Here is a 72089-nt window from a genome sequence, read left to right as displayed (position 1 = left end):
GTATAGTGCAGTAATATGAGAGGACAGAGTAGGTGGTGTATAGTGTAGTAATGTGAAAGGACATAGTATGTGGTGTATAGTGTAGTAAAGTGAATGGACATAGTATGTGGTGTATAGTGTAGTAATGTGGGAGGACTTAGTAAGTGGTGTATAGTGTAGTAATGTGAGAGGACAGAGTATGTGGTGTGTAGTGTAGTAATGTGAGAGGACAGAGTATGTGGTGTATAGTGTAGTAATGTGAGAGGACAGAGTATGTGGTGTATAGTGTAGAAATGTAAGAACAGAGTATGTGTTGTATAGTGTAGTAAAGTGAGAGGACATAGTATGTGGTGTATAGTGTAATAATGTGAGAGGCAGAGTATGTGGTGTATAGTATAGTAATGTGAGAGGACAGAGTAGGTGGTATATGGTGTAGTAAATTGAGAGGACATAGTATGTGGTGTATAGTGTAGTAATGTGAGAGGACGTAGTATGCGGTGTATAGTATAGTAAATTGAGAGGCAGAGTATGTGGTGTATAGTGTAGTAATGTGAGAGGACAGAGTATGTGGTGTATGGTGTAGTAATGTGAGAGGACATATTAAGTGGTGTATAGTGTAGTAATGTGAGAGGACAGAGTATGTGATGTAAGGTGTATTAAAGTGAGAGGACATAGTATGTGGTGTATAGTGTAGTAATTTAATGACATAGTATGTGGTGTATGGTGTAGTAATGTGAGAGGGCATAGTATGTGGTGTATAGTGTAGTAGTGTGAGAGGACATAGTATGTGGTGTACAGTGTAGTAATGTGAGGACACAGCATATGGTGTATAGTGTAGTAATGTGAGAGGAAAGAGTATGTGGTATGTAGTGTAGTGATGTGAGAGGATATAATATGTGGTGTATAGTGTAGTACAGTGAGAGGACATAGTATGTGGTATATAATGTAGTAAAGTGAGAGGACATTGTATGTGGTGTATAGTGTAGTAATGTGAGGACATAGTATGTGGTGTATAGTGTAGTAATGTGAGGACATAGTATGTGGTGTATAGTGTAGTAAAGCGAGAGGACATAGTATGTGGTATATAGTGTAGTAATGTGAGAGGACATAGTATGTGGTGTATAGTATAGTAAAGTGAGAGGCATAGTATGTGGTGTATAGTGTAGTAATGTGAGAGGACATAGCATGTGGTGTATAGTGTAGTAATGTAATGACATAGTATGTGGTGTATAGTGTAGTAATGTGAGTGGAGGTAGTATGTGGTGTATAGTGTAGTGATATAAGAGGACATAGTATGTGGTGTATAGTGTAGTGATGTAAGAACAGAGTAGGTGGCATATAGTGTAGTAATGTGAAAGGACAGAGTATGTGGTGTGTAGTGTAGTAATGTGAGAGGACAGAGTATGTGGTGTATAGTGTAGTAATGTGAGAGGACAGAGTATGTGGTGTATAGTGTAGAAATGTAAGAACAGAGTATGTGGTGTATAGTGTAGTAAAGTGAGAGGACATAGTAGGTGGTGTATAGTGTAGTAATGTGAGATAACATAGTATGTGGTGTATATTGTAGTAATGTAAGGACATAGTATGTGGTGTATAGTGTAGTAATGTGACAGGACAGAGTTTGTGGAGTATAGTGTAGTAATGTGAGAGGACATAGTAAGTGGTGTATAGTGTAGCAAGGTGAGAGGACATAGTATGTGGTGTATAGTGTAGTAATGTGAGAGGACAGAGTAGGTATTGTATAGAGTAGTAATGTGAGAGGACATAGTATGTGGTGTATAGTGTAGTAATGTGAGAAGACATAGTATTTGGTGTATAGTGTAGTAATGTGAGGACATAGTATGTGGTGTATAGTGTAGTAAAGTGAGAGGACATAGTATGTGGTGTATAGTGTAGTAATGTAAGAGGCAGAGTATGTGGTGTATAGTGTAGTAATGTGATAGCACAGAGTAGGTGGTATATGGTGTAGTAATGTGAGAGGACATAGTAAGTGGTGTATAGTGTAGTAATGTGAGAGGACAGAGTATGTGGTGTATAGTGTGATAATGTTAGAGGACATAGTATGTGGTGTATCGTTTAGTAATGTGAAATGACATAGTATGTGGGGTATAGTGTAGTAATGTGAGAGGACATAGTATGTGGTGTGTAGTGTAGTAATGTAAGAGGACAGAGTACGTGGTGTATAGTGTAGTAAATCGAGAGGACAGAGAATGTGGTGTTAATTGTAGTAATGTGAGCGACAGAGTAGGTGGTGTATGGTGTAGTAATGTGAGAGGGCATAGTAAGTGGTGTATAGTGTAGTAATGTGAGAGGACATAGTATGTGGTGTAAAGTGTAGTAATGTAATGACATAGTATGTGGTGTATAGTGTAGTAATGTGAGAGGACATAGTATGTGGTATATAGTGTAGTAATGTGAGAGGACATAGTATGTGGTGTATAGTGTAGTAATGTGAGAGGACAGAGTATGTGGTGTATAGTGTAGTAATGTGAGAGGACAGAGTATATGGTGTATTGTGTAATGTCAGAGGACATAGTATGTGGTTTATAGTGTAGTAATGTGAGAGGACATAGTATGTGGTGTATAGTGTAGTATTGTGAGAGGACATAGTATGTGGTATATAGTGTAGTAATGTGAGAGGACATAGTAGGTGGTGTATAGTGTAGTAATGTGAGAGGACAGCGTATGTGGTGTATAGTGTAGTAATGTGAGAGGACAGAGTATATGGTGTATCGTGTAATGTCAGAGGACATAGTATGTGGTTTATAGTGTAGTAATGTGAGAGGACATAGTATGTGGTGTATAGTGTAGTAATGTGAGAGGACAGAGTATATGGTGTATAGTGTAGTAATGTGAGAGGACATAGTATGAGGTGTGTAGTGTAGTAATATGAGAGGACAGAGTATGTGATGTGTAGTGTAGTAATGTGAGAGGACAGAGTATGTGGTGTATATTGTAGTGATGTGAGAGGACATAGTATGTGGTGTTTAGTGTAGTAATGAGAGAGGACGTTGTATGTGGTGTATAGTGTAGTAATGTGTGAAGACACAGTATGTGGTGTATAGTGTAGTAATGTGAGAGGACATGGTATGTGGTGTGTAGTTTAATAATGTGAGAGAACATAGTATGTGGTGCATAGTGTAGTAAGGTGAGGGGACATAGTATGTGGTGTATAGTATAGTAATGTGAGAGGCAGAGTATGTGGTGTATAGTGTAGTAATGTGAGAGGACAGAGTATGTGGTGTATAGTGTAGTACTGTAAGAACAGAGTATGTGGTGTATAGTGTAGTAATGTGAGAGGACATAGTAGGTGGTGTATAGTGTAGTAATGTGAGATAACATAGTATGTGGTGCATAGTGTAGTAATGTAAGGATATAGTATGTGGTGTTTAGTGTAGTAATGTGAGAGGACAGAGTATGTGGTGTATAGTGTAGTAATGTAATGGCATAGTATGTGGTGTATAGTGTAGTAATGTGTGTGGGCATAGTATGTGGTGTATAGTATAGTAATGTGAGTGGAGGTAGTATGTGGTGTATAGTGTAGTGATGTAAGAGGACATAGTATGTGTTGTATAGTGTAGTGATGTAAGAACAGATTAGGTGGTATATAGTGTAGTAATGTAAGAGGACAGAGTATGTGGTATATAGTGTAGTAATGTGAGAGGACACAGTATGTGGTGTATAGTGTAGTAATGTGAGAGGACATAGTATGTGGTGTATAGTGTAGCATTGTGAGAGGACATAGTATGTCGTATATAGTGTAGTAATGTGAGAGGACATAGTATGTGGTGTATAGTGTAGTAATGTGAGAGGACATAGTATGTTGTGTATAGTGTAGTATTGTGAGAGGACATAGTATGTGGTATATAGTGTAGTAATGTGAGAGGACATAGTAGGTGGTGTAAAGTATAGTAATGTGAGGGGACAGAGTATGTGGTGTATAGTTTAGTAATGTGAGAGGACAGAGTATATGGTGTATAGTGTAGTAATGTCAGAGGACATAGTATGTGGTTTATAGTGTAGTAATGTGAGAGGACATAGTATGTGGTGTATAGTGTAGTAATGTGAGAGGACAGGGTATGTGGTGTATAGTGTAGTAATGTGAGAGGACAGAGTATATGGTGTATAGTGTAGTAATGTGAGAGGACATAGTATGAGGTGTGTAGTGCAGTAATATGAGAGGACAGAGTATGTGGTGTGTAGTGTAGTAATGTGAGAGGACAGAGTATGTGGTGTATATTGTAGTGATGTGAGAGGACATAGTATGTGGTGTTTAGTGTAGTAATGAGAGAGGATGTAGTATGTGGTGTATAGTGTAGTATGGTGTGAGGACATAGTATGTGGTGTATAGTGTAGTAATGTAAGAGGACATAGTATGTGGTGTATAGTATAGTAATGTGAGAGGCAGAGTATGTGGTGTATAGTGTAGTAATGTGAGAGGACAGAGTATGTGGTGTATAGTGTAGTAATGTAAGAACAGAGTATGTGGTGTATAGTGTACTAATGTGAGAGGACATAGTAGGTGGTGTATAGTGTAGTAATGTGAGATAACATAGTATGTGGTGCATAGTGTAGTAATGTAAGGATATAGTATGTGGTGTATAGTGTAATAATGTGAGGGGACAGAGTATGTGGTGTATAGTGTAGTAATGTGAGAGGACATAGTAAGTGGTGTATAGTGTAGTAATGTGAGAGGACATAGTATGTGGTGTATAGTGTAGTAATGTAATGACATAGTATGTGGTGTATAGTGTAGTAATGTGAGAGGACAGAGTATGTGGTGTATTGTGAAGTGATGTGTGTGGGCATAGTATGTGGTGTATAGTGTAGTAATGTGAGAGGACATAGTATGTGGTGTATAGTGTAGTAATGTAATGACATAGTATGTGGTGTATAGTGTAGTAATGTGAGAGGACAGACTATGTGGTGTATGGTGTAGTGATGTGTGTGGGCATAGTATGTGTTGTATAGTAGAGTAATGTGAGTGGAGGTAGTATGTGGTGTATAGTGTAGTGATGTAAGAACAGATTAGGTGGTATATAGTGTAGTAATGTGAGAGGACAGAGTTATGCTATATATTTATATGCTATTTATTTGTTTACATATTTATGGTCCGGATTGATTTTGTATATTTACTGTGCACCTTTATATAGTACTACTTACCTTGACTATTATTTATCAATTGTTGCTGGGGAGTCTTTTGTGGTCTTTACCCTTATTTGGGTTTTTTAAGTGTGTTTTTATGTCTTATTCAATAAAATCTCATGTGTCATCTATGCACATCTCTTTCCTTATTTCTTGCATTAGTATCCCTTAGATGTGTGACATACTATTATTCTTTACATTAATTCCCCATTTCCTTTAAAAGAGTAGTGTAGTAATGTGAGAGGACATAGTATGTGGTGTATAGTCTAGTGATGTGAGAGGACATGGTATGTGGTGTATAGTGCAGTAAAGTGAGAGGACATAGTATGTGGTGTATAGTGTAGTAATGTGAGGACATAGTATGTGGTGTAAAATATATAGTGATGTAAGGAAATAGTATGTGTTGTATAGTATAGTAATGTAAGGACATAGTATGTGGTGTATAGTGTAGTAATGTGCGGACATAGTATGTGGTGTATAGTGTAGTGATGTGCGGACATAGTATGTGGTGTATAGTGTAGTAATGTAAGGACATTTTATGTGGTGTATAGTGTAGTAATGTGAGGACATAGTATGTGGTGTATAGTGTAGTAATGTGAGGACATAGTATGTGTTGTATATTGTAGTAAAGTGAGATGACATAGTATGTGGTGTATAGTGTAGTAATGTGAGAGTACATAGTATGTGGTGTATAGTGTAGTAATGTGAGGACATAGTATGTGGTGTATAGTGTAGTAAAGTGAGAGGACATAGTATGTGGTGTATAGTATAGTAAAGTGAGAGGCAGAGTATGTGGTGTATAGTGTAGTAATGTGAGAGGATATATTAAGTGGTGCATAGTGTAGTAAAGTGAGAGGACATATTAAGTGGTGCATAGTGTAGTAAAGTGAGAGGACATAGTATGTGGTGTATAGTGTAGTAATGTGAGAGGACAGAGAATGTGGTGTATGGTGTAGTAATGTGAGAGGACATAGTAAGTGGTGTATAGTGTAGCAAGGTGAGAGGACATAGTATGTGGTGTGTAGTGTAGTAATGTGAGAGGCAGTGTATGTGGTGTATAGTGTAGTAATGTGAGAGGACATAGTAAGTGGTGTATAGTGTAGCAAGGTGAGAGGACATAGTATGTGGTGTATAGTGTAGTAATGTGAGAGGACAGAGTAGGTGGTGTATAGAGTAGTAATGTGAGAGGACATAGTATGTGGTGTATAGTGTAGTAATGTGAGAGGCAGAGTATGCGGTGTATAGTATAGTAATGTAAGGACATAATATGTGGTGTATAGTGTAGTAATTTAAGGACATAGTATGTGGTGTATAGTGTAGTAAAGTGAGTGGACATAGTATGTGGTGTATAGTGTAGTAATGTGAAGACATAGTATGTGGTGTATAGTGTAGTAATGTAAGGACATAATATGTGGTGTATAGTGTAGTAATGTAAGGACATAATATGTGGTGTATAGTGTAGTAATGTAAGGACATAGTATGTGGTGTATAGTGTAGTAAAGTGAGAGGACATAGTATGTGGTGTATAGTGTAGTAATGTAAGGACAGAGTATGTGGTGTATAGTGTAGTAATGTGAGGACATAGTATGTGGTGTATAGTGTAGTAAAGTGAGAGGACATAGTATGTGGTGTACAGTGTAGTAAAGTGAGAGGACATAGTATGTGGTGTACAGTGTAGTAATGTGAGGACATAGTATGTGGTGTATAGTGTAGTGATGTAAGGACATAATATGTGGTGTATAGTGTAGTAATGTAAGGACATAGTATGTGGTGTATAGTGTAGTAATGTGAGGACATAGTATGTGGTGTATAGTGTAGTAATGTAAGGACATATTATGTGGTGTATAGTGTAGTAATGTAAGGACATAGTATGTGGTGTATAGTGTAGTAATGTAAGGACATAATATGTGGTGTATAGTGTAGTAATGTAAAGACATAGTATGTGGTGTATAGTGTAGTAATGTAAGGACATAATATGTGGTGTATAGTGTAGTAATGTAAGGACATATTATGTGGTGTATAGTGTAGTAATGTGAGGACATAGTATGTGGTGTATAGTGTAGTAAAGTGAGAGGACATAGTATGTTGTGTATAGTGTAGTAAAGTGAGAGGACATAGTATGTGGTGTATAGTGTAGTAATGTGAGAGGACATAGTAGGTGGTGTATAGTGTAGTAATGTAAGGACATAATATGTGGTGTATAGTGTAGTAATATGAGGACATAGTATGTGGTGTATAGTGTAGTAAAGTGAGAGGCAGAGTATGTGTTGTATAGTGTAGTAATGTGAGAGGACAGAGTAGGTGGTATATGTTGTAGTAATGTGAGAGGACATAGTAAGGCTGCAAGGCCTGTAGGCTGCAGACCGTCCTATAGCTAGAGTGTCCTATAGATCGAGTGTCACGCAATAATTTGAAAAGGGCAATTATAAAAGCGGCAATTTAATGGACTATAACCTCCATCTCTCCTCTTCTTCCTCTACAGGTAACCCATCCCTGCTTGCTGTTATATCTCTGCAATTTTCATCTGTGTGTCCTGATCTGCTGTCTTTAATGGTAACCCATCCCTGCTTGCTGTTATATCTCTGCAATTTTCATCTGTGTGTCCTGATCTGCTGTCTTTTATGGTAACCCATCCCTGCTTGCTGTTATATCTCTGCAATTTTCATCTGTGTGTCCTGATCTGCTGTCTTTAATGGTAACCCATCCCTGCTTGCTGTTATATCTCTGCAATTTTCATCTGTGTGTCCTGATCTGCTGTCTTTAATGGTAACCCATCCCTGCATCAAATTCTTATTCCTAAAGTTTACAATCCTGTTTGATCTTCTTTAATTAACTGATCTCTATATCTAGAATCTTTGTTTGTTTTTCTTTGCATGAGAAACTTTCACTCATGTGTCCTGCATTTCGGGTCTAATGATTTTACAACCCAAGTATGGCTCTGCCCCTTCCCTTTAAATTTAGTTTCCTCTAGGCTGCAAGGCCTGTAGGCTGCAGACCGTCCTATAGATCGAGTGTCACGCAATAATTTGAAAATGGCAATTATAAAAGCGGCAATTAGAAAGGGCAAGCGAAAGGTAAACTTGCAAAGAAATGCAAACAAATCATCGATTTTCATATCTGGTTTGTCTGTCTACCTCTTCAATGGCTTTGTACTATTGCTACCTGTTCTTCTCCTCTCTCTTCGTCCATCTATCCCATCAGTGTCTTCCGTTCACATCTGTTCTTCAATCCTTCCTTCACCATTGTACTCCTCCCATGTTCTCTATACTTTATCCAACCCCCATACTCCATCTGGTTCTGCTGTGAAGCAGAGTTCACCTTCTCATAAATCGCTTAATCACCTTCTTTCCTTGTCTATTCTCTTCCTACTTGTAGCAGGTGATATCTCTCCAAACCCTGGTCCTCCTTCTTTCAGCTCAAAACTTTCCACCCCTCATAGGAACCCTACTGACCTCATCAATATCCAATGCATCCCCTCTACTATCTCCCATTCCCGTCTTACAACTCCTTTCAAATGTGCCCTCTGGAATGCCCGCTCTGTGTGCAATAAACTGGAGTCCATTCACGACCTGTTTCTTTCCAAGTCATTTGACTTGCTGGCTATCACCGAAACATGGATCCAGCAGGATGACACTGCATCACTTGCTGCACTGGGCTATGACGGTTTGCAATTCTCTCACTCCTCCAGACCAGAGAATAGGCAGGGAGGAGGGGTCGGCATACTCCTCTCTCCACGGTGCACTTTCCAGGTCATTCCTCCTGTCCCCTCTCTTACTTTCCCATCTTTTGAGGTCCACACCCTTAGACTTTTCCGCCCATTCTCTCTTCGTGTGTCTGTAGTATACCGTCCTTCTGGTTCACCCCATCAGTTCCTTGATCACTTTGCTTCCTGGCTCCCTTACTTTCTTTCCTGTGATATCCCAACACTCATCATGGGAGACTTTAACATCCCTATGAACACCCCCATCTCCTCTTCAGCCTCTCAGCTTTTATCACTTACTACCTCTCTGGGACTTGTACAACTCTCTGATTCTCCTACCCACCAAGAGGGAAACATCCTTGACTTGGTCTTTGCCCGACTCTCTTCTGTCTCTGACTTTACTAACAATGACTTTCCACTTTCAGACCATAACCTTCTCTCTTTTACTGTAAATAGTTCTTGTCCTGTACAGAATAAGTCCATTTATCACACATACCGGAACCCACGTGCCATCAGTGTTCCCCACCTCATAGAAACTGTGCAGCCATCGCTGTCCCCCATCTCCTCTCTCTCCTGTCCTAACCTGGCCACTAATCATTACAATCATGTTCTCAAAAGCGCCCTGGATAAGATGGCACCACCATCGGTTCGAGCCTTTCGACACAGATGTAGGCAACCTTGGCACACGGCACTAACCCGTTTCCTTCGTAAGTGCGCCAGGAGTGCCGAACGTCTGTGGAGAAAATCGGGCACTTCCTCTGACTTTCTTCACTTTAAATTTATGCTTAAATCCTATAACTCTGCTCTCCATCTTGCTAAACAGGTCTATTTTACTAATCTAATATCTTCTCTTTCTAACAACCCCAAAAGGCTTTTCAATACTCTTCACTCCTTACTAACACCAAAGGTACAGCCACCTGTCACAGACCTTGGGGCTGAAGATATGGCCACCTACTTTAAAGATAAAATCGACTGCATTCGCCAGGAAGTAATTTCTCAGTCCACTAACTCCATAAATCCACTTTTCTCTGATACCTTACCCTGTTCACTCTCTTCCTTTGAGCCAGTCACAGAGGAAGAAGTGTCCAGGCTTCTCTCCTCTGCTCGCCCCACTACCTGCATCAGTGACCCCATCCCCTCACATCTGGTACAGTCTCTCTCCCCAGCAGTCACTTCTCACCTAACTAAAATCTTCAACCTCTCTCTCTCTTCTGGTGTCTACCCCTCATCTTTCAAGCATGCTATTGTTACCCCTTTACTAAAGAAACCTTCACTGGACCCATCCAGTGCTGCTAACTACCGACCAGTTTCTAACCTCCCTTTCATCTCCAAGCTCCTGGAACGCCTGGTCTATTCTCGACTATCCCGTTTTCTCTCAGCTAACTCCCTCCTTGACCCCCTGCAATCTGGTTTCCGCCCTATGCATTCTACTGAAACTACTCTTACTAAAGTCTCCAATGATCTCCTCACTGCTAAATCCAAAGGTGACTCTTCTCTCCTCATTCTTCTGGATCTCTCCGCAGCGTTCGATACTGTGGACCACCAGCTCCTCCTCAGGATGCTTTGCTCCATTGGCCTAAAAGGCTCTGCACTCTCTTGGTTTTCCTCCTATCTCTCTGACCGCACTTTCAGTGTCTCCTTTTCTGGATCTCTTCTTCTGTTCCGCTCTCTGTCGGGGCTCCTCAGGGCTCAGTCCTAGGTCCTCTCCTCTTCTCCCTCTATACTGCACCCATTGGACAAACCATCAGCAGATTTGGTTTTCAATATCATCTTTATGCTGATGACACCCAGCTGTATACCTCAGCACGTAACATCACTCCTGCCTTAATCCAGAACACTAGTGACTGTCTCTCTGCTGTCTCTAACATCATGTCCTCTCTCTTCTTGAAACTTAATCTTTCTAAGACCGAACTTCTTGTCTTTCCACCATCCACTAACAGAGCCTATCCTAACCTCTCCATATCAGTCTGTGGGGTCACCATAACCCCAAAGCAGCAGGCCCGCTGTCTTGGGGTTGTGTTGGATTCCGACCTCTCCTTTGAGCCACACATTCAATCTCTTGCTCGCTCTTGTCGGATGCATCTCAGAAACATCTCCAGAATCCGACCGTTTCTCACATTTGAAACCTGTAAAATGCTAACTGTTGCTCTGATTCACTCTCGACTAGACTACTGTAACTCTCTACTAACCGGTCTTCCACTCACCAAACTCTCTCCTCTCCAATCGATTCTTAATGCAGCAGCCAGGCTCGTCTTTCAGACTAAACGCTACACGGATGCCTCCAGTTCATGCCAGTCACTGCACTGGCTGCCAGTCTCCTTTCGAATACAGTTTAAAATAATAACCCTCATCCACAAAGCTCTGTATAATGCTGCACCCCCCTACCTCTCCTCTCTTATCTCAGTCTATCGCCCAACTCGTGCTCTTAGATCTGCCAGTAATCTTAGATTAACCTCTACCCTAGTGCGGACCTCCCACTCGCGTCTCCAAGACTTCTCTAGAGCTGCAGCAATTCTATGGAAAGCTCTGCCCCGGATTATCCAAAGTTTCAAACATGCTCTTAAAACCCATTTCTTTAGGCATATAACACTCATTAACTGCATGAAGTTTTAACTCTTCTACTAACCCGTCCTGTGTCGTCCTCCCATCTGTTATCCAGCAACCAGCAGGCACCAGACTTCTCTGCAGTCCCATTCACCCTGGACCTATTATATATGATGACGGCTGATTGGTTCAAGCGACAGCAATTCATTTATTATATTTTGTTCTATTCCCTAAGAAGAATGGCTTGACCATTAAATATTCTTTTACCTCGTGTTACCCCATCATCCTCATAAACCGTAAGCTCTGGCGAGCAGGGACCTCACTCCTGTTGTTCCATACAAATGTTGTGCTCTGTCATGTTATATTATATTTGTATTTGTTTCCTATAATTTGTAAAGCGCTATGTAATATGATGGCGCTATATAAATAAAGATTATTATTATTATTATTATAGTAAGTGGTGTATAGTGTAGTAATGTGAGAGGACAGAGTATGTGGTGTATAGTGTGATAATGTTAGAGGACATAGTATGTGGTGTATTGTGTAGTAATGTGAAATGACATAGTATGTGGGGTATAGTGTAGTAATGTGAGAGGACATAGTATGTGGTGTGTAGTGTAGTAATGTGAGAGGACAGAGTAGGTGGTGTATGGTGTAGTAATGTTAGAGGACATAGTATGTGGTGTATAGTGTAGTAAAGTGAGAGGACATAGTATGTGGTGTATAGTGTAGTAAAGTGAAAGGACATAGTATGTGGTGTATAGTGTAGTAATGTGAGGACATAGTATGTGTTGTATAGTGTAGTAAAGTGAGATGACATTGTATGTGGTGTATAGTGTAGTAATGTGAGGACATAGTATGTGGTGTATAGTGTAGTAAAGTGAGTGGACATAGTATGTGGTGTATAGTGTAGTAATGTGAGAGGACATAGTATGTGGTGTATAGTGTAGTAAAGTGAGAGGACATAGCATGTGGTGTATAGTGTAGTAATGTGAGAGGCAGAGTATGTGGTGTATAGTGTGATAATGTTAGAGGACATAGTATGTGGTGTATCGTTTAGTAATGTGAAATGACATAGTATGTGGGGTATAGTGTAGTAATGTGAGAGGACATAGTATGTGGTGTGTAGTGTAGTAATGTAAGAGGACAGAGTAAATGGTGTAAAGGGTAGTAATGTGATAGGACAGAATATGCGGTGTGTAGTGTAGTAATGTGAGAGGACATAGAATGTGGTGTATAGTGTAGTAAATCGAGAGGACAGAGAATGTGGTGTATATTGTAGTAATGTGAGAGGAGATGGTATGTGGTGTACAGTGTAGTAATGTGAGGACACAGCATGTGGTGCATAGTGTAGTAATGTTAGAGGACAGAGTATGTGGTGTATAGTGTAGTGATGTAAGAACAGAGTAGGTGGTGTATAGTGTAGTGATGTAAGGACATAGTATGTGGTGTATAGTGTAGTAACGTGAGAGGACATAGTATGTGGTGTATAGTGCAGTGATGTAAGAGGACATAGTATGTGGTGTATAGTGTAGTGATGTAAGAGGACATAGTATGTGGTGTGTAGTGATGTAAGAACAGAGTAGGTGGTGTATAGTGTAGTGATGTAAGGACATAATATGTGGTGTGTAGTGATGTGAGCGGACATAGTATGTGGTGTATATTGTAGTAATGTAAGGACATATTATGTGGTGTACAGTGTAGTAATGTGAGGACAGAGTATGTGGTGTATAGTGTAGTAATGTGAGAGGACATAGTATGTGGTGTATAGTGTAGTGATGTAAGAGGACATAGTAGGTGATGTATAGTGTAGTGATGTAAGAACAGAGTAGGTGGGGTATAGTGTAGTGATGTACGGACATAGTATGTGGTGTATGGTGTAGTAACCTGAGAGGACATAGTATGTGGTGTATAGTGCAGTGATGTAAGAGGAAATAGTATGTGGTGTATAGTGTAGTGATGTAAGAGGACATAGTATGTGGTGTGTAGTGATGTAAGAACAGAGTATGTGGTGTATATTGTAGTAATGTAAGGACATATTATGTGGTGTACAGTGTAGTAATGTGAGGACAGAGTATGTGGTGTATAGTGTAGTAATGTGAGAGGACATAGTATGTGGTGTATAGTGTAGTAATGTAAGGACATAGTATGTGGTGTATAGTGTAGCAATGTAAGGACATAGTATGTGGTGTATAGTGTAGTGATGCAAGGACAGAGTAGGCGGTATAGTGTAGCAATGTGAGAGGACATAGTATGTGGTGTACAGTGTAGCAATGTGAGAGGACATAGTATGTGGTGTATAGTGTAGTAATGTGAGAGGGCAATGTAGGTGGTATAATGTGTAGTGATGTAAGAGGACAGAGTAGGTGATGTAAAGTGTAGTAATGTGAGAGGACATAGTATGTGGTATATAGTGTAGTAAAGTAATGATATAGTATGTGTTGTATAGTGTGGTAATGTAAGGATATTGTATGTGGTGTATAGTGTAGTAATGTAAGGACAGAGTAGTCGGTGTATAGTGTAGTAATGTGAGAGGACATAGTAAGAGGTGTATAGTATAGTAATGTGAGAGGACATAGTATGTGGTGTATACTGTAGTAATGTGAGAGGACATAGTATGTGGTTTATAGTGTAGTAATGTAAGGAAATAGTATGTGGTGTTTAGTGTAGTAATGTAAGGAAATAGTATGTGGTGTGTAGTATAGTAATGTAAGGACATATTATGTGGTGTATAGTGTAGTAATGTAAGGACATAGTATGTGGTGTATAGTGAAGTGATGTGAGAGGACAGAGTATGTGGTGTATAGTGTAGTAATGTAAGGACATAGTATGTGGTGTATGGTGTAGTAATGTAAGGACATAGTATGTGGTGTATAGTGTAGTAATGTGAGAGGACAGAGTATGTGGTGTATAGTGTAGTAATGTAAGGACATAGTATGTGGTGTATAGTGTAGTAATGTAAGGACATATTATGTGGTGTATAGTGTAGTAATGTAAGGACATATTATGTGGTGTATAGTGTAGTAATGTGAGAGGACATATTATGTAGTGTATAGTGTAGTGATGTGAGAGGACATAGTATGTGATGTATAGTGTAGTAATGTAAGGACATAGTATGTGGTGTATAGTGTAGTAATGTAAGGACATAGTATGTGGTGTATAGTGTAGTATTGTAAGGACATAGTATGTGGTGTATAGTGTAGTGATGTAAGGACATATTATGTGGTGTATAGTGTAGTAATGTAAGGACATATTGTGTGGTGTATAGTGTAGTAATGTAAGGACATATTATGTGGTGTATAGTGTAGTAATGTGAGAGGACAGAGTATGTGGTGTATAGTGTAGTAATGTAAGGACATATTAAGTGGTGTATAGTGTAGTAATGTAAGAACATATTATGTGGTGTATAGTGTAGTAATGTGAGAGGACATATTATGTAGTGTATAGTGTAGTGATGTGAGAGGACATAGTATGTGATGTATAGTGTAGTAATGTAAGGACATAGTATGTGGTGTATAGTGTAGTATTGTAAGGACATAGTATGTGGTGTATATGGTGTATAGTGTAGTAATGTAAGGACATAGTATGTGGTGTATAGTGTAGTAATGTAAGGACATAGTATGTGGTGTATAGTGTAGTGATATGAGAGGACATAGTATGTGGTGTATAGTGTAGTGATGTGAGAGGACATAGTATGTGGTGTATAGTGTAGTGATGTGAGAGGACATAGTATGTGGTGTATAGTGTAGTGATGTGAGAGGACATAGTATGTGGTGTATAGTGTAGTGATGTGAGAGGACATAGTATGTGGTGTATAGTGTAGTGATGTGAGAGGACATAGTATGTGGTGTATAGTGTAGTGATGTGAGAGGACATAGTATGTGGTGTATAGTGTAGTGATGTGAGAGGACATAGTATGTGGTGTATAGTGTAGTGATGCGAGAGGACATAGTATGTGGTGTATAGTGTAGTGATGTGAGAGGACATAGTATGTGGTGTATAGTGTAGTGATGTGAGAGGACATAGTATGTGGTGTATAGTGTAGTAATGTAAGGACATAGTATGTGGTGTATAGTGTATTGATGTGGGAAGGCCGGGGCTCAGGAGGAGATGTCACTTCCTGTCCTGTATATTTCTCTTTCACTCCCTAGAACAGTGGTGGCGAACCTATGGCACGCGTGCCAGACAGGGCACGCAGAGCCCTCTCTGCTGGCACGCATGCCATCATCCTCCACCATGTGCAGAGGCCCGCAGGTCCACAGTTTAGTTTAGAACAGCATTTGCCCCTTGCGCTCAGATACAGAGCAGGCAGGTCACACTGCACGGGGTAGATGCAGTTCTTCTAAACTGAGGACCTGCGGGCCCCTCAGATGCAGCCCACAGCCGGGTGCAGGATGTCTGTGCTCCTGTCAGAGGAGCGCTGCTCTATAAGAAGATCCCAGTGCAGCGGTGGGAGCAGGAAGCAGCATGGAGAGCTTGTACCTCTTACTAGGAGACCTGAAGTGGAGCCGGGACAGTGAGAGGGGGGGAGGGGGATGACCCGGAACATCCAGAGGCTGCTGTGTGCCTTCCTCACAGATAACTGTAAGTTGCACAGTGTCTAAAATTTGTTTATACAGTTCACATACATATATACCTGTGCTATGCATATATGTGTGTGTATATGTGACATTTACACACATATGCATAACACAGATATATAATATGCACTTGTGTGTGTTTATGTCTGTGTTATGTGTATATAAGTATATGTGTGTGCCTGTATCTGTGCTGTGCATATTTGTGTGTATATGTGAATTTATATGTGCCATGCATATTGTATATATGTGTGTACTGTATATGTCTGTGTTATGCATATTGTATATATGTGTGTACTGTATATGTCTGTGTTATGCATATTGTATATATGTGTGTACTGTATGTCTGTGTTATGTATACTGTATATATGTGTGTACTGTATGTCTGTGTTATGCATATTGTATATATGTGTGTACTGTATGTCTGTGTTATGCATACTGTATATATGTGTGTACTGTATGTCTGTGTTATGCATACTGTATATATGTGTGTACTGTATATGTCTGTGTTATGCATACTGTATATATGTGTGTACTGTATGTCTGTGTTATGCATATTGTATATATGTGTGTACTGTATGTGTGTGTTATGCATATTGTATATATGTGTGTACTGTATGTCTGTGTTATGCATACTGTATATATGTGTGTACTGTATGTCTGTGTTATGCATACTGTATATATGTGTGTACTGTATGTCTGTGTTATGTATACTGTATATATGTGTGCACTGTATATGTCTGTGTTATGCATACTGTATATATGTGTGTACTGTATATGTCTGTGTTATGTATACTGTATATATGTGTGCACTGTAATGTCTGTGTTATGCATACTGTATATATGTGTGTACTGTATATGTCTGTGTTATGTATACTGTATATATGTGTGCACTTTAATGTCTGTGTTATGCATACTGTATATATGTGTGTACTGTATGTCTGTGTTATGTATACTGTATATATGTGTGCACTGTATATGCCTGTGTTATGCATACTGTATATATGTGTGCACTGTATATGTATGTGTTATGCATACTGTATATATGTGTGCACTGTATATGTCTGTGTTATGCATACTGTATATATGTGTGCACTGTATATGTCTGTGTTATGCATACTGTATATATATGTGTACTGTATATGTCTGTGTTATGTATACTGTATATATGTGTGCACTGTATATGTCTGTGTTATGCATACTGTATATATGTGTGCACTGTATATGCCTGTGTTATGCATACTGTATATATGTGTGCACTGTATATGCCTGTGTTATGCATACTGTATATATGTGTGCACTGTATATGTCTGTGTTATGTATACTGTATATATGTGTGCACTGTATATGTCTGTTATGTATACTGTATATATGTGTGTACTGTATATGTCTGTGTTATGCATACTGTATATATGTGTGCACTGTATATGTCTGTGTTATGTATACTGTATATATGTGTGCACTGTATATGTCTGTGTTATGTATACTGTATATATGTGTGTACTGTATATGTCTGTGTTATGCATATTGTATATATGTGTGCACTATATATGTCTGTGTTGTGGATATTGTATATATGTGTGTACTGTATATGTCTGTGTTGTGCATATTGTATATATGTGTGTACTGTATATGTCTGTGTTGTGCATATTGTATATATGTGTGCACTGTATATGTCTGTGTTATGCATACTGTATATATGTGTGCACTGTATATGTCTGTGTTATGCATATTGTATATATGTGTGCACTGTATATGTCTGTGTTATGCATATTGTATATAAGTGTGCACTGTATATGTCTGTGTTATGCATATTGTATATAAGTGTGCACTGTATATGTCTGTGTTATGCATATTGTATATAAGTGTGCACTGTATATGTCTGTGTTATGCATACTGTATATATGTGTGCACTGTATATGTCTGTGTTATGCATATTGTATATAAGTGTGCACTGTATATGTCTGTGTTATGCATATTGTATATAAGTGTGCACTGTATATGTCTGTGTTATGCATATTGTATATAAGTGTGCACTGTATATGTCTGTGTTATGCATATTGTATATAAGTGTGCACTGTATATGTCTGTGTTATGCATATTGTATATAAGTGTGCACTGTATATGTCTGTGTTATGCATACTGTATATATGTGTGCACTGTATATGTCTGTGTTATGCATATTGTATATAAGTGTGCACTGTATATGTCTGTGTTATGCATACTGTATATATGTGTGCACTGTATATGTCTGTGTTACGCATACTAATAGTGGTGGTAAACATGTGGCAGTATTATTTGGCCCTTATGTAGGTTATATTGCTCTAAATTACCATGTTGGCACTTTGTGGTAGATAAGTGGGTTTTGGCTTGCAGTTTGGGCACTCGATCGCTAAAAGGTTCGCCATCACTGCCCTAGAAGAACAGAAAACCACATGTCTGACAGACTCAGCGAGTATAACACTGGGGTCACCATGTTTAGGCGCGGACTGGCCATACAATCTGCTGGGGAAGTTCCCGGTGGCCATCGCTGGTTGGTGGTGGAGCAGCAGGGCCTGTGTTCTGGATGCTGCTCTCCACCACAGACCATCCTGCACTAAGGCCGAGACCAGGGATGTGTGACCGGCATCCAGCAGCTCTGTGACAGGGGAAGCAGAGACAACTTACACTGCAAGTCACCATAGGGTCGCGGGGAACACAAAAGCAGCAGGAACTGAAGAGCTGAGCTCAGTGTGCAGCTGATAAATGCTTCCTGCCTGTGAGTGCAACAATAACACTACAAGTCTGGGCCTACTGTCTTTAAAAGGTACATACATAGCGAGCTATCTTGTAACTCTATCTACTTATATTCTATCTATATATATTATATCTATCTATCTCCTATCAATATCATATCTATCTCCTATCTATCTCCTATCTATCTATCTATCTATATCATATCTATCTCCTATCTATATCATATCTATCTATCTATCTATCTATTATCTAACTATCTCATTTCAAAATCCTATCTATCTCCTATTTATATCATATCTATCTATCTATCTATCTATCTATCTATCTTATATCTATCTATCTATCTATCTAGAAGGAAGTCTAAGGCAGCACAACCTACTTGTCTGGGTGCATAAATCTGTATATCCGTGGCAAGGATCCAATAATATATTCAGGAAAGGCAGCAGCACTACAGTTTGTGAATTAATTCAGGGTGATCTTTATTTCAGATGTGACGTTTCGGTGTATCCACCTTTTTCAAGCATACAGCACAGTGACCAGCATTTCCATATATAGACCTGGTATAGGACCGCCCCATCGTCATTGATATAATTCATGCAAATTAGGGTGCCGCTACTAGGAAAAACATACCATTCCCGGGAAAAAACACGGGGCGGTCCTATACCAATAGCGAACTACTACTATTGTTTTTAATCTGCACTGCACTTTAATTTCACTTCAGCACTTGCACCTTCTATTGTATATATTGATGAATTATGTATCACATTCATGTATATTGAAAAATTTGTATGTATCTATTTATTGCACAAACAATTGTGTGGCCAACCAGGAAGTAGGCTGGTCTATATATAGAAATGCTGGTCACTATGCTGTATGCTTGAAAAAGGTGGATACACCGAAACGTCACATCTGAAATAAAGATCACCCTGAATTCATTCACAAACTGGTGTGCTGCTGCCTCTCCTGAATATATTATTGGATCCTTGCCACGGATATACAGATTTATGCACCCAGACAAGTAGGTTGTGCTGCCTTGGACTTCCTTCTTTCTATACATTGGCCACCAGGACTTTGCACACCGTTATATCTGCTTCTCATTGTGTTCACCATGGAATTCCCTACGGGCGATCTATTTCACTCCTTTGCTTATACTGAAGAGGATCAAGAGCGGATACTGCTGAGTCTACAGTCCGATACTTCCTTCCTAAGCACACCATCTACATCTGAGCTAAAACGCAAGTATGAATTACTCTCCAAACAAGCTATCTCCTTGGAACTCCATCTGGCCACCCTTGGCGAATATCTAAAAGCCAAAAGAATCCCGAGAGGGATGCGATCTAATATTCGTCCCAATTTATTTATACAGGACTCGGTCTTCTGCATGAAATTTATGCAAATATCCAATAAATATTCGTTGGACCTAATAATGTTAAATATAGAGTTTTTGCAACTGGAAATCAGTAAAGTCCATGACTTTCTGTCTCTCACGGATTCAACCCTTCAAGGAACCCTTACAGACGATGACTACAAAACATTTATGGACTCTATCGTATTAAAAACCTCCCAGATTAGAGCTGAACAGGAACAAACAAAACGGATGAAATGGACCCGGGATCTAGAAGATTACCGCATGGGCAAAATATATGCATGGCAAAATTCTTATACACAATCTACAAATTCGTCGACCAGAGACAGTGGCAGAAAAAAGAAACGCAGCTCCAACAATAAGAACTCTACTAAAGGGGAAAATCAGGATTCTACTGTTACACTTCGGGAGGAATCTTCTTTTTTAGGAGTAAGCCCCAACATTCCAGACGAACCAGGAGAGGGGGCAAGCACCACTTTAGATCCCGAAAGAGACAGACCTACGAGGGGTCGTACCCAGCCCCAGAGATCCACGACCAACAAGAAGAAGTGACACAGTTGGCAGTGGTAAATATTTCTTCTAAGACTTTATCTTGTGATGAGATTAATGTACTGCAGAAGGGTCTTATACCAATTGGTTTGAGTTGGAATTGGATATTTGTAAACTGTTGCGCAATATTAAGCTTAAACATTGGTTCCATAATCGTGTGGTAGTAGGCTCTAGTACAGAGGGTGTCTTAGACCCCAAACGGTTTGGTTTATACAATAAAAGTACTTTTACTCCTCCTTCAGAGATAACAGCCATTTAGGCGTTTTCAACAGCTGTTAAGCATGACATACATTGTTTACGACAGAGACAACAGAACACCTTATCACATCATAACATGACCAGCTCAGAGGTGGCGGCTCTCGGGCGACTTGCCCATGACGGCGACATCATCATAAAACCCGTGGATAAGGGTGGTGCTGTCGTCGTCATGGACAAGTCGTATTATGTGTCTGTCGCCAGCTCGCTGATGAAACCACCTACAAACATGTATCTCAAGATCCCAAATTCGAATTGGGATGAAAAATTAGGTATATTTTAGATGAGGCATTCCAATCAGGTACAATCAGTGAAGAGATGCACAAGTACCTTCTGATCACTGACCCAAAAATCCATAAAAACTTACAAAATCCTCCTGGACGTCCAATCGTGCCCGGGAATGATTCTATCTTTTCGCACATTACAATTTTCCTAGACCGGGCTCTCAGAGAATTTGCAGTGACAAGCCGCTCATATATACAGGATACATCTGACTTCCTTTGCAAACTACAGGACACTCTGATAGAGGATACATCTACTGTAATTTTAGCCTCATTTGATGTTGTATCATTGTATACGTCCATCAACCATCAACTTGGCCTATGGGTTGTAGAAAAATGCCTACGACAATCACACTTTAATGAGCAAGAGGTTCTCTTTATCTTGGAACTACTTAAGCTGGTGTTATTTAATAATTATTTTCTTTTTGGTGAGGATTTTTTTATTCAGCAGAAAGGGGTTGCCATGGGGGCTACCCCCTTGCCTATATGTTGGCAGGGGTGTTGCATATGTTTTATCATCTGCCAGATTTTTTTCTTGGGACATATTTACAAATTGTACATGAGCCACATGGGTATGAGCCTTTTAGGTAGTTCTGGAGCCCTGAGCTCCCATGCATCACTTTATCAGACAGATGTTTATGGACCAAAAACATCCCTGAGGTTTCTCCACCTTTGAAAGGTTATGCTGGGGGTTGATGTAATAACTTCCTTCAAATCCTTTTCCTCCCTCATGAGGCCAAAAATCTGGTCGGATATTCATGACTTTGTCAGTTTATGCATGGAAGGTGCCAATGCAGCGTGTAACATGTTTTTCTGGTCTTTTATCATTCGTATTAAGAAGAATGTCTCTTCTCTCATTTTCCGCTCTGTTATGTGCCCCATGTAGCCCCCTTTTTGGGGTATCCTTTGTGAATGAATCGGGAGTATAAATTACTACATTCCCTCTCAAACTGTATTTCACTGGAACAGTTCCTTTTTGCCCTTAGATACTGTCCCAGCTGAACGCTTCTTCTCAAAGAGGGGGGGGGGGGGGGGCAACTTTCCCAGTTAAGGAGATTATTTGTGGAGGTTTGTTTCCGATAAATAGTGATGTGCAAGTTTCTATCGCATTTTCCACTAACACCCCAGGCATGCGCAGAGATGTAGTATAGGATGATGGACAGGTTCTAGGTCCATGCACCGGCGCTGTACACTATCCATCAAATACACTTTTTAAAAGTCTTAGGAAGTGTGTATGACGCTACCCAACCAGATCACAAAATTCCCCCAATATCCCTGTGATGGGATAATGAGGAGATCACTCCTCCGATTGGCACCAAGGGCGCATGATGTCATGATGCAATGTTATAAAAGTACTTACCAGACTCGCTCGCCTCTTATACAGCCCGTTACCCCCTGAGGACGCCAAAATTTGGTGAAATATGTCGGGGTGGCTGTAATAGTGTCAATCCTTGTAATCAGCAGCAATAGGAAGTAGGGATCAGAATAGTGACTTGTATTATGTGAAGTGTATCAGAAAGAATGTATGTTATAAGGAGACGATTATTAGTATTTTGAAGATGATTATTAGTTTTATTACTAGTATCATTATTATAATTGTGGAGATTATTATTAATATTTTTATGAAGATTATTATTACTGTATATACTCGAGTATAAGCCGAGACCCCTAATTTTACCACCAAAGCTGGGAAAAACTACTGACTCGAGTATAATCCGAGCGTGGGAAATGAATTGGTCAAACCCCCCCCAGTAGTATACAGCCTGCCAGCCCCCAGTAGTATACAGCCTGCCAGCCCCCAGTAGTATACAGCCTGCCAGCCCCCTGTAGTATACAGCCTGCCAGCCCCCAGTAGTATACAGCCTGCCAGCCCCCAGTAGTATACAGCCTGCCAGCCCCCAGTAGTATACAGCCTGCCAGCCCCCAGTAGTATACAGCCTGCCAGCCCCCATGTAGTATTTAGCAGCCCCTAGTAGTATACAGCAACCCCCTAGTAGTATACAACAGCCCCCTAGTAGTATACAGCAAGCCCCCTAGTAGTATACAGCAACCCACTAGTAGTATACAGCAAGCCCCTAGTAGCATACAGCAACCCCCTAGTAGTAGTATACAGAAGCCCCCTAGTAGTATACAGCAGCCCCCTAGTAGTATACAGCAAGCCCCTAGTAATATACAGCAAGCCCTTAGTAGTATACAGCAGCCCCTAGAAGTATACAGCAGCCCCTAGTAGTATACAGCAGCCCCTAGTAGTATACAGCAGCCCCCTAGTAGTATACAGCAAGCCCCTAGTAGTATACAGCAGCCCCCTAGTAGTATACAGCAAGCCCCTAATAGTATACAGCAGCCCCCTAGTAGTATACAGCAGCCCCCTAGTAGTATACAGCAAGCCCCTAGTAGTATACAGCAACCCCCTAGTAGTATACAGCAAGCCCCTAGTAGTATACAGCAAGCCCCTAGTAGTATACAGCAAGCCCCTAGTAGTATACAGCAGCCCCCTAGTAGTATACAGCAGCCCCCTAGTAGTATACAGCAGCCCCTAGTTAGTATACAGCAAGCCCCCTAGTAGTATACAGAAACCCCCTAGTAGTATACAGCAACCCCCTGGTAGTATACAGCAGGCCCCTAGTAGTATACAGCAGCCCCCTAGTAGTATACAGCAGCCCCCTAGTAGTATACAGCAGCCCCTAGTTAGTATACAGCAAGCCCCTAGTAGCATACAGCAAGCCCCTAGTAATATACAGCAAGCCCCTAATAGTATACAGCAAGCCCCTAGTAGTATACAGCAGCCCCTAGAAGTATACAGCAGCCCCTAGTAGTATACAGCAAGCCCCTAGTAGTATACAGCAAGCCCCTAGTAGTATACAGCAAGCCCCTAGTAGTATACAGCAAGCCCCTAGAAGTATACAGCAGCCCCCTGGTAGTATACAGCAGCCCCTAGTAGTATAGAGCAAGCCCCTAGAAGTATACAGCAGCCCCTAGTAGTATACAGCAAGCCCCTAGAAGTATACAGCAGCCCCCTAGTAGTATACAGCAAGCCCCTGGTAGTATACAGCAGCCCCCTAGTAGTATACAGAAGCCCCTAGTAGTATACAGCAAGCCCCTGGTAGTATACAGCAGCCCCCTAGTAGTATACAGCAGCCCCTAGTAGTATACAGCAGCCCCTAGTAGTATACAGCAGCCCACTAGTAGTATACAGCAGCCCCTAGTAGTATACAGCAGCCCCCTAGTAGTATACAGCAGCCCCTAGTAGTATACAGCAGCCCCTAGTAGTATACAGCAGCCCCCTAGTAGTATACAGCAAGCCCCTAGTAGTATACAGCAGCCCCTAGTAGTATACAGCAGCCCCTAGTAGTATACAGCAAGCCCCCTAGTAGTATACAGCAACCCCCTAGTAGTATACAGCAGCCCCCTAGTAGTATACAGCAGCCCCTAGTAGTATACAGCAAGCCCCTAGTAGTATACAGCAGCCCCCTAGTAGTATACAGCAGCCCCTAGTAGTATACAGCAGCCCCCTAGTAGTATACAGCAACCCCCTAGTAGTATACAGCAAGCCCCTAGTAGTGTACAGCAGCCCCCTAGTAGTATACAGCAGCCCCTAGTAGTATACAGCAGCCCCCTAGTAGTATACAGCAGCCCCTAGTTAGTATACAGCAAGCCCCTAGTAGCATACAGCAAGCCCCTAGTAATATACAGCAACCCCCTAGTAATATACAGCAAGCCCCTAGTAGTATACAGCAGCCCCCTAATAGTATACAGCAAGCCCCTAGTAGTATACAGCAAGCCCCTAGAAGTATACAGCAGCCCCTAGTAGTATACAGCAGCCCCCTAGTAGTATACAGCAAGCCCCTAGTAGTATACGGCAGCCCCCTAGTAGTATACAGCAAGCCCCTAGTAGTATACAGCAGCCCCTAGTAGTATACAGCAGCCCCTAGTAGTATACAGCAGCCCCTAGAAGTATACAGCAGCCCCCTAGTAGTATACAGCAAGCCCCTAGTAGTATACAGCAGCCCCTAGTAGTATACAGCAGCCCCTAGTAGTATACAGCAGCCCCCTAGTAGTATACAGCAACCCCCTAGTAGTATACAGCAGCCCCCCAGTAGTATACAGCAGTGCCTCCAGTAGTATACAGCAAGCCCCTAGTAGTATACAGCAGCCCCCTAGTAGTATACAGCAGCCCCTAGTAGTATACAGCAGCCCCCTAGTAGTATACAGCAGCCCCTAGTTAGTATACAGCAAGCCCCCTAGTAGTATACAGCAACCCCCTAGTAGTATACAGCAGCCCCTAGTAGTATACAGCAGCCCCCTAGTAGTATACAGCAGCCCCTAGTTAGTATACAGCAAGCCCCTAGTAGCATACAGCAAGCCCCTAGTAATATACAGCAAGCCCCTAGTAGTATACAGCAAGCCCCTAGTAGTATACAGCAGCCCCTAGTAGTATACAGCAAGCCCCTAATAGTATACAGCAAGCCCCTAGTAGTATACAGCAGCCCCTAGTAGTATACAGCAGCCCCTAGAAGTATACAGCAGCCCCTAGAAGTATACAGCAGCCCCTAGTAGTATACAGCAGCCCCCTAGTAGTATACAGCAGCCCCCTAGTAGTATACAGCAAGCCCCTAATAGTATACAGCAAGCCCCTAGTAGTATACAGCAGCCCCTAGAAGTATACAGCAGCCCCTAGTAGTATACAGCAGCCCCTAGTAGTATACAGCAAGCCCCGAGTAGCATACAGCAAGCCCCTAGTAATATACAGCAAGCCCCTAGTAGTATACAGCAGCCCCTAGTAGTATACAGCAAGCCCCTAGAAGTATACAGCAGCCCCTAGTAGTATACAGCAAGCCCCTAGTAGTATACAGCAGCCCCCTAGTAGTATACAGCAGCCCCTAGTAGTATACAGCAGCCCCTAGAAGTATACAGCAAGCCCCTAGTAGTATACAGCAAGCCCCTAGTAGTATACAGCAAGCCCCTAGTAGTATACAGCAGCCCCCTAGTAGTATACAGCAAGCCCCCTAGTACTATACAGCAAGCCCCTAGTAGTATACAGCAGCCCGCTAGTAGTATACAGCAAGCCCCCTAGTACTATACAGCAAGCCCCTAGTAGTATACAGCAAGCCCCTAGTAGTATACAGCAGCCCCCTAGTAGTATACAGCAGCCCCTAGTAGCATACAGCAAGCCCCTAGTAGTATACAGCAGCCCCCTAGTAGTATACAGCAGCCCCTAGTAGCATACAGCAACCCCCTAGTAGTATACAGCAGCCCCCTAGTAGTATACAGCAAGCCCCTAGTAATATACAGCAAGCCCCTAATAGTATACAGCAAGCCCCTAGTAGTATACAGCAAGCCCCTAGTAATATACAGCAAGCCCCTAATAGTATACAGCAAGCCCCTAGTAGTATACAGCAGCCCCTAGAAGTATACAGCAGCCCCTAGAAGTATACAGCAGCCCCTAGTAGTATACAGCAAGCCCCTAGTAGTATACAGCAGCCCCTAGTAGTATACAGCAAGCCCCTAGAAGTATACAGCAGCCCCTAGTAGTATACAGCAAGCCCTTAGAAGTATACAGCAGCCCCTAGTAGTATACAGCAAGCCCCTAGAAGTATACAGCAGCCCCTAGTAGTATACAGCAAGCCCCTAGAAGTATACAGCAGCCCCCTAGTAGTATACAGCAAGCCCCTAGTAGTATACAGCAGCCCCCTAGTAGTATACAGCAGCCCCTAGTAGTATACAGCAGCCCCCTAGTAGTATACAGCAACCCCCTAGTAGTATACAGCAAGCCCCTAGTAGTATACAGCAAGCCCCTAGTAATATACAGCAAGCCCCTAATAGTATACAGCAAGCCCCTAGTAGCATACAGCAAGCCCCTAGTAATATACAGCAAGCCCCTAGTAGTATACAGCAGCCCCTAGAAGTATACAGCAGCCCCTAGTAGTATACAGCAGCCCCTAGTAGTATACAGCAAGCCCCGAGTAGCATACAGCAAGCCCCTAGTAATATACAGCAAGCCCCTAGTAGTATACAGCAGCCCCTAGTAGTATACAGCAAGCCCCTAGAAGTATACAGCAGCCCCTAGTAGTATACAGCAAGCCCCTAGTAGTATACAGCAGCCCCCTAGTAGTATACAGCAGCCCCTAGTAGTATACAGCAGCCCCCTAGTAGTATACAGCAAGCCCCCTAGTAGTATACAGCAAGCCCCCTAGTACTATACAGCAAGCCCCTAGTAGTATACAGCAAGCCCCTAGTAGTATACAGCAGCCCCCTAGTAGTATACAGCAGCCCCTAGTAGCATACAGCAAGCCCCTAGTAGTATACAGCAGCCCCCTAGTAGTATACAGCAGCCCCTAGTAGTATACAGCAGCCCCCTAGTAGTATACAGCAGCCCCTAGTAGTATACAGCAGCCCCCTAGTAGTATACAGCAACCCCCTAGTAGTATACAGCAGCCCCCTAGTAGTATACAGCAAGCCCCTAGTAATATACAGCAAGCCCCTAATAGTATACAGCAAGCCCCTAGTAGTATACAGCAGCCCCTAGAAGTATACAGCAGCCCCTAGTAGTATACAGCAGCCCCTAGTAGTATACAGCAAGCCCCTAGTAATATACAGCAAGCCCCTAATAGTATACAGCAAGCCCCTAGTAGTATACAGCAGCCCCTAGAAGTATACAGCAGCCCCTAGTAGTATACAGCAAGCCCCTAGTAGTATACAGCAGCCCCTAGTAGTATACAGCAAGCCCCTAGAAGTATACAGCAGCCCCTAGTAGTATACAGCAAGCCCCTAGAAGTATACAGCAGCCCCTAGTAGTATACAGCAAGCCCCTAGAAGTATACAGCAGCCCCTAGTAGTATACAGCAAGCCCCTAGAAGTATACAGCAGCCCCCTAGTAGTATACAGCAAGCCCCTAGTAGTATACAGCAGCCCCCTAGTAGTATACAGCAAGCCCCTAGTAGTATACAGCAAGCCCCTAGAAGTATACAGCAGCCCCCTAGTAGTATACAGCAACCCCCTAGTAGTATACAGCAAGCCCCTAGTAGTATACAGCAACCCCCTAGTAGTATACAGCAAGCCCCTAGTAGTATACAGCAAGCCCCTAGTAATATACAGCAAGCCCCTAATAGTATACAGCAAGCCCCTAGTAGTATACAGCAAGCCCCTAGTAGTATACAGCAAGCCCCTAGTAATATACAGCAAGCCCCTAATAGTATACAGCAAGCCCCTAGAAGTATACAGCAGCCCCTAGTAGTATACAGCAAGCCCCTAGAAGTATACAGCAGCCCCTAGTAGTATACAGCAAGCCCCTAGAAGTATACAGCAGCCCCCTAGTAGTATACAGCAAGCCCCTAGTAGTATACAGCAGCCCCCTAGTAGTATACAGCAGCCCCTAGTGGTATACAGCAGCCCCCTAGTAGTATACAGCAACCCCCTAGTAGTATACAGCAAGCCCCTAGTAGTATACAGCAGCCCCTAGTTAGTATACAGCAAGCCCCTAGTAGTATACAGCAGCCCCCTAGTAGTATACAGCAGCCCCTAGTAGTATACAGCAGCCCCTAGTTAGTATACAGCAAGCCCCCTAGTAGTATACAGCAAGCCCCTAGTAGTATACAGCAAGCCCCTAGTAGTATACAGCAGCCCCCTAGTAGTATACAGCAGCCCCTAGTTAGTATACAGCAAGCCCCTAGTAGCATACAGCAAGCCCCTAGTAATATACAGCAAGCCCCTAATAGTATACAGCAAGCCCCTAGTAGTATACAGCAGCCCCTAGAAGTATACAGCAGCCCCTAGTAGTATACAGCAAGCCCCTAGTAGTATACAGCAGCCCCTAGTAGTATACAGCAGCCCCTAGTAGTATACAGCAGCCCCTAGAAGTATACAGCAGCCCCTAGTAGTATACAGCAAGCCCCTAGAAGTATACAGCAGCCCCTAGTAGTATACAGCCAGCCCCTAGAAGTATACAGCAGCCCCTAGTAGTATACAGCAAGCCCCTAGAAGTATATAGCAGCCCCCTAGTAGTATACAGCAGCCCCTAGTAGTATACAGCAGCCCCTAGTAGTATACAGCAGCCCCTAGTAGTATACAGCAGCCCCTAGAAGTATACAGCAGCCCCTAGTAGTATACAGCAAGCCCCTAGTAGTATACAGCAGCCCCCTAGTAGTATACAGCAGCCCCCTAGTAGTATACAGCAGCCCCTAGTAGTATACAGCAAGCCCCTAGAAGTATACAGCAGCCCCTAGTAGTATACAGCCAGCCTGCCCACACGGCCCTTAAAAAAATAAACTTATATACTCACCCTCCGATGTCAGCGCGGCTCCCCGATGTCGGCGCGACTTACCGATGTTCCCGATGTCAGCGCTTCCCGTCTTCTTTCTTCTCCGCGGCTCCTCTTCTCTCTTCCGGCATGGACGCGGCCATCTCTTCTTCTAGCATGCGCATACTATGACGCGGCCGCTGCTGACGTCATAGTATGCGCGGCCACTAAGAAACCATGGCCGCCTCCATGCCGGAAGATAGAAGAGAGAAGAAGAGCCGCGGAGAAGAAAGAAGACGGGACGCGCTGACATCGGGGACATCGGTAAGTCGCGCCGACATCGGAGGGTGAGTATATAAGTTTATTTTTTTTTAAGTGGGTAATTTTTTTTGTTATAGACTCGTGTATAAGCCGAGGGGACGTTTTTCAGCACATTTTTTGTGCTGAAAAACTTGGCTTATACACGAGTATATACGGTAGTATTATTATGGAGATTATTATTAATATTATTATGTAGATTATTATTAGTATTATTATGGAGATTATTATTAATATTATTATGGAGATTATTATTATTATAATTGTGGAGATTATTATTAATAATATTATTATGGAGATTATTATTATAAAGCACAAAAATCCAAATAAGCCCACATATGCAATCTCTATTTCGCTCTCTAAAATTAGAACCAACAATACCAAAACAAAGAGCTTTAAGAAAAATAATTGTACTTTATTGACATTCAAAAATAATACACATAAATAACTCCCATAAAAAGTTTGGGAAGAACAATAGGGGTCCAGGATGTCCCAGATGGAAAAATGGGACCAACACAAAGTACCTACGACCACCCCTCCTCCGTATGCCCCAAAGTCAAAGCGTGCCAATAGTGAATATCAGGAGAATACTACGTCCAACCATAGGACCAAATGTTTAGGGGAAGATGGACCCAAATGCACGGAGAACCAATTGGATAAACCGGAGGTACCATCTGGTGTTAGAGATTCCAACAATGCAAGTCACACTTACCCATAGGCATAGTAACGGCAGGCAGGGGGCAGTCAGAGGGGAGGCCGGAAGATACACCCCGACGCGCGTTTCGCACTGATGCTTCGTCAGGAGGTAAAGTGTGTATGTTGTGCTTACCATTAAATACACCGGCCGGCGTGTCTGCTTAGAGACGCGCCCATCACGAGGTCGCACACCAGAAATGCACATGATCGGGTCAGCGCTACCGTGGAGACGCATCCCGGGAGCGTGCACTCCCCCATGGGCAGACGGGGTGCATGCGCCTAGGCACGTTAACAGGACGCCGTAATGTGTAAGTATTCATATATAGATTGTGCATTAGTAGTTAAAATCGATATACAATAAAACCAACCACTGGTATTAAATGGTCTCCATGAAAAAGATGTTATTAAATACAATGTAAATATGCATCACATAGGTATAAGTCGTGTGCATAATCTATACATTGACAGTCATGGTATATACAAAATAAACAGCTGATAGAGAAATTGTAAGAATCAGTACAAAAAACACTAGAAAAGACGAGACATCCCTAAGTTCATATACATGTGAGGACTCTATAAAAAAATAAACTGCTGAGTCAGACACAATGTGACCTCGGTCCATCTTATGATATGTGCCACAAATCTTACTGTAATTATCAGTTATGCAATTGTGCACAATGGTGCTAATAAAATGTGAGTGGGCAATAGAGTGCCCGTACAATAACTATAAAACTAATACATACATAGCCTTTAGGATATTATATCCATTTTTCATTGTTTACATATACATCACATTTGATAAGTATGCACTTTTGTATGGCTGATTTTTTCAGATTTTTATATTCATATGTTTTCACTTTAGTATAACATCCATTTTTGATAAATGTTTATGTCAATTGTTTGGCACAATGTACACTATATGCACTTTAATAGTGGGTACACAGCACAAAGGGGCAGATTTACTTACCTGGTCCGTTCGCGGTCCAGCGGCGCGTTCTCTGCGGTGGATTCTGGTCCGGCTGGGATTCATCAAGGTAGTTCCTCCGCTGCTCTGAAAAGCATCTGAACGCACTCAAGTTCACCGGGCCGGACCAAGTGAAGGTAAGCGCGCCCCAAGCGACACTTTTATTGTTTTAAATGCGGCGTTTTTTCCTAACCCCCCCGATTTCCGTCACGTGCATGCCGGCGCCTATGCGCCACAATATGATCGCTTGCGCCAAAATCCCGGGCAATTCAGGAAAAATCACCGCAAATCGGAAATATTCGGGTAACACGTCGGGAAAACGCGAATCGGGCCCTTAGTAAATGACCCCCAATGTTGGTAGAAGGTTGTAATTTGGATGTTCGCAGGCTTGTATATTCAGGTCACTTATAGATTCCTCACATGTATATGAACTTAGGGATGTCTCGTTTTTTGTACTGATTACAATTACAATTTCTCTATCAGCTGGCTGCACTTTCGTCGGGTTTCCCACATTTTTCCATTTTGCGCCGAATTCAGCCGGGATTTTGGCACACGCGATCGGATTTTGGTGCATTGGCGCCAGCTTTCACGTGACAGAAATCGTGGGGCGTGGCCGCCGGACAACTCAACGGATTCGTAAAAAAACGCAGAATTTAAAAACGAAAAGTGTTGCAAGATCAGCACTTACATGCCAGGGACATGTCAAATAGTGCTGGAGGAGCCAGGGACATGCCGGATAGTCCTGGAGGAGCCATAGACACGCCGCATAGTGCTGGAGGAGCCAGGGACTTGTTGAATAGTGCTGGAGGAGCCAGGGGCATGCCGGATAGAGCTGGAGGAGCCAGGGGCATGCCGTATAGTGCTGGAGGAGCCAGGGGCATGCCGGATAGAGCTGGAGGAGCCAGGGGCATGCCGGATAGAGCTGGAGGAGCCAGGGGCATGCCGTATAGTGCTGGAGGAGCCAGGGGCATGCCGTATAGTGCTGGAGGAGCCAGGGGCATGCCGTATAGTGCTGGAGGAGCCAGGGGCATGCCGTATAGTGCTGGAGGAGCCAGGGGCATGCCGGATAGTGTTGGTGAAGCCAGGGGCATGCTGGATAGTGCTGGAGGAGCCATGGACATGCCAGATAGTGTTGGAGGAGCCAGGGACATGTCAAATAGTGCTGGAGGAGCCAGGGACATGCCGCATAGTGCTGGAGGAGCCAGGGACTTGTCGAATAGTGCTGGAGGAGCCAGGGACATGCCGTATAGTGCTGGAGGAGCCAGGGGCATGCCGGATAGAGCAGGAGGAGCCAGGGGCATGCCGTATAGTGCTGGAGGAGCCAGGGGCATGCCGTATAGTGCTGGAGGAGCCAGGGGCATGCCGGATAGTGCTGGAGGAGCCAGAGGCAGATGGTGACATCTCCCTGATGGCGTAAAAAGCAGTAGGCGGAGTTGCTTTCTTTATAACTAAATGTCCTTCCTAGTGACGATATAAAATATGCCATACCTTGTACTGGGAAGCTAGATAAAAATCCAAATGTGTCACATTTGACAAAAAACCCCCACAATTTTCTCTTTGGTCCTGTTTTCATACCTTTTACTGTGCGCTTCAGGTGACACCTTCCTACATTCTTTGAGTCATGACAATCACGGGGATTTAGTCAGGTTTTATTGTGTTTTAGTAAATCTTTTCTGAGACCAACATCTTTTTTATACTTTTCTGTAAGCAGCTGTTTAAGTGGGTGTGGCCACGAAAGCTCCCTGTACTGGTGATCGAGTGCGCTGGGCCAGGGACATGCCAGATAGTGTTGGAGGAGCCAGGGACATGGCAGATAGTGCTGGAGGAGCCAGGGACATGCCGGATAGTGCTGGAGGAGTTAGCTACATGCCGGATAGTGTTGGAGGAGTCAGGGACATGCTGGATAGTGCTGGAGGAGCCAGGGGCATTCCGGATAGTGTTGGAGGAGCCAGGGACATGCCGGACAGTGTTGGAGGAGTCAGGGACATGCTGGATAGTGCTGGAGGAGCCAGCGGCATGCTGGATAGTGCTGTAGGAGCCAGGGACATGCCAGATAGTGTCAGATCGAGTGCGCTAAGCAAGGGACATGCCAGATAGTGCTGGAGAAGCCAGGGACTTGCCGGAGAGTGCTGGAGGAGCCAGGGACATGCCTGATAGTGCTGCAGGAGCCAGGGACATGCTGAATAGTGAAGGAGGAGCCAGGGACATGGCGGATAGTGCTGGAGGAGCCAGGGACATGGCGGATAGTGCTGGAGGAGCCAGGGACATGCCGGATAGTGCTGGAGGAGCCAGGGGCATGCCGGATAGTGCTGGCGGAGTCAGGGATATGCTGGATAGTGCTGGAGGAGCCAGGTTCATGCTGGATAGTGCTGGAGGAGCCAGGGGCATGCTGGATGGTGCTGGAGGAGCCGGGAGAATGCCGTATAGTGCTGGAGGAGCCAGGGACATGCCAGATAGTGCTGGCGGAGCCAGGGATATGCTGGATAGTGCTGGAGGAGCCAGGTTCATGCTGGATAGTGCTGGAGGAGCCAGGGGCATGCTGGATGGTGCTGAAGGAGCCGGGAGAATGCCGTATAGTGCTGGAGGAGCCAGGGACATGCCAGATAGTGTCAGATCGAGTGCGCTAAGCAAGGGACATGCCAGATAGTACTGGAGAAGCCAGGGACATGCCGGAGAGTGCTGGAGGAGCCAGGGACATGCCTGATAGTGCTGCAGGAGCCAGGGACATGCCTGATAGTGCTGCAGGAGCCAGGGACATGCCTGATAGTGCTGCAGGAGCAAGGGACATGCTGAATAGTGCTGGAGGAGCCAGGGACATGGCGGATAGTGCTGGAGGAGCCAGGGACATGCCGGATAGTGCTGGAGGAGCCAGGGGCATGCCGGGTAATGCTGGAGGAGCAAGGGACATGCCGGATAGTGCTGGAGGAGCCAGGGATATGCTGGATAGTGCTGGAGGAGCCAGGTTCATGCTGGATAGTGCTGGAGGAGCCAGGGGCATGCTGGATGGTGCTGGAGGAGCCGGGAGAATGCCGTATAGTGCTGGAGGAGCCAGGGACCTGCCGGATAGTGCTGGTGATCGAGTGTGCTGGGCCAGGGACATGCCGGAGAGTGATGGAGGAACCAGGGACATGCCGGATAGTGCTAGAAATCAAGTGTGCTGGGCCAGGGACATGCTGGAAAGTGCTAGAGGAGATGCATTGTCGAGTGAAGCTGCAGGTGCCGCTGCACCCGGTGGCGTTGCTGTGTCAGGGGGTTGCCAGGGACCAGGGACATGCCGGATAGTGCTGGAGGAGCTAGGGACATGCCGGATAGTGCTGGAGGAGCTGCAGTGCCGGGTGAAAGTACGGCTGCTGCTGTGCCCAGTGGCGTTGCTGTGTCAGGGGGTGATGGAGATTCCACTGTGTCCCTGTGGAGCTGTAGGTGCTGCTGTGATAGGAGGCGTTGGAGGTACCGCTGCGCTGCACCAGCTCTGGTTCGGGTGGGAGGTTTCAGACTCCCAAGGTCTTCATCTGCTCGGACAGGATGGTGAGACTGCGGCTGCTCAGGAAAGAATAGGTGGGTCCACACTCAATCAGTGGGATTCTGGACTTCTGGTGTCTAGAGCCTCTTAGCTGATGCACAGAAAACCTCCAGACACGTCCTTCTGCTACTGGCCCTTTTCCAGATGACGGCCGATCGTCCACCACATCGATCTGGGTCTTGGTCCACTGAGCTCCTCTGGGTGCTTTTGGTGAGTAAGCCACAAGTTATGTTGAAACTTAAGTGGCATAGGAGGGGAAACAGGGGAAAACATAGGAGGGGAAACAGGGGGAACAGAGGAAGGGAAATGGGGAAACATAGGAGGGGAAACTGGGGAAAAAATGGGAAACAGGGCTGAAAGTGCCGTAGCACGTAAGACAGGCAGCCACCTATCGTGGTGCCATCTTGCCATCCATTTATCTGACACGTTTCTGCTGGCATCCACAAGGGGGAGCCAGCTCATCAGAAGTGTAAACAGTTTAAGGGTGACATTTATTTTTGATTGTTTATAAGAAATTAAGGCTGAATTTATTATACTAAAAAAAATGAATAAAATAGCACTTTTATCAAATCAGTCCAAACAAAAGGCACTCATATTGTGGTCCCTCTCATCTCCCCCTAGTATTGTGAATCCTCTCATCCACCCCTTTTATTGTTGCCCTTGTCTTCTCCCCCTCATATTGTGGCCCTTGTCTTCTCCCCCTCATGTTGTGGTCCCTCTCATCTCCCCCTCATATTGTGGCCCTTGATTTCTTCCCCTTATATTGTGGCCCCTCTCATCTCCCCTTCATATTGCTTATGTCGGAAAAATGATAATCTTGGGTGCACACAAGTAAGAAATCAACCCGAAACAGAAAAAAGGTGAAGAATTTGCCAGAAACAGCCTGAATGAAGTATCTTGAAGTCCCTTTAATGAAGTGATGGAGACTTTTTTTTTTTTAATTACTATTTTTATTGTTTTTTCAACATACATGAAAAGAAATGTCACTTTCTCAATCCAACATTACATCCAAGTTGAACATGGAGATACTACAATCACGTATATCATTGCTGAGTGTAACATCCTTAGAATAGCAGTGCTAAGTACACAAGATATAATAACACTACATCTGTCGTCTTTGGGTTACCCTGAACGACATGCTGAGTTCATATAATATATCTCTCAATTACGCACCATCCTAAGACGCGCTGTAGAAAATAAAGTTTTGTCTATTAAAACTGCTGAAAAGCTTCTACCCACCTTTCCAAGGAAACCTTCCTGGTATTTTCTCCCCAAGATTCATAAGTCACCGAGTCGACCCCCTGGATGTCCAATTGTCGCGGGGATAGGCTCGGTGACTGAATCTCTGTCCCAGTTCCTTGACTGGCTTTTGCGACCTATTTTTATGGATATTCCATCATATTTAAAGGATACTAATTCTTTTTTAAGGGCAGTCGAGGACATTAACTGGCGCGGGGATCTTAAATTAGTCGCGATAGACGTGGAAAGCCTTTATACGAGGATCCCACATCATGAGGGGGTCGATGCCATTTGTCTAGTCCTCCACCGAGCAGGGAAAAGTTTGGCATTCATCGACTTCGTCTGTGAGGCTCTTCTGTTCATCTTTACCCACAATTCTTTTTTATTTAACAACCAATGGTTTAACCAAGTCACAGGCACGGCCATGGGCACACCGGTCGCATGTACCTTCGCCAATATTTTCTTGGCCGTGTTTGAAAGTAAGTTTATTCTTAACTTGGGAAATCCATATGTCAAATACATACACACCTATTTAAGATACATCGACGATGTGTTCTTGGCCTGGTCTGGTTCCGAACAAGAATTTTTTGACTTTGTAGATTTTCTGAATACAGGGGAAAGGATGAACATGCGCTTCACGTGCAATTTCGGTAACAAACACCTAGAGTTTTTGGACGTCCAACTTGACGTAGTGGCAGACCAAATTAAAGTGAGTGGCTATCGTAAGCCAACAGCCACGAATGCCTTACTGCATTATAATAGTGCCCACCCTGACCACGTAAAAAAGGCTGTACCATATGGACAGTTCGTACGTTTGAGGCGCATAAATGACTCCGACGAGTCCTTCCATAAACAAGCCCTTGAACTGAGAGACAGACTTAGGCTAAGGGGTTACCCAGACACTATCATCCAGACAGCTTATAACAAAGCAGCAAAATTAGATAGACATCAATTATTGCATAGGAGGGAAGTGAAAAAAAGAAATAGTGATAGATTTACTTTTACCTTTGATTTCTGCCCGAATGAAAAGAATATACGTAAAGCCATACAAAAGAACTGGGTCATACTCGAAAGGGACCCTGAATTAAGGAAAGTCACTGCAAATAGACCCATGATTTCATTCAAACGTAACCCCACCATGAGAGATCTACTAGTCAGAAGCAAATTTAGTGATAAAAAAACCACCTGGCTGGATAGAGAGATTCCAAAAAGGCAACTTTGTTTGTCACCACTGCAATTTTTGCAGATTTCATCTAAGAACAAGAACATTAAACATAGGTGGAATTACCACTGCGGTGGAACAATTCATCAGCTGTAAAACTGACTATGTAGTTTATGTCATATTCTGCACATGCAGACGATTCTATATTGGCAAGACGATTAGACCACTCTACATACGTTTTAGAGAGCATCATCATTCCATTATATCTGGGAAAGGTTCACAGAGATTGATTAAGCATATACGAGATGTACATGCTGGCGACCCTAACTCACTTACATTTGCAGGGATTGAACGTGTCATGGCTAATATAGATGGAGGCGATAGACATAGGGAGCTACTTCGCCGTGAGGCAAGATGGATACTCAAAACAGAAGCAGAGGGCCCGATAGTGTTAAACGATAAAAATGACATGGCAGTCTTCGTCTAGACCTGACAGTTTACCAGATAGAGTACTCACAGGCTCTTATTGCTTGAACAATTTTTTAAGTCCAATGACGGTCTAACATTGTTTGTTTGTGTATACTATGTGTCTGTATAATTGTTTTAATTGTATCACTTACCGAGTGTATTGGCAGCACCTGCGCGATGTCCAAGACTTTTGGAGGTGTGTTCTACCACCTCAGCCGGACTCGTGACCGCGACGTCATGCACACACACCAGTCACATGACACAGTGTAACACATGACGTCGGTGGCTAGGTATTTAATCTGTTACAGCTGTGCCGGCGTCCCTCACACGGCTAGAGGAAGAGCAAGAATTGCGCAAAACGGCCATCGGCGTGAGTGACGCCTTGTCATACCTCCCTGCCCACGGGTGTTCAATAAAAGAAGATTTACCTGGTGAGTGCCGCCTCCTTATTTCTACTTATTTACGTTGAGTTCATGTTGTACTGAGAGAGACAAGGCAGAGTTGTAATAGTCCTTTCTTTTCCACATCGTTCTTAGAGTTCTGGTTCCTGCAAATAAGGGTTGAAGATTTGAAGTGACACCTAAGACCTTTCATATACCCTTGTGCCCGATGTACTTTGAACAAGAATTTCTCTGATTAAAGTTATTGTAAACCTTTAAAGGAAACCTACCACTTAGAATGGCAGGGGTAAGCTGTAAGTACCGAGCACCAGCTCAGGGTGAGCTGGTGCCGGTACTTACTTTCGTTAGTGTTATAAACCGCTGTATCGCGGTTTTAACACTTTTTAAACTCTAGAGCAGAAGAGGCTTCGGTGCTGCGTGCGCACGATCGTGCGCGCGCCTACATAGGAAATGCCGGAGATGTTGCGCACACACGGTCGCACGCAGCGCCGAAGCCTCTTCTGCTCTGGAGTTTAAAAAGTGTTAAAACCGCGATACAGCGGTTTATAACACTAACGAAAGTAAGTATCGGCACCAGCTCACCCTGAGCTGGTGCTCGGTACTTACTGCTTACCCCTGCCATTCTAAGTGGTAGGTTTCCTTTAAAACCATTGTAAAAATTCTGTATAACCAAACAGAAACAAACATCATCTACGACCTGAGTTACATACATTTACTATTTATTCAGTGAGAAATGGGCTAGATATCCATAAGTTCCAGACTTTTAGGTACTTGTGGTGCGTGTGGCTTTGGAGGGAGATGGCTTTTTCATATCTACAACTGGAATTGACTAAGGAGGTTACTTCTTCTGTCTTAGGGCAGTCCCCTTCCTTCCAATGCCTAGTGATAATGAGTTTGGTGGCCATTAATAGGTGTGTAGCTATATTTCTATTTGGTAAAGAGATTTTATTAACATCTATTAGCAGCAGAGCTGTGGCAGGAGATAGGCTAATGCTCGTTTTAGTGATATCACAGAGCATTCTGTTTGTCGCATCCCAGAGATTGCGGATGACTGGGCATGACCAGAGAACATGCAGTAGGGTACCCACTTGCCCGCATTCTCTCCAACATAAATTGGATGTGGAGGGAAAGATTTTGCTAAGCCCATAAGGTGTAAAATACCAGCGTAGGAGGGTTTTGGTAATAGCTTCTAGATGAGATGTGCATCTAAGATACGAGTTTGCCATGTGCAGGGCACCCTCCACTGTTTATCAGTGAACAGTGCGATCATATTTTGTTCCCAGCGTATCATGTGGGGAAGTTTTGAGAAACTTGTGATGGAGACTTTTTCACCTTATCTTTCATAGTGTTGATGCCTTTAGGCCCAGCGCCGGCTTTGCTCGGGGTATAGGCTGGGATTGCCCCTAGGTTCGGCTTGTTCTATCATTCTTAGAGGAGAATCCCACAACCAACAAGCAGTAGAACTATTATATATGATCATATGATATTGGTGATAAGTGATGAATTCACTAGAACAGGCCTGAGCTCGCTGCCGTTCTGTCTACATGATGAATTGACAGCGTGGTTCCACCAGAGGGCAGTACACCTCTGCTTTGTATTGATCTGAGTTGTTATATGATGTCACCTACTGGCGCTGTGTCACCTGAGAATCCCAGTAATCTCCAGTATGATAAAAACACATGTACTGGAAGTATAAGATTAAAGATGAGATTCTTATTTAATGTAAACAGACACTGTGACAACTGGAAGGGATTAAAAGGCAAATCGTGGGTGAGGTTCTCTGACTGGGTCCTCATCAATTCAATCTTGTTTCACAGAAAAGGCCTGGAGATGGCCTCACAAAAGACCCATTGGTCAAGAGGGAGAGAGGAAATTCATATTCCCCATTAAAACTTCAATCTTTATTTAAATCTATTAAAAATATACTTGATGACCCTCACAAACAATGTTAAAAATCTACAGACAGTAGGGTTGGTATCTGTTAGTATTGTTATGAAAGGAGTTGTGGCTACAAGGTTGTGTGTTCTGTTGGATTGGCTTATATTGGCTTATAGCAGCTGTACTTCCATCTGGGCAAGGCGTGGAGGGGATTTTGTTACCCCTCAGATATGACTTGGATTGATAAGCTATTGCTTGTGCCTTTATGAATTGTATAGTGGAAATGCTAATATTTGTGTTTTCGTGGGGGATGTACATGGATCTGTATTGGGATTGATTGGCTTTGTAGCGGAAGACGTCATTCACTACGTCACTAACGTAGGTTTTATATGGCAGTTCCGGACCGCTAGACCGCACATTAAGGACGCCACGGAAGTGGGCAAACATGTCGGGGGGGGGGGGGGGGGCTTTAGTATTTAGTCAGCTTTTATTTAGCGGACATAGGGTTGACAATAGTGATCAATAGATTATGAGTGTCTATATCATTTGCGTGCGTATTGGTGTAAACAATACTGAGAAAAGACAGTGGAGCTACAAAGTGACAGAATTTAATAGATAGTCATAAACAGACACTAGTGTCAATCAACAATGCTGCAACAAAGTAGCATTTATTAATTGGTAGCAAGAACACTATTGCTCAACAGTGACATCTAGTGTCTGTTAGTACGTCAACAACACATCTATCTGCGATACACATACTCTCTCTCCATTATCTTTTTAAAAATACGGATCCAGGTAGATCCCCCTACGAAAACACCAATATTAGCATTTCCACTCCATTAATATTGTAAACCTAGCTGATAGATCAAATCCTGTCATTTCTACTTTTCTTATTTTCCTAAAAAGTTCTGTAATAGAAACAATGAACTCAAGATGGCGCCGAGACAGAAAAGTTTTGAAGCTAAGGAATGTAAATAAGACTTCATCCTGACATTAATAAGCAACAGCAAGGAAGTTCTCCAATCAAGAGACCACATGAGCTGGGAATTCTCCGCCCCCTTCTCCTTCTTTCCTAATTTCTATATAGTTTTGTGAAACCAAATAAAGTACACGCAGTGCAGATTAGCCATGATCAGGGCCAGGAAGCCCCCTCGTTCCAGCACTGTTTGCAGTCTTGGGGTCACCGTTTCCCGACTGGGTCTGATCAGCCCACAATCACGGTAAGTTTCAGATTACATATGTTCTGCTACTTGCCTGTGACTCGGGGAATGGTGATACCTGTGGCTGTAGACAGCTGGGATTGGAGGGTAAATATGTATAGCCACCTGGTGTCCTGCATCAGGGTCTGAATTGTTATATAGTTCTGTGTGAGAAGTGCCTTGGCTGCTGTGTATGCGCTTTGCTGAACGAGAACAAAAAGGGAGGGGGAGGACGTTCCAAGGTCACAAAAGATATGATACTATGAGGAATGGGGAGAGAGAGAACGCAGGGAAAAGCAGGCACGGGACAAGTGCCTGGGACTTTGAAAAAAGCAGACTAGGGATAAATGTCTGGGGTTCTGATACAGGCGGCCAGGATAGTGGATAATAGACCAGGTGTCAGGGATTTGATTTTTGTCAGGGAAAATTGACAAGGAATTCGGACAGGAGTGAGATCGTTAAGCGGGGACCATCTGATAAACCTCTAACTGACATGCAGTGAGCTAAGTCTCGGTAACTGGTGATCGGGGAGCTTGAAGGTCAGCCCTTAAGCCATGAGCAGCTGCACGGTAAGGGTCTGGGGATAAATTCTGTGGTCTCGGCAGAGAATGGACGTCCTCCCAGAGGGAACCACTGGTGCGCTAGCGATAGTTCAGTGCAGAGAAGGGAAAGATGTACAGACAGAAGATTGGCTTGACGTAAGTAGAGAGACAGGTTGTTGAGTTAAGTAGGACTGATGGAATAGTGCAAGTTGATATGATGGAACAGAAGCGCTGGTAGTTTTGTGTTGGAAAGAAAAGTAATAGTGAAGGTTTGAAAGTTTTGGGATGTGTTAGAGGATCTGATGATTGTACAAGTGAGAAAATTTGATCAATTTTGCAAACAGACACTTAGAGCCTCTGACTTTGACGGATGGACCAGGACAGAGTGACAGGGATCCTTCAGAGTGCCCATTGAAGAAAGAGACAGGCAATAAGGGACATTTCAAAGTTTTTGATGTGGAAAGAATTTGAGAAAAAAATATTTTATTATATTTTACTTGGGAAGGAAAAATGGCCCCTGTAATGCAGACTCCACCCCTGTATCTGATGGTTAGAGAAGATGATACGCCTTACCATCCTCCAGTGGCGGCCATCTTAAGTTATATTTCCTTCAAGTCCCTGAAAGTTAATTGCCTATGACTCTATTCTATTGGCAGCCATAAAGGCTGGTTGTGGGGCTTTGTAGAGGATAGCAGCTGAGCATGCTTGAAGCGTCCTGGCAGAAGTTTGAAATAAAACGCCGGCTGGTGATATTTCCCCGTTTCGGGCGTCTGCTAAGGGTCTTGGAGTGTGGGACGTTGTTTGTTTGGGTATTATTAAAACTTATTTGATCCCAACAATTAGAGAAAAATTAGTATAAAAAGTGTTGCAATGCATCTGGTACCTGCTTTCTGGCATTTAAGGGGTTAAAGAGAGGGAGATCTTGAGGGCTGTTGGATCTGCGTTTTGTTTTGTGAAGAACTGACATGTAAGTGGCCTTGACGTCTGAAGTTCTCCAAAAGTATAGGGCTTTGCCTGAATGCTGTGTCTGTGTTCTGTTCTGGCCTTGAAGCTTACAGCATGCTGAACTTATTTACAGAAAGGGGGGCAGATCGCTGCGTTTAGAGTTCTCCCTGACAATCTAAAAAAAGAGGCTTGAAGAAATTAGATTGTGGAACAAGAATACAGTATGATGTGATGTCCTCCTGTGTAACCCAGGAACAGACTAAGCAAGAACGAGCCCCCCAACTGTATTACAGAGGCTATGACTGATTTTTGTTACTTTTTGATTAAAAACCAACACAAGTGTACCTGACTTTTGTTGAGAAGTTGGAGTCTGGCCAGAACTTTATAAAAAGCACAGAACACTGGGCTGGAGATGTGGTGGAGGGACTCTGACACATTGACGTACAGAGGGAATAGAGTAGTTTCACAGACCACGGCAAAGGGAGACTGACAACATTTCCGGAAGTCTCAACCGACCCAAGTGGGCGTGTTTCGACTGCTGGCAGGAGATGTGACTGAGGTGACTAAAGTGAGTGGCCACATGCTAATAGGGTGGGGGTGGGGTGGTAACGAACGAGAACGCCGAAGAACTGATGTGTGACTCTCCCCTGCTAGCCCGATGATGATTTTAACCCATTTCCAGTCAAGAAAAAGACCCAGAAAGAACAGCCGGGGACATGTAGGTTGGTCCAAGACCTCTAAGCTGCCAATGAGTGTACTGAAGCCCAATGGTCCCTAGCCCAAACTGGCAGCAGTCCCTGAGAGTGACATATTATTCACTGTTATTGATTTAGCAAATGTTCTCCTCTCTGTGCCCCTACATGAAGATTGCCAGTATCTATTTGCCTTTACCAGTTCAGTATTCCAGTATACCTGGTCCAGATTCCCACAAGGGGGATAAAACTCACCCATACTACACAGCCCTATAAGGAGTAGACTGGCAGACTAGCACCTTACTGAATATTGTCTTATTTTTGTGCCTCCAAGTGTGCAGGTTTGCCAGAATGCATGTATTGACCTTGTGTGTTTTCTGTTCCAGAAGGGTTGCAAAGTTTCCAGAGACAAACTCCAGTATTGCCAGGAGAAGGTGGTCTTCCTAGGCCACTGCTTCTCAGCCACAGGCAGACACCTGACAGAGGAAAGAAAACTGGCAATCCAGAATATTCCCCTGTCCCGAGGCCATAAGCCTCTCCAAATGTTTCTAGGACTGGCCAGCTCCTGCAAGCCAGGGATAAGGTCTGCTGCCTCCAGCCTGATGTTACCCCTTGATGACTGCATTACCTCTTCCCCATTTGCCCATAGTCAAGTGGCAATTGATGCATTCCATAGCCCTAAGCTGGCAAATCCTGTCTGCCCCGGCCCTAGGCACAACCCACTGGACCAGACCTTTTATTTTATTTTGCACCGAGTATCTAGGCCACGCCACAGGTGTCTTAGCCCAGGAACGTGGTGGCCTTCCCAGTGGCCCACTATTAGGCCCGGTTAGACTCAGTCGTGAGGGGAGCCCCTCATGTGTCAGTAGCTGCACCCAGCAACCTGCTCAGCAAGGCCAGATAGTTGATCCTAGATCCTAGATCACTCAGTTACAGTGAAAACCCCACATACCTTGCACAGTGTCCTTACCCAAGTACAGCCCAAGCATCTGAGCAAAGGCCAGACAACTCAGACTCCAGTCTGCACTCCCAGAGCGTTACACTGATAAGGTGCACAGCTCTGAATCCTTCATTCTATCGCCAGTCTTCCAGGATTCAGAGAGGGGGGGAGAGAAGGGTGATTAACACAGATGTTGAGTTTTTTTCTCATAGATGGCTCCAGGTCTGCAGTAGAAGACAGACGGTTCTACACTGGATATACAGTGGTCAGTGGCGCACATGAGGTAGTACAAGCAGAACCACTCCCTCCACACAGGTCAGCGCAGGAGGTGAAGTGACGGCACTCAGGGAAGTGCTACAGCTGGTGGAAGGTAAAAGGGCGAACATCTATACTCAAGGTATAGTTCTGGGGTCTAAACACGACTATGAACCCATATGGAAGGCTAGAGATTTCCTCACCTCTGCATGGACCCCCCCTAAGCATTGCACACTGATTATAAAGCTCATGGATGTTCTCTTACTTCCACAAGAGGTGGGGATAGTAAAAGTAAAAGCACACACAATTTGGTAACTCCACAAGCCAAGGGCAAGTTTGTGGATGACAGGATGGTGAAGGCAGCTGCACAGATGGAACCCAGAGACTGTCCTGAAGTCTCAGCGGTGAGTTCTGAGCTAAAAGTTTGATCCACAGGTGTTCCAGTCCCTGGTGCCCCGAGTGTCATCAGAAGTGAAGGGAGTGTGGAGGAAAGCTGGAACCCAGATTCCGATGGGACCTGGATGCTGGGAGAGAGGGTGTGCCTGCCCAGAGCCCTGCACCCGACAGTAAGTCAAGTAGCCCAAGGACACACACACATACATCCAAAATGGCCATGCTTGTGCTCATAAACCACCAGTGGTTTGCCCCTGGCATTACTGCCCCTGTCACTAGACTAGTGAAAGCCTTTATAGTCTGTGCCCGCCACAACCCGGGTAAGGTGGTAAAGACCCCACAGAAAGTGACACCCAAGCTGCTGTATCCCTTCCAGAGACTGCAGATGGATTTTATCCAGCTACCAAAAAGTGGCACATAGGAATACGTGCTTGTATGCATTGATCTCTTTCCAGGGTGGCCAGAAGCTTCTCCCATGACCAAGGCTACTGCCAGAGCTGCAGCCAAGAAGTTGGTGAGTGAGATTTTTCAGCAGGTTTGGACTTCCAGAAACCGGTCAGAGAACCCACTTCACTAGACAGGTAAAGACTGAAACCTTGTCCCTCCTGTGTGTAGAACAGGCCCTGCACACCCCTTGCCCTTCCCAAGTTGGTGGTGCGTTTGAGATACTTTAAACGGCACTCTTCAGTTAGAGATCCGGAAGGCCATGGAAGAAACATGGCGCGAGTGCTTTCCCGCTGCCCACCATTCAGATAGGACCACCCCCAACAGAAAGATGTGATTGTTCCCCCTTTGAAGTACTTTTTGGCTGTGCACCCAGGCTAGGCCTCTCCTTCCCACAGACCCTATAGCTGATGGCAGGAAACAAGGTGGAACATGCCACGCAGTTGAGCCAGGCCTTGAAAAAGGTCAGCAAAAGTGTTTCTGATTCCTTTTTCAGATCCAGACAGAGACCTCAGGACGCATAACCTGAAGCCTGGAGACTACGTGGTAAAGAGACACCAGAGAGAGAGTCTGGAACCTCACTACGATGGTCCTTTCCAAGTCCTACTTACCAGTGCCACGTCTGTGAAGCTAGAGGGAAGTGAGCATGCTTCCACGCTTTCTATTGCAAACTTACTTATTCTTCTTGTTAGCTGGTCTCTGGACTGACTGTCTGCTCAGGGACACCCCAACCATAACCATGACCAGGATGCCCCGATGCCCCAGGGTAGGAAACTTTACCTACGGTTGGTGCAACACGACAATGACCTTTTTTTAACATTGACAGCACAGGTAACCCTGTCTTAGCAGTGTCTGATGTGTACAGGATTTGTGGGGATAGGAGAGTCAGGCCAGGCCTAGAGGCTGGGTAGGTGAGTGTACGGTGATAAAGTTTGTGATCCCCAGGGATAAGGTTGATCAGACACATAAAGAAAAGGTAGAGAATCCCAAAGGATTCTGAAGGTCTGAGAGAGAAGCACCTAGATGACAACGTTTATATGGATACATTGGGAGCACCAAGGGGGGTCCCAGATGAGTACAAGACCCACAATCAGATATGAACAGGTCTTCCCCAGATCATTATTTCCCAGAGAGCTATGAGCAAAGATTTTGATAGGGTTAACTGTTTTTTTATTGTAATCAACAGAGATTTGTGAATTATATCCGAGATGCTTCCCAGAACCGCATGACTTTGGACATGATTTTGCTCTTATCACTTATTGCGCGTTGTGTGGTCCCCCTCATCAAGTCCACCATGTCCCAGATGGCCGTCCAGGCGGTAAGAACCACGACAGGAGAAGTGCCCGGAGCGGAGGGTGATGCTGCCTGTTGGAGAACCATCCTGTGTACAAACCTATGAACTATAGAAACTCAGTGATGTGATTTGAGTATGCAGACCTGTAACCCCTGAGTGACTGGCCTCCAGGGGATCTGGTGAAGAGTTAACAAGTCCAGCAGGTAAGGGCTTAGCCTACCTGTGGGTACCTGGAGCTTGATGAGGTCGCTCAGGATAGAGTTACAGGCCAGCAAAGCTCAAAGGGGGGAATTGTTAAGGAGATCGCACTGGTTTCGGACGCCATCTTGACTACTGTCCGCCATCTTAGATACAGCGGCCATGTTCCCTGACCATTGTCAAGTTAATGTCATGATTCAAACTTCATTTTATGTAACCTGTTTGCTGGTCTATCAGCTAATACCCTTTGACATTTAATGAGAAGCCAGTCTGTCCTCGATGCTACATGATATTATGATTCTGGAGTCCACTTATCTCCTTCTCAGGAAATTAGTATAAACAATATCTGTGTACAAGGTCTCTGAGAACTGAGCACAATTAATTATTGTTTTTTCCCCAGAATGTGCTGATGACCAATAACTTTACAGTATACTATTCACGCCTAATTAGGACTCACCTTACAAAAGTCAAGAGGGCTGTTGGGGCCCTGCATAAAAATCCCTATCAAAGTCCCTGCAGTATATAGGTGATGAGGTCTTGGTTAACTCCTTTGACTTATTTTCAATCTTGTTGTGCAAAATCCACAAATCAATAATGGGTCAAGGAAGTTTTAAGCTCGCAACCCTCGTCAAGGGGCCCCATCTCTTGCGAGACCCTACACTACACTAACCAAAACAAAAAATAAGAAAATAATAAAAACACTAAGCTAAGCTAAATCTAATAGTCCAGAGCCTCAACATCCTCTAATAGCATCCATCTGCCAGGGAAATGCACCCTCTCAAGAAAGTAGCAGGCAAACTGATCACAAACAAACAGTCCTGCCACTCCAGGTCGTCCTTGGAGAGTGTTGTCCGGGGGGATAGACACTGTTGGATGTGTCCCCTCCACTTCACCATCCGAACAAGGTTGTGAAGAATAATGTGATAATGTGAAGGTAGACATCTAGGCTCTGGCACGATGAGCTGGTGGGAGCAAAGCCGATCACCCATTCTGGAAGCCCTGAAGACCGCTGCATCCGCAGAACTTCCATAGGCCCCAATAACCACAATTATAATCTTGTAGTCACTGTCAGCCAAAGCCAACAAGACCACAGAGAAATATTGTGTAGAAAATTGGGTCCCTGAGTGAGTCGGTATTTTCACACGATTGTGTTTCCCATCCAGCGACGTTCTCTTTGTGGATGGTGTCTGTTGCAAGGAAGTTTTGTCCAAAGGCTCCATGACGCAGTTTCTGCTGGAAATTGAAGCACAATAATGATAGAGACACTGCGGCAGTAGATGGTTGTGCAGAGGTGCCGGCTTCTTCCACAGAGGTTTCGGCTGTGGTGGCTTATTGTATCAGCACCTAAAGTGCTCAGATGATATGTGAGATAATTGTAGCGCCCCTGCACAGGCCGGTATGTTCCTCTCATCTCTCCGCTGGATGTGTCACTGTGTTGCTCCTCATCTGTGTAAGATGGCGTCTCGCCTGTAAAGAAGCAGATATACATGATGTCAGGGCAGAGGGACTCGGTATATTATTGATAGATGGTTTATTATGCCTTGTGGTAAAAATGATTGTTACAACCAGAACATTAAAATGCACAAAATACATAGATAAAACAATAAAAATAATGTGACATAAAATAGACATAAACAACCAGCACTATTATTCCTGGGAATTTAAGACACTTCCTCCACCTCCCTTGGTATATAGTGAATTAGTCAGTGGGACCCCACTAGATACATAAGAATGTCCCTGTCCTACACCAGAGCTGAAGGAAACGGTTACTCAAAAGATCTATCGCGGGGGAATACAGTGGATGATCAGAGGAGGCACAGATACAACTTTTGGAGCTTTCTGTGATGCAGAGCAGTTTCCCATCCTTCCCCCCCATCACAGCACCAGCCGTTATTCATCACCTTTCTACAATGGTTGGAATCTCGGGATGAAATACAGCTGCCCCTCACCACACGAGAGAAGAACCAAATTCTCATCTCCGCTGATTTGTAAAAGGAAATTACATTAAAAGAGCAGAGAGATGGTAGAAAGTCCAACCTACTCATAGACTTGTTATACACATGGTCGTCCCTTCTGCTCCAACTCCGTGTATCCTCCAGAACCTCCTAAGTTCTTATAATTTTGTACTTGTTCTCCTGCAGTGGAGAATAACAATCCATCTTCCTTCTGCCCAAACTAATCACCATTTCCTGAGCCTCATTCACATTATGTTTTAGTCCATGGCCCCCACAGCAGTAAATATCACCATATGGCACAGTCTACATGTAACATTTCTGCAAAAAACACCTTGTATTCTATGCTTCACGTGTTTTAGGCAGCTTTAATAAACTTTTATGAATTGTGTGAAAAGGGGTGTGGTTTCAGGGAAAAGGGTGGGATCTAAACTGTGCCAAAAATACTGCAGGTCTTTCAAAATTTGGTGCAAGTTTCGGTAATTGTACAGCAGAGTCATAAACTGCATCAAAATATTCCTTCAACTTTTGGTGCCCAGATTACATTAACACACTATGGGCCTTGGGGTGATTGTTCCCCAGAGCAACCAATCACAGCTCAGCACTTATTCTTCCAAAGCAGTTTAAAAAGAAAATAAAAACTGAGCTGGGATTGGCTGTCCATACAGAAATGAAGATTTCGAGCGATCTCCTACCTCTTGATGCTGATGTGGCTGAGTCCTGAAATCTCACTAGGACAATACTCCTCTCATCAATGATGTCAAAGGTCAAGACCAGTGGGTGTCTATGGCTGCGAGGTGCTGGAGGCAACCATCAAGCAGGCCATTTGCAGTGATAGAACGTGCACAAGACAACCTTTATGAGGTCAAGACCGGCTGGTGTCTATGGCTGCGATGTGCTGGAGGCAACCATCAAGCAAGCCATTTGCGGTGATGGAAGGTGCAGAACGCAACCTCCATGAGGTCCACTCTGGTGGGTGTCTATGGCTGCGAGGTGCAGGATGCAACTCTCAAGCAGGCCATTCGTGGTGTTGGAAGGTGCACGGCAACCTTCACGAGGTCCACTCTGGTGGGTGTCTATGGCTGCAAGGTGCGGGATGCAACTCTCAAGCAGGCCATTTGCGGTGATGGAAGGTGCACAAGGCAACCTTCATGAGGTCAAGACCGTCTGGTGTCTATGGCTGCGAGGTGCGGGATGCAACCATCAAGCAGGCCATTTGCAGTGATAGAACGTGCACAAGACAACCTTAATGAGGTCAAGCCCATGGGTGTCTATGGCTGCGAGGTGCGAGATGCAACTCTCAAGCAGGCCATTTGCGGTGATGGAAGGTGCAGAACGCAACCTCCACGAGGTCCACTCTGGTGGGTGTCTATGGCTTCAAGCTGCAGGATGCAACCATCAAGCAGGCCATTGCGGTGTTGGAAGGTGCAAAGGGCAACCTTCATGAAGTCCACTCTGGTGGGTGTCTATGGCTGCGAGGTGCGAGATGCAACTCTCAAGCAGGCCATTTGCAGTGATGGAAGGTGCACAAAGCAACCTCCATGAGGTCCACTCTGGTGGGTGTCTATGGCTGCGAGGTGCAGGATGCAACCATCAAGCAGGCCATTTGCGGTGTTGGAAGGTGCACAGGGCAACCTTCATGAGGTCCACTCTGGTGGGTGTCTTTGGCTGCGAGGTGCGAGATGCAACTCTCAAGCAGGCCATTTGCGGTGATGGAAGGTGCCAGAGGCATCCTTCATGAAGTCAAGTCCGGTGGGTGTCTATGGCTGCGAGTCGCGGGAGGCAACCATCAAGCAGGCCATTTGCAGTGAGGGAAGGTGCACGAGCAAACCTTTGTAAGGTCAAGACCAGCTGGTGTCTATGGCTGCGAGGTTTGAGATGCAACCATCAAGCAGGCCATTTGCAGTGATAGAACGTGCACAAGACAACCTTCAAGAGGTCCAGACCGTTTGGTGTCTATGGCTGCGAAGTGCAGGACGCAACTCTCAAGCAGGCCATTTGCGGTGTTGGAAGGTGCACAAGGAAACCTTAATGATGCTACATCCAGTTGCTCTTCTTATGGACTTAGCAGGAGAAAGGGCTGGAGAATGAGGAGTAACTCGCCGTCCATCAGCATTGAATCCTCATCAACATGTAAAGAACTAAATTGGGAGTATGCTTAAGAGTCTGGACATCACCGAGTTCCCGGTCGTCGTTATGACAGGATGATATTGCTTTGACCACTCTGGACACACAAAGTCAAACTGCTGGAAATTCCTCTGCAGCATACATCTGATGTGGCATGGTTCAGTGTAGTCCAGGGTCACCTCAGCGCTTAGGTTAAAAGCAGCTGTCTTCAGGATGGCTGGTGGTTCCATTCTTCTGGCTTCTACATCTTCCCAGTTGATTTCGGAGAAGAATGGATGTCTCCGGATGTCCCCATTGACTCCCAGGCGTTGGTCCTGGTCTTTACAAAGCAGGCCTTCTAAGATGCTGACTTGATCAGGAGTCAGATATCTTGGGAAGTATGGAGCACTAAATAGGACTCTAAGGCAGCGACCTATTTTATATTTCCCAGGGAAAGCCGTTAGTCCTGTCATCAATCTGTAGAGGATGACGCCGATTGCAAAATAATCAACTCCTCTCCCAAGAGAAGATCCACGGATCATTTCTGGGGCTGCATATCCTGGTGTAACTGGGCACTGTCTATTTGTTCTATAAAGTACACCGGTCACAGCGCGGCCAAAGTCTGAGATTTTTATGTGGCCTTCAGTGGTCAGCAGTATGTTAGGTGGCTTCAGATCAAGATGGAGAATTCCTTGTTTGTGTAGGAAATCTATGCCACAGACCAGTTCCGCTGTGATGAATGTAGCGATATCGGTGTCCAGACGATGCAAGTTCTTTTCGATGAAATCATGCAGGTCCCCTCTACCGGCCAGCTCCATCACGTAGTAGACAAAGTTGTTGGTGTGGAAGGCGGCCAGGCCATGGATGAGGTAAGGGCTCCTATGGGAGATCTGGAGGATCTGTCGCTCTACGAGCATGCCGCTATTTAAGGTATAAGCAGCTTTGTCCACGACTTTGACGGCGACAATCTGTTTGCGAATGGTGTCTCTTGCCAGATAGACTTGTCCGAAGGCTCCTTGACCCAGTTTCTGGTGGAAATTGAAGCACGCCAATGATAGGGGCACTGTGGCAGCGGAGGTTTTGGGCTCAGATGACACTGAAAATTCCTCTCCTGTCTCAGGGTCGACATATCTCCTGTACGTTGGTACAAACCTGGGAAACTTATCTACTAGGTATTGGTCTAGAAAGCTGCAGTCGGTGGAGTTGTTCTTGCAGCAGCCGCTCAGAGATGTTGGTAATGACCGGGGACGTTGCTCTGGTTGGTGTTGGTCTAGGTCTAGAGAGCTGCGGTCAGTGCCGATGTTGTGGCAGCTGCTGCTCCGAGCTGTTGGTCCAGACCTGAGAAGTAACCCTGGTGGGCTGATATCTATAGCCGGGAGATAATTGTAGCGCCCCTGCACAGGCCGGTATGTTCCACTCATCTCTCCGCTAGATGTGTCGCTGTGTTGCTCCTCATCTGTGTAAGATGGCGTCTCGCCTGTAAAGAAGCAGATATACATGATGTCAGGGGAGAGGGACTCGGTATATTATTGATAGATGGTTTGTTATCCATTGAGGGAATATTGATTGTTACAACCAGAACATTAAAAATGCACAAAATAAATACATAACACAATAAAAATAATGTGACATAAATGCTTAGTCTATTATTCCTGGGAATTTAAGACACTTCCTCCACCTCCCCTGGTATATAGTGAATTAGTCAGTGGGATACATAAGAATGTCCCTATCCTACACCGGAGCTGAAGGAAACGGTTACTCAGAAGATCTATCGCAGGGGGAATACAGTGGATGATCAGAGGAGGCACAGATACAACTTTTGGAGCTTTCTTTGATGCAGAGCAGTTTCCCATCCTTCCCCCCGATCACAGCACCAGCCGTTATTCATCACCTTTCTACAATGGTTGGAATCTCTGGATGAAATACAGCTGCCACTCACCACAAGAGAGAAGAACCAAATTCTCATCTCTGCTGATTTGTAAAAAGGGTGTGGCTTCAGGGAAAAGGGTGGGATCTATACTGTGCCAAAAATCTGGAGCAAGTTTCTGTAACGTTAGACCAGAGAGTCATAAACTGCATCAAAATATTCCTTCTACTTTTGGCACAGCTTAACACTGCCTGGTTTAGGGCTTATTTTTTGTGAGAAGCTTTTTTCTTTTTAGTGTTCTTATTTTAGAGTGTATAACATTGTTTTATCGCTTTTTAGAGCATTTTTAAAAGTGTATTAGTTTTTTGTAGCTTTTTTGTGTTTTTTTTTTTTACGAGGTTCACTTTGCAGGTCCAATAACTATTCTGTTTTATTATTTAAATGGTCACGGACGAAGGGATATCAAATATGTGGGGGTTTGTGTATTTTATTCAATTTTACTGAATAAAAACTAATTTGGAGAAAATCTTGTTCATTTTAGCATCTTTTCATATACAGAATTTTTTTTTTTTGGCTGACAAATCTGGTTAAGGGCTTTTTTTGTGGTCTTTTTTATCACCTTTTAGAGCAGGGCTTTTTTGTGTGTTTGTATTTTTTATACTTTATTGAGTGTTTTTATGGGAAAAGTGACATTTTAGGGGCTTATATTTTAATTTATTTTTTTATTTATTGTTATTTTCAGTGTTTATAACTTTTTTTTACTTCTTGAGACTTGAACTTCAACCAGCGATGCTCTAATTGCTGGTTCAAGTCCAATACACTGCTCTACACTGCACGTTTTCATTGTAGAGCAGTGTAAACTGTCTACAGTTCACAGTGGGACGCCAAAAAGGGGTCTGACTGCCGGGAAGATCGGGCAGCCCCGGGGCACTTGTCAGACCTTGGGGCTGCCCAGAAGAGGATCGGATCCCCCGGTAAGCGGCACTGTGGATCCATTCCATAGGGGGAAGACCCTTACACGGCAGTCATGCTTAACACTCACAATTGGATTCGGCTCCGATCGCGGGTATTAGCGCGGGGTGTCAGCTGTGATGTACAGCTGACAGCCACTGCTTCTGGTACCGGCTCCGTTCGTAAGCCGGTGCCAGAAGCAGAATGTTACAGAATGTCCCCGTGCAGGAAGTGTCCTGGTGCGCCTAGGGGTTAATAAATGCTTTTATGGTCTATTTGTAAAGCGCTATGGAATTTGATGGTGCTATATAAAAGAAGATTATTATTATTACTTTCTGACCAGCGGGGACTGGACTAAGAATGAGACTTTTTCTGAGACTTTTTCTGAGACTAGTCATGACTCTGGCTTTGCTCGGTGCTGCCCTTGCAGTAGTTCTATGTTTAGGTCAGATTAATAAAGGGGTGTTTATAGTCCTGGGAGACTTTTCAGCAGTGAAAAACCCTCAATGTGACTACTTTGAGACATTTTTATGCCAAAAAAGCACAGGAAAACAAATGATAAATAACCCCAATAGTTTATATACAAAGTGCTAAGAGTATACATTGTTTGTTTAATAGAATTATACAGCACACGGCAGTGTATATACACCCGCACACATATATATATATATATATATATATATATATATACACACTAATAATAGACACATACACAGCTGAGCAGAATTGCTCTAGATGCCAATGGCAACAAATCAGAGCTCAGCTTTCATTTACCCCTAGCCCTTCTCTCCTCCAGTAACATGCATGCTCGGCTCTGTGTCGTCTATTAGGCCTCATTTACTAAGGGTCCGCGGAGTGCATTTTCGTCCGATTTCCGGTTTGCGCTGAATTTCCTTTGGATTTTGGCGCGTCGTCTTACACATGACAGAAAACGGGGGGCGTGGCTGTCAAACAACCCCACGGATTCGGACAACATGCTAAATTTAACATTTATAATTGTGTTGCAAGACATGCACTTACAAGCACCGGGAAGAAGAAGGTGAACACCGGCGGACCTCGGCGGGGAAGCGACGGATGCAGGAACTCGGGCGCACGATCTTCATGAAACGCGCCGGACTTCATCCTCGTCGGACCATCCAAATCGTGGATTGCGACGGGACCAGGTGAGTAAATTTGCCCCATTGTGTCCATTATTTATATATAGAACATCCCTGTAATCTGCTGGGTTTGCCGGTTGCGTCCCGGTCATCTATATGGCGGCACAACTTTCCTTCCTTTGTTTCTACAAACCTTTTTATGCTCCTGCTTTTAAACAATAAAGGTTTTCTTTTAATGATATTGCAATGTTTCTATCACAGCTCAGTTTCCATTGATGGATTTGTGTGGCGGCTCCGATCCTGCAAGTAGCTGCTGCGACAGATTTACTGCATCCGTTGCATTGATGAAGTAACTGGAGGGGCAGTACAGACATGAGGTTAGGACATTTGTACAGTTCTGTTATACTTTAGTTTAGATTTTGCTGATAAAAACTTTAACCCCTTCGCGCTCCGCGGCGGATATATCCGCCACGGAGCGCAGTGACTTAGCGCTCAGTGGCGGATATATCCGCCACGGCTCCTATGCCGGCTCGGCTCTGGATCAGAGCCGAACCGGCATCGGGAAACACGGGGTGCCGGCTGTAACTAATAGCCGGCACCCCAGTGTAACACCCGCGATCGGAGTTGTCTCCGATCGCGGGTGCTTAACCCGTTAGATGCCGCGGTCAGCGCGACCGCGGCATCTAACAAGTATCTGGGGGGTCTTTCCCCCACGATCGGCCCCCCCGAACCGTTTTCGGGGGGCGCCGATCGTTGCTATAGTAACTCTGGGGTCCGATCTGGACCCCAGAGTTACTAGCAAGAATTGCCAGTAAGATGGCGTCTGTGACGTCATCTTACTGGCAAAGTGCCAGCCTATGCAAGTGCATAGGCTGACACTGATAATACTCTGCAATACATGAGTATTGCAGAATATTATCATGAAGAAGCAATCAGAAGATTGCTTCTTCATGTCCCATGGTATAAAAGTGAAAAAGTAAAAAAAAAAGTTATTCAATAAAAAAATAAAGTCATAAATCACTAAAAATGCCCCAAACCCCCAAAACATATAAAGAGACATATAACTCAAAAAAAAAGTCTAAATCATAACACAAACCCCACATATATAGTATCACCGCGTCCGTAACAACCCGTAGAATAAAAGTAAATCATTATTGAACCCCCACGATAAACGCCGTAAAAAAAAACTGTTATAAACCCTCCAAAAATTATGATTTTTACCTTTTCAATCCCACAAAAAATGATATAAAATGCGACCAAAAAACCATATGTACTCAGACATGATACTGGTGCAAAGTACAACATGTCCCGCAAAAAATAAGCCATCAACCAGCTCCGTAGCCAAAAACGTAACAAAGTTATGCCACTTGGAAGATGGCAATACAAAAATTATAGATTTTTCCCCACATTAGGGTTTTGTTTGACAAATTTAGTAAAACGTAAGAAAATATATTCATGTCTGGTATCCCCGTAATCGTATCAACCCATAGAATAAAGATAACATGACTATTAGTCTATACGGTGAACACCAAAAAAAAAAAAGTCAAAAATCCAGTACAGAATTGATGCTTTTCTACTCCTGCCCTCAAAAAAAGTTCCTAAATTTTCAACAATAGGTGATACCAACCCCAAAATGGTAACAATGGAAAAAGCATCTCATCCCGCAAAAAAAATGCCGTCACATGGCCCCAATAACGAAAAAGCGAAAATTTTATAGCCTTCAAAAGGGGCCAATGAGGAAACTAAATTCCTGGCAGCTGCAGCGCCCTCCTTCCCTTCTGCGCCTCGCTGTGCCCCCATAAAACAAGTAACGGCCACATGTGGGGGGTCTTTGTACTCAGGAGAAATTGCAGAACAAATTGTATGGTGGGTTTTCTCTTTTTATATTTTGGAAATGTGTAAATTTTGGTGCTAAATGAACGTATAAGGGAACAATATGACCATTCTAAATTTCACCTCCATTTTGATTCAATTACTATGAAGATCTCAAGGGGTTAACAATCTTCGTAAAAGCTGTTTCTGATAGCTTGAGGGGTGCAAATTTGAAAATGGGTTGGTTATATAGGGGGTTTTGATGCTAAATATGTAAAATTTCATTCAAAACTGTATTTATCCCCAAAATAGTCAATTCTGAAAATCCGGAAAAGCGATATTCTATTTGCAAGCCGCGTGACGTCAAAATAAATTATCCAGATATTTCAGAAATTATGAAAATGTAAAGTAGACAAATGGGAAATGTTATTCAGCAACTTATTTAGCTGGTAAATCTATCTGCCTGAAAACGTGATGATTTAGAATTTCGAAAATGGCAAATTTTTCAAAAAATTCATCACATTTTCTTTTTTTTGTAAATAAACGCAAAACTTATCTGCCAAAATTTACCACTAAAATGAAGTACAACATGTGGGGAAAAAACAATCTCAGAATCGTTTTGATAAGTAACAGTGTTCAAAAGTTATAACCATATAAAGCGAAGCAAGTCAGAATCCAAAAAATCGGGCTGAGCCTTAAGCTGTAAAATGGCTGCGTCCTTAAGGGGTTAAATATTATTTGTGTGATTTATATTATTTATTTATTTTTTAAATAAAAATTGATATAGATATATATTTCTGTAACTGTACAATTATGGGCCTGGAGGAAGTGATCTCGAAGATACAGAACCTCCACCAAGGCTGATGATATCACAATGATATAGAACACTCCACCAAGGCTGATGACATCACAATGGCTCATAAAATAGCAACCGATCAGATGCAAGATATTGTCTATTGTCTCCACTTACCGACCAATCAGGAGCAAGATTCTGTAGTCCCGCCCACCCGCTAGGCTATAAAAGCCGGTGCGCAGAGCTCATCCTGTCATTTACTCTCTGACCACAGAGACAGCAACTACTTATAGTCCCTGATCAGAGACACGGCAGCCACCATGGCGTGGTTTGTTAATAATTACATCAGCGATGAATGTCGTTACATCCAGGATCTGCTCCAAAGCTCCGACACCTTGAAAAATGGTTCACAGGAGAAGGTCAACCAGAATGGAGGAAACCTTCAGGAGAACAAGATCATTGAGGCTGGAGAACCAAAGAGAGAAGAACCAGGGAAGAAAGCTAAGACAAAAAAGAAAAACAAGATCACTGAGGCTGGAGAACCAAAGGGAGAAGAGGAACCAGGGAAGAAAGCTAAGACAAAAAAGAAGAACAAGATCTTAGCCCGGCTCCTGAAACCCTGGAAATGGTTGAAACGTCTCGTACAGTGCAGATCCTGCACCATCACTGATGAGGATTATTGTCTTAGTGACATGTCAGGACTCAGCTACACCAGCATCAGAGGTAGGAGATCCCTCCGATTCTTCATCTCTTTATGAGGTCTTTCCTTGTGTCCTGGTTGCCCGCAGCAGCCAATCACAGCTCAGCTTTCATTCTCTTTTTAAACTGCTTTGATAGAATAAGTGCTGAGCTGTGATTGGTTGCTCTAGGCAACAATCACCCCGAGGCCCATAGTGTGTTAGTGTAATCTGGGCAGTATTATGCTGCGCCAAAAGTTGAAGGAATATTTTGATGCAGTTTATGACTCTCTGGTCTAACATTACAGAAACTTGCACCAGATTTTTCAGACCTGCCTTTTTTTGGGCACATTTTAGATCCCACCCTTTTCCCTGAAGCCACACACCTTTGCATAAAAGTGTCTTAAAACATCCTAAAACACGTGAAGCATAGAATACAAGGTGTCTTAGTTTTTTGCAGAAATGTTACATGTAGACTGTGCCATATGGTGATATTTACTGCTGTGGGGGCAATGGACTAAAACATAATGTGAATGAGGCTCAGGAAATGGTGATTAGTTTGGGCAGAAGGAAGATGGATTGTTATTCTCTACTGCAGGAGAACAAGTACAAAATTATAAGAACTTATAAGAGCAGAAGGGACGGCCATGTGTATAACAAGTCTATGAGTAGGTTGGACTTTCTACCATCTCTCTGCTCTTTTAATGTAATTTCCTTTTACAAATCAGCGGAGATGAGAATTTGGTTCTTCTCTCTAGTGGTAAGGGGCAGCTGTATTTCATCCAGAGATTCCAACCATTGTAGAAAGGTGATGAATAACGGCTGGTGCTGTGATCGGGGGAAGTATGGGAAACTGCTCTGCATCAAAGAAAGCTCCAAAAGTTGTATCTGTGCCTCCTCTGATCATCCACTGTATTCCCCCGCGATAGATCTTCTGAGTAACCGTTTCCTTCAGCTCCGGTGTAGGACAGGAACATTCTTGTGTATCTAGTGGGGTCCAACTGACTTATTCACTATATACCAGGGGAGGTGGAGGAAGTGTCTTAAATTCCCAGGAATAATAGTGCTGATGCTTTATGTCTATTTTATGTCACATTATTTTTATTGTTTTATCTATGTATTTTGTGCAATTTAATGTTCTGGTTGTAACAATCATTTTTACCGCAAGGCATAATAAACCATCTATCAATAATATATCAAGTCCCTCTCCCCTGACATCATGTATATCTGCTTCTTTATAGGCAAGACGCCATCTTACACAGATGAGGAGCAGCACAGTGACACATCCAGCGAAGAGATGAGTGGAACATACCGGCCTGTGCAGGGGCGATACAATTATCTCCCGGCTATAGATATCAGCCCACCAGGGTTACTTCTCAGGTCTGGACCAACAGCTCGGAGCAGCAGCTGCCACAACATCGGCACTGACCACAGCTCTCTAGACCAACACCAACCAGAGCAACGTCCCCGATCATTACCAACATCTCTGAGCAGCTGCTGCCAGAACAACTGCACCGACTGCAGCTTTCTAGACCAATACCTAGTAGATAAGTTTCCCAGGTTTGTACCAACGTACAGGAGATATGTCGACAATGAGACAGGAGAGGAATTTTCAGTGTCATCTGAGCCCAAAACCTCCGCTGCCACAGTGCCCCTATCATTGGCGTGCTTCAATTTCCACCAGAAACTGGGTCAAGGAGCCTTTGGACAAGTCTATCTGGCAACAGACACCATTCGCAAAGAGAACGCCGCCATCAAAGTCGTGGACAAATTGGCCTATACTTTAAATAGCGACATACTTGTTGAACGACAGATACTCCAGATCTCCCATAGGAGCCCTTACCTCATCCATGGCCTGGCCGCCTTCCACACCAACAACTTTGTCTACTACGTGATGGAGCTGGCCGGTAGAGGGGACCTGCACAATTTCATTGAAAATAACTTGCATCGTCTGGACACTGATATCGCTAAATTCATCACAGCGGAATTGGTCTGTGGCGTAGATTTCCTACACAAACAAGGAATTATCCATCTTGATCTGAAGCCACCTAACATACTGCTGACCACGGAAGGTCACATAAAGATCTCAGACTTTGGCCACGCTGTGACCGGTGTACTTTATAAAACAAGTAGACGTTGCGCAGGTACACCAGGATATGCAGCCCCAGAAATGATCCGTGGATCTTCTTTTGGGAGAGGAGTTGATTATTTTGCAATCGGCGTCATCCTCTACAGATTGATGACAGGACTAACGGCTTTCCCTGGGAAATATGTAATAGGTCGCTGCCTTAGAGTCCTATTTAGTGTTCCATACTTCCCAAGGTATCTGACTTCTGATCAAGTCAGCATCTTAGAAGGCCTGCTTTGTAAAGACCAGGACCAACGCCTGGGAGTCAATGGGGACATCCGGAGACATCCATTCTTCTCCGAAATCAACTGGGAAGATGTAGAAGCCAGAAGAATGGAACCACCAGCCATCCTGAAGACAGCTGCTTTTGGCCTAAGCACTGAGGGGACCCTGGACTACACTGAACCATGCCACATCAGATGTATGCTGCAGAGGAATTTCCAGCAGTTTGACTTTGTGTGTCCAGAGTGGTCAAAGCAATATCATCCTGTCATAACGACGACCGGGAACTCGGTGATGTCCAGACTCTTCAGCATACTTCCTAATTATTTATTTACATGTTGATGAGGATTCAATGCTGGTGGACGGCGATTTACTCCTCATTCTCCAGCCCTTTCTCCTGCCACCTCCATAAGAAGAGCATCTGGATGTAACATCATTAAGGTTGCCCTATGCACCTTCCATCACCTTAAATGGCCTGAAGGTTGCTTTGTGTACCTTCATTCACCGCAAATGGCCTGCTTGAGAGTTGCATCCCGAACGTCGCAGCCATGGACACCAGCCCGTCTTGACCTCATGAAGGTTGCATTGTGCACCTTCCCTCACTGCAAATGGCCTGCTTGATGATTGCCTCCCGCACCTTGCAGCCATAGACACCCACCGGACTTGACTTTATGAAGGATGCCTCTGGCACTTTCAATCACGCAAATGGCCTGCTTGAGAGTTGCGTCCCGCACCTCGCAGCCATAGACACCCACCAGAGTGGACTTCATGAGGGTTGCCCTGTGCACCTTCCAACACCGCAAATGGCCTGCTTGATGGTTGCATCCTGCACCTCGCAGCCATAGACACCCACCAGAGTGGACCTCATGGAGGTTGCTTTGTGCACCTTCCATCACCGCACATGGCCTGCTTGAGAGTTGCATCTCGCACCTCGCAGCCATAGACACCCACCAGAGTGGACCTCATGAAGGTTGCCCTGTGCACCTTCCAACACCGCAAATGGCCTGCTTGAGAGTTGCATCCCCGCACCTCGCAGCCATAGACACCCACCAGAGTGGACCTTATGAAGGTTGCCCTGTGCACCTTTCAACACCGCAAATGGCCTGCTTGAGAGTTGCATCCCGCACCTCGCAGCCATAGACACCCACTGGTCTTGACCCCATAAAGGTTGTCTTGTGCACGTTCTATCACTGCAAATGGCCTGCTTGATGGTTGCATCCCGCACCTCGCAGCCATAGACACCAGATGGTCTTGACCTCATGAAGGTTGCCTTGTGCACCTTCCCTCACTGCAAATGGCCTGCTAGAGGGTTGCCTCCCGCACCTAGCAGCCATAGACACCCACCGGACTTGACTTTATGAAGGATGCCTCTGGCACCTTCAATTACGCGAATGGCCTGCTTGAGAGTTGCATCCCGCACCTCGCAGCCATAGACACCCACCAGAGTGGACTTCATGAAGGTTGCCCTGTGCACCTTCCAACATCGCAAATGGCCTGCTTGATGGTTGCATCCCGCATCTCGCAGCCATAGACACCCACCAGAGTGGACCTCATGGAGGTTGCTTTGTGCACCTTCCATCACCGCAAATGGCCTGCTTGAGAGTTGCATCTCGCACCTCGCAGCCATAGACACCCACTGGTCTTGACCCCATAATGGTTGTCTTGTGCACGTTCTATCACTGCAAATGGACTGCTTGATGGTTGCATCCCGCAACTCGCAACCATAGACACTAGCCGGGCTTGACCTCATGAAGGTTGCCTTGTGCACATTCCATCACCGCAAATGGCCTGCATGATGGTTACCTTCAGCACCTCGCCGCCATAGACACCCACCGGACTTGACCTCATGAAGGAAGCCTCTAGCACCATCAATGACCGCAAATGGCCTGCTTGATGGCTGCATCCGCACCTCGCAGTCATAGACACCCACCAGAGTGGACCTCGTGAAGGTTGCTTTGTGCACCTTCCAACACAGCAAATGGCCTGCTTGATGGATGCATCCTGCACCTCGCAGCCATAGACACCCACTGGTCTTGACCTTAGACATCATTGATGAGAGGAGTATTGTCCTAGTAAGTTTTCAGGACTCAGCCACATCAGCATCAGAGGTAGGAGATCACTCGAAGTCTTAATTTCTTTGTGGACAGCCAATCCAGCTCAGTTTTCATTGTCTTTTTAAACTGCTTTGGAAAAATAAGTGCTGAGCTGTGATTGGTTGCTCTAGGGATCAATCACCCCAAGGCCCATAGTGTGTTATCGTAATCTGGGCACCAAAAGTTGAAGTAATATTTTGATACAGTTTATGACTTTCTGCTGTAAAATTACAGAAATTGCGCCAGATTTTTCAGATTTCCAATATTTTTGGCACATTTTATATCCCACCCTTTTTGCTGAAGCCACACCCCTTTTCACACAATTCATAAAAGTGTCTTAAAACATCCTAAAACACGTGAAGCATAGAATACAAGGTGTCTTAGTTTTTTGCAGAAATGTTACATGTAGACTGTGCCATATGGTGATATTTACTGCTGTGGGGGCAATGGACTAAACCGTTAAGTGAATGAGGCTCAGGAAATGGTGATTAGTTTGGGCAGAAGGAAGATGGATTGTTATTCTCCACTGCAGGAGAACAAGTACAAAATTATAAGAACTTAGGAGGTTCTGGAGGATAAACGGAGTTGGAGCAGAAGGGACGACCATGTGTATAACAAGTCTATTAGTAGGTTGGACTTTCTACCATCTCTCGGCTCTTTTAATGTAATTTCCTTTTACAAATCAGCGGAGATGAGAATTTGGTTCTTCTCTCTTGTGGTGAGGGGCAGCTGTATTTCATCCCGAGATTCCAACCATTGTAGAAAGGTGATGAATAACGGCAGGTGCTGTGATCGGGGGGAAGGATGGGAAACTGCTCTGCATCAAAGAAAGCTCCAAAAGTTGTATCTGTGCCTCCTCTGATCATCCACTGTATTCCCCCGCGATAGATCTTCTGAGTAACCGTTTCCTGCAGCTCCGGTGTAGGACAGGGACATTCTTATGTATCTAGTGGGGTCCAACTGACTAATTCACTATATACCAGGGGAGGTGGAGGGAGTGTCTTATATTCCCAGGAATAATAGACTGATCATTTATGTCTATTTGATGTATATATTTTTGTGTATTTTAATGTTGTAACAATCAATATGCCCTCAAGGGATAATAAACCATCCATCTATCAATAATATACCGAGTCCCTCTGCCCTGACATCATGTATATCTGCTTCTTTATAGGCGAGACGCCATCTTACACAGATGAAGAGCAACACAGTGACACATCCAGCGGAGAGATGAGAGGAACATACCGGCCTGTGCAGGGGCGCTACAATTATCTTATATATCATCTGAGCACTTTAGGTGCTGATACAATAAGCCACCACAGCCAAAACCTCTGTGGAAGAAGCCGGCACCTCTGCACAACCATCTACTGCCGCAATGTCTCTATCATTATTGTGCTTCAATTTCCATCAGAAACTGCGTCATGGAGCCTTTGGACAAATCTTCCTGGCAACAGACACCATCCACAAAGAGAACGTTGCTGGATGGGAAACACAATCGTGTGAAAATACCGACTCACTCAGGGACCCAATTTTTCAGTTCTAAACACTGACTACAAGTTTATAATTTTGGATTTTGGGGCCTATGGAAGTTCTGCGGATGCAGCGGTCTTCAGGGCTTCCAGAATGGGTGAACGGCTTTGCTCCCACCAGCTCATCGTGCCAGAGCCTAGATGTCTACCTTCACATTATTCTTCACAACTTTGTTCGGATGGTGAAGTGGAGGGGACACATCCAACAGTGTCTATCCCCCTGGACAACACTCTCCAAGGACGACCTGGAGCGGCAGGACTGTTTGTTTGTGATCACTTTGCCTGCTACTTTCTTGAGAGGGTGCAGTTCCCTGGCAGATGGATGCTATTAGAGGATGTTGTGGCTCTGGACTATTAGATTTAGCTTAGCTTAGTGTTTTTATTATTTTCATATTTTTTGTTTTGGTTAGTGTAGTGTAGGGTCTCGCAAGAGATGGGGCCCCTTGACGAGGGTTGCGAGCTTAAACCTTCCTTGACCCATTATTGATTTGTGGATTTTGCACAACAAGATTAAAAATGAGTCAAAGGAGTAAACCAAGACCTCATCATTTGGAGTTGAAAAGGGAAATAAATTGTTTACATTTACGCTTGTGTCTTGCATCTCCGGAGCCAAAGGCAAAGGGAACATGACGGTGGTAAGGGGGGACCTATACCGCCTAACTTTTATGTGATAGTATTGATGTAAGATGATGGTCCACTTTAAAAGAACAGAGCATGTGGGATACAGAGTATGTGGTGTATAGTGTAGTGATCTGAGAGGACATAATAGGTGGTGTATAGTGTAGTAATGTGAGAGGACAGAGTATGTGGTGTATGGTGTAGTAATGTGAGAGGACAGAGTATACGGTGTATAGTGTAGTAATGTGAGAGGACATAGTATGAGGTGCGTAGTGTAGTAATGTGAGAGGACAGAGTATGTGGTGTGTAGTGTAGTAATGTGAGAGGACAGAGTATGTGGTGTATATTGTAGTGATGTGAGAGGACATAGTATGTGGTGTATAGTGTAGTAATGTGAGAGGACATAGTATGTGGTGTATAGTATAGTAATGTGAGAGGCAGAGTATGTGGTGTATAGTGTAGTAATGTGAGAGGACAGAGTATGTGGTGTATAGTGTAGTAATGTAAGAATAGAGTATGTGGTGTATAGTGTAGTAATGTGAGAGGACATAGTAGGTGGTGTATAGTGTAGTAATGTGAGATAACATAGTATGTTGTGTATAGTGTAGTAATGTAAGGACATAGTATGTGGTGTATAGTGTAGTAATGTGAGAGGACAGAGTATGTGGTGTATAGTGTAGTAATGTGAGAGGACATAGTATAAGGTGTATAGTGTAGTAATGTGAGAGGACAGAGTATGTGGTGTATAGTGTAGTGATGTGAGAGGACATAGTATGTGGTGTATAGTGTAGTAAAGTGAGAGGACATAGTATGTGGTGTATAGCGTAGTAATGTGAGGACATAGTATGTGGTGTATAGTGCAGTAATGTGAGGACATAGTATGTGGTGTATAGTGTAGTAAAGTGAGAGGACATTGTATGTGGTGTATAGTGTAGTAATGTGAGGACATAGTATGTGGTGTATAGTGTAGTAAAGTGAGATGACATAGTATGTGGTGTATAGTGTAGTAAAGTGAGAGGACATTGTATGTGGTGTATAGTGTAGTAATGTGAGGACATAGTATGTGGTGTATAGTGTAGTAAAGTGAGAGGACATAGTATGTGGTGTATAGTGTAGTAATGTGAGAGGACAGAGTAGGTGGTGTATAGTGTAGGAATGTGAGAGTCAGAGTATGTGGTGTATAGTGTAGTAATGTGAGAGGACAGAGAATGTGGTGTATGGTGTAGTAATGTGAGAGGACATAGTAAGTGGTGTATAGTGTAGCAAGGTGAGAGGACATAGTATGTGGTGTATAGTGTAGTAATGTGAGAGGACAGAGTAGGTGGTGTATAGTGTAGTAATTTGAGTGGACATAGTATGTGGTGTATAGTGTAGTAATGTGAGAGGACATAGTATGTGGTGTATAGTGTAGTAAAGTGAGAGGACATAGTATGTGGTGTATAGTGTAGTAATGTGAGAGGCAGAGTATGTGGTGTATAGTGTAGTAATGTGAGAGGACAGAGTAGGTGGTATATGGTGTAGTAATGTGAGAGGACATATTAAGTGGGGTATAGTGTAGTAATGTGAGAGGACAGAGTTTGTGGTGTATAGTGTAGTAATGTGAGAGGACAGAGTATGTGGTGTATAGTGTGATAATGTTAGAGGACATAGTATGTGGTGTATAGTGTAGTAATGTGAAATGACATAGTATGTGGGATATAGTGTAGTGATGTGAGAGGACATTGTATGGGGTGTGTTGTGTAGTAATGTGAGAGGACAGAGTACGTGGTGTAAAGGGTAGTAATGTGATAGGACAGAATATGCGGTGTGTAGTGTAGTAATGTGAGAGGACATAGAATGTGGTGTATAGTGTAGTAAATCGAGAGGACAGAGAATGTGGTGTATAGTGTAGTAAATCGAGAGGACAGAGAATGTGGTGTATAGTGTAGTAATGTGAGAGGACAGAGTAGGTGGTGTATGGTGTAGTAATGTGAGAGGGCATAGTAATTGGTGTATAGTGTAGTAATGTGAGAGGACATAGTATGTGGTGTATAGTGTAGTAATGTGAGAGGACAGAGTATGTGGTGTATTGTGAAGTGATGTGTGTGGGCATAGTATGTGGTGTATAGTGTAGTAATGTGAGAGGACATAGTATGTGGTGTATAGTGTAGTAATGTAAGGACATAGTAGGCGGTGTATAGTATTGTAAGGTAAGGACATAGTATGTGGTGTATAGTGTAGTAATGTAAGGACATAGTATGTGGTGTATAGTGTAGTAATGTAAGGACATATTATGTGGTGTATAGTGTAGTAATGTAAGGACATAGTATGTGGTGTATAGTGTAGTAATGTAAGGACATAGTATGTGGTGTATAGTGTAGTAATGTAAGGACATATTATGTGGTGTATAGTGTAGTAATGTAAGGACATAGTATGTGGTGTATAGTGTAGTAATGTAAGGACATAGTATGTGGTGTATAGTGTAGTAATGTAAGGACATACTATGTGGTGTATAGTGTAGTAATGTAAGGACATACTATATGGTGTATAGTGTAGTAATGTAAGGACATAGTATGTGGTGTATAGTGTAGTGATGTGGGAAGGCCGGGGCTCAGGAGTAGATGTGACTTCCTGTCCTGTATCTTTCTCTTTCACTCCCTAGAAGAACAGAAAAACACATGTCTGACAGACTCAGCGAGTATAACACTGGGGTCACCATGTTTAGGCGCGGACTGGCCATACAATCTGCTGGGGAAGTTCCCGGTGGCCATCGCTGGTTGGTGGTGGAGCAGCAGGGCCTGTGTTCTGGCTGCTGCTCTCCACCACAGACCATCCTGCACTAAGGCCGAGACCAGGGATGTGTGACCGGCATCCAGCAGCTCTGTGACAGGGGAAGCAGAGACAACTTACACTGCAAGTCACCATAGGGTCGAGGGGAACACAAAAGCAGCAGGAACTGAAGAGCTGAGCTCAGTGTGCAGCTGATAAATGCTTCCTGCCTGTGAGTGCAACAATAACACTACAAGTTTGGGCCTACTGTCTATAAAAGGTACATACATAGCGAGCTATCTTGTAACTCTATCTACTTATATTCTATCTATATATATCATATCTATCTATCTCATATCAATATCATATCTATCGCCTATCTATATCATATCTATCTATCTATCTATCTAACTATCTATCTATCTATCTATCACTCTCATATCTATCTATCTATCCATCTCATATCTATCTATCTCTCATATCTATCTATCTATCTATCCATCTATCTATCTATCTATCTATCTATCTATCTATCTATCTATCAGGAAGTGCAAGGCAGCACAACCTACTTGTCTGGGTGCATAAATCTGTATATCCATGGCAAGGATCCAATAATATATTCAGGAGAGGCAGCAGCACACCAGTTTGTGAATTAATTCAGGGTGATCTTTATTTCAGATGTGATGTTTCGGTGTATCCACCTTTTTCAAGCATACAGCATAGTGACCAGCATTTCCATATATAGACCTGGTATAGGACCGCCCCATCGTCATTGATATAATTCATGCAAATTAGGGTGCCGCTACTAGGAAAAACATACCATTCCCGGGAAAAAGCACGGGGCGGTCCTAAACCAGTAGCGAACTACTACTATTGTTTTTAATCTGCACTGCACTTTAATTTCACTTCAGCACTTGCACCTTCTATTGTATATATTGATGAATTATGTATCACATTCATGTATTTTGAAAAATTTGTATGTATCTATTTATTGCACAAACAATTATGTGGCCAACCAGGAAGTAGGCTGGTCTATATATAGAAATGCTGGTCACTGTGCTGTATGCTTGAAAAAGGTGGATACACCGAAACGTCACATCTGAAATAAAGATCACCCTGAATTCATTCACAAACTGGTGTGCTGCTGCCTCTCCTGAATATATTATTGGATCCTTGCCACGGATATACAGATTTATGCACCCAGACAAGTAGGTTGTGCTGCCTTGGACTTCCTTCTTTCTATACATTGGCCACCAGGACTTTGCACACTGTTATATCTGCTTCTCATTGTGTTCACCATGGAATTCCCTACGGGCGATCTATTTCACTCCTTTTCTTATACTGAAGAGGATCAAGAGCGGAGACTGCTGAGTCTACAGTCCGATACTTCCTTCCTAAGCACACCATCTACATCTGAGCTAAAACGCAAGTATGAATTACTCTCCAAACGATCTCCTTGGAACTCCATCTGGCCACCCTTGGCGAATATCTAAAAGCCAAAAGAATCCCGAGAGGGATGCGATCTAATATTCATCCCAATTTATTTACACAGGACTCGGTCTTCTGCATGAAATTTATGCAAATATCCAATAAATCTTCGTTGGACCTAATAATGTTAAATATAGAGTTTTTGCAACTGGAAATCAGTAAAGTCCATGACTCTCTGTCTCTCACGGATTCAACCCTTCAAGGAACCCTTACAGACGATGACTACAAAACATTTATGGACTCTATCGTATTAAAAACCTCCCAGATTAGAGCTGAACAGGAACAAACAAAACGGATGAAATGGACCCGGGATCTAGAAGATTACCGCATGGGCAAAATATATGCATGGCAAAATTCTTATACACAATCTACAAATTCGTCGACCAGAGACAGTGGCAGAAAAAAGAAATGCAGCTCCAACAATAAGAACTCTACTAAAGGGGAAAATCAGGATTCTACTGTTACACTTCGGGAGGAATCTTCTTTTTTAGGAGTAAGCCCCAACATTCCAGACGAACCAGGAGAGGGGGCAAGCACCACTTTAGATCCCGAAAGAGACAGACCTACGAGGGGTCGTACCCAGCCCCAGAGATCCACGAGCAACAAGAAGAAGTGACACAGTTGACAGTGGTAAATATTTCTTCTAAGACTTTATCTTGTGATGAGATTAATGTACTGCAGAAGGGTCTTATACCAATTGGTTTGAGTTGGAATTGGATATTTGTAAACTGTTGCGCAGTATTAAGCTTAAACATTGGTTCCATAATCGTGTGGTAGTAGGCTCTAGTACAGAGGGTGTCTTAGACCCCAAACGGTTTGGTTTATACAATAAAAGTACTTTTACTCCTCCTTCAGAGATAACAGCCATTTAGGCGTTTTCAACAGCTGTTAAGCATGACATACATTGTTTACGACAGAGACAACAGAACACCTTATCACATCATAACATGACCAGCTCAGAGGTGGCGGCTCTCGGGCGACTTGCCCATGACGGCGACATCATCATAAAACCCGTGGATAAGGGTGGTGCTGTCGTTGTCATGGACAAGTCGTATTATGTGTCTGTCGCCAACTCGCTGATGAAACCACCTACAAACATGTATCTCAAGATCCCAAATTCGAATTGGGACGAAAAATTAGGTATATTTTGGATGAGGCATTCCAATCAGGTACAATCAGTGAAGAGATGCACAAGTACCTTCTGATCACTGACCCAAAAATCCATAAAAACTTACAAAATCCTCCTGGACGTCCAATCGTGTCTTTTCGCACATTACAATTTTCCTAGACCGGGCTCTCAGAGAATTTGCAGTGACAAGCCGCTCATATATACAGGATACATCTGACTTCCTTTGCAAACTACAGGACACTCTGATAGAGGATACATCTACTGTAATTTTAGCCTCATTTCATGTTGTATCATTGTATACGTCCATCAACCATCAACTTGGCCTATGGGTTGTAGAAAAATGCCTACGACAATCACACTTTAATGAGCAAGAGGTTCTCTTTATCTTGCAACTACTTAAGCTGGTGTTATTTAATAATTATTTTCTTTTTGGTGAGGATTTTTTTATTCAGCAGAAAGGGGTTGCCATGGGGGCCAGCGTGGTCCCGTGCTACGCCAACATCGTGATGGCTGCTCTGGAGGAGGAGTCGATCTATGTATCCCACCACTTCCAACACGTTCTGAGGTGGTGGAGATACATAGACGATGTGTTCCTCCTCTGGACGCTGAAAGAACTCCTGGAGTTCCACCAGTTTCTGAACACCATAGACCAAGACATCAAGTTCACATTGGTCCAGTCGACTAAAATGATCCAATTTTTGGATGTACAAATTATACTTACCGATCATGGTCTCACCACAGACGAGCGAGCACCCAAACTAAGCTTCTTAAAGTGGTGCAGCTGTGAACTTTATCAATATATATACCGTATATTCCGGCGTATAAGACGACCCCCCTACTTTCCTGTTAAAATATAGAGTTTAAGATATATTCGCCATATAAGACTACCCCTTTTCCACACATACAAAACACCGGTAAAAATTAAAAAAAAACAGATTTGAATTAAAATTTTTAATTTAAATTCTTATGACATGCAGGTATATAGCAGGAAAACTGTCGCTCATAAACATAAGGCATACAACAACAACAACATTAGCATCGTCCATTTTACTGTAAATGTTACCATACTGTACCTTACATTTTTATTTTATTAAATATTCCATGCCATGTACTCAGAAGCAGGAAAAAAAATTCCAAATGCAATGAAAATGGTGAAAAACCGCATTTGCGCCATTTTCTTGTGGGCTTGGATATTATGTCTTTCACTGTGCGCCCCAAATGACAGGTCTACTTTATTCTTTGGGTCGATACGATCACGTGGATACCAAATTTGTATAGGTTTTATAATGTTTTCATACATTTACAAAAATGAAAACCTCCTGTACAAAAATATTTTTTTTGATTTTTCAAATTCTGGCGTTAATAACTTTTTTATACTTTGGTGTACGGAGCTGTGGGTGGTGTCATTTTTTGCGAAATTTGATACTATTTTCAATTATATCATTTTTACTGTACGACTGTAGGACTGTACGACCTTTTGATCACTTTTTATAGATTTTTTTTATATTTTTCAAAATGGCAAAAAAGTGCCATTTTCGACTTTGGGCGCTATTTTCCGTTATGGGGTTAAACGCATTGAAAAAACATTTTCATATTTTGATAGATCGGGCATTTTCGGACGTGTCGATACCTCATGTGTTTATGATTTTTACTGTTTATTTATATTTATGTCAGTTCTAGGGAAAGGGGGGTGATATGAAATTTTAGGTTTTTTTATTATAATTTTTTTAACTTTTTTTTTAATTTTTATTTATACTATTTTTTAGACTCCCTAGAGTACTTTAACCCTAGGTTGTCTGATCGATCCTATCATATAATGCCATATTGCAGTATATGGGGATTTTCCTCCTCATTCATTACAATGTGCTATCAGCACATTGTAATGAAGGGGTTAAAACGAAATAGCCTCGGGTCTTCGGAAGATGACGTCACGGGGAGCGGCGATCCCAGGTAAGATACGCTG

The 72089-nt window shown here is 43.6% G+C and overlaps 1 protein-coding gene across 1 annotated transcript; it reads left to right on the top strand.

The window, feature by feature from the left end:
• The first annotated feature begins 57792 nt into the window (after window positions 1-57792).
• On the top strand, window positions 57793-61290 carry LOC140120749 (RAC family serine/threonine-protein kinase homolog). The gene is made up of 2 exons (XM_072139696.1): window positions 57793-58217; window positions 59413-61290. The coding sequence occupies exons 1-2, from the start codon at window positions 57815-57817 to the stop codon at window positions 60861-60863; spliced, it is 1854 nt and encodes a 617-aa protein (XP_071995797.1). The 5' UTR covers window positions 57793-57814; the 3' UTR covers window positions 60864-61290.
• The last annotated feature ends 10799 nt before the right edge of the window (window positions 61291-72089 follow it).

Source organism: Engystomops pustulosus, chromosome 3 (assembly GCF_040894005.1).
Source record: "Engystomops pustulosus chromosome 3, aEngPut4.maternal, whole genome shotgun sequence".
In the NCBI taxonomy this organism is placed as follows: Eukaryota; Metazoa; Chordata; class Amphibia; order Anura; family Leptodactylidae; genus Engystomops; species Engystomops pustulosus.
Note: the sequence above shows the minus strand (reverse complement) of the source record. Positions and strands in the feature narration are given on the sequence as shown.

Bases quoted from the DNA above. Each gene is read 5' to 3' on its own strand.
- LOC140120749 (XM_072139696.1), top strand. From the start codon at position 57,815: ATGGCGTGGTTTGTTAATAATTACATCAGCGATGAATGTCGTTACATC. The intron at 58,218-59,412 runs GTAGGAGATCCC...GCTTCTTTATAG, and splicing joins CAGCTACACCAGCATCAGAG to GCAAGACGCCATCTTACACA.